The 70,381-nt window shown below is 59.4% G+C and overlaps 2 protein-coding genes across 2 annotated transcripts in view; both read right to left on the bottom strand.

Moving 5' to 3' along the window:
• Positions 1-6,854, bottom strand: part of LOC306955585 (calcium/calmodulin-dependent protein kinase type IV-like) — a gene marked incomplete at both ends in the record, with an annotated part of 7,151 nt that extends 297 nt beyond the window's left edge. Inside the window, 10 exons of the mRNA XM_079546904.1 lie at positions 68-220; positions 481-607; positions 698-773; positions 1,044-1,118; positions 1,206-1,296; positions 1,531-1,603; positions 1,714-1,796; positions 3,719-3,781; positions 4,067-4,145; positions 6,757-6,854. Coding sequence (XP_079403030.1) covers positions 68-220; positions 481-607; positions 698-773; positions 1,044-1,118; positions 1,206-1,296; positions 1,531-1,603; positions 1,714-1,796; positions 3,719-3,781; positions 4,067-4,145; positions 6,757-6,854 — 918 coding nt within the window. The remainder of the gene's footprint in view (positions 1-67; positions 221-480; positions 608-697; positions 774-1,043; positions 1,119-1,205; positions 1,297-1,530; positions 1,604-1,713; positions 1,797-3,718; positions 3,782-4,066; positions 4,146-6,756) is intronic.
• Positions 6,855-22,884: 16,030 nt separating this feature from the next.
• Positions 22,885-55,520, bottom strand: EFNA2 (ephrin A2; the record flags this gene model as incomplete). Its single annotated transcript, XM_079546905.1, has 4 exons — positions 22,885-23,006; positions 24,215-24,280; positions 25,680-25,972; positions 55,399-55,520. The coding sequence occupies 4 exons, from the start codon at positions 55,518-55,520 to the stop codon at positions 22,885-22,887; spliced, it is 603 nt and encodes a 200-aa protein (XP_079403031.1).
• Between the last annotated feature and the right edge of the window lie 14,861 nt (positions 55,521-70,381).

The following is a 70,381-nucleotide window of genomic DNA, read 5'->3' as shown; positions in this document are numbered from 1 at the left end:
CGCAGCCCATGGATGGGACAAGTTCTGTGCAAGAGGAGGAAAGTGGGAGGGATCCGTCAGGTTTTACCTTCAGTTTCCTCCTGGCGTTAAATTCCTGCAGCTTCTTTTGTGTGCTGTCCATGTGGGCAAACTTGGCTGCTTTTCCAGTCACCCAGGGATGCTCCAGAGCCTGGTAGACCGTCAGTCTCTTCTGGGGATCCAAGACGATCAGTTTTCTGACCTGTGGCCGATTTCAACGTGCAAAAAAAAAAACCCCAAAATGGTCATTTGTCGAGTGCCCCCCATGCCCAACCTCTGTGCAATGCTCTTGGTGGACTCACAGCCTCTCGTTTGCAAGGAATACAGATGCACAGGAGCAGAGAAGCACTGACCGTGACACTGCTCCATTTGGCTCTATTTGACTCTTGGCTCTGTCATTCTTACACCCGATCCACTCGCTTCACACAGCCTCAAGCTCTGCCCTGAAGCTCAGTGACTCACCAGGTCCTTGGCATTGAGGGAAACCTCGTCCCACCACGGGGACACGAACTCGTAGTCGCAGGTGAGGATGCGGCTGTACATGTATTGGTCCCCACGTGGGTCAAAGAAGGGCTCAAACCCACAGAGCCTGGAAAGAGCAGAGGATCCCCAGTGCCCCCAGGCCCCCACGCAGGGACACGGCACAGCCAAGGGCTCGCAGCCCATAAGCAATACTCACAGGATGTAGGTGATGACACCCACCGACCACATGTCCACCTCAGGGCCGTAGGGGCAGCCGTGCAGGATTTCAGGGGCTGGAAGCAGAGATGGGGGTTAAAATCCAGGAGGAAAACCCTTCGTGGGCACCTCCTGCGTGCAGAGCTCAGCACGGAGCTGATTTGTGTTGGGGACTGATGACAAACAGCATTCGTGCATCACAGACTTTTGCCACCTGTCCCCGTCTCCTTCCAGCCCCCAATTCTGGGCTCTTTGTGGGGCAGACTGAAGAGGAGTGCCAGGCAGGAGGTCCCCCTTTCCCCCCCCACCCTCCCCATGTTCCTCTGCCCCACACCCCCACTGCTCACCGCAGTACCCCGGTGTCCCACAGACGGTTTTCATGGTGTCCTGCTCATCCACGATCTTGGAGAGCCCGAAGTCACCTTGGGGACACACAGGGAGGGGTCAGACTGATGGGTGCCCACCAGGCTGGGAAGCCCCGGGGTGCAGCCCCTCTGCTCAGCACCCACCGATCTTCAGGGGAGCGTCGGGGGACAGGTCTGCATACAGCAGGTTCTCCGGCTTCAGGTCCCGGTGCACCACTCCATTCTCATGCAAATACTGCGGAGAGAGAGACGGCGGGGATGGGGGGAGGAAAGGCTTTAGCAGGGCAGCAGAGGAAGGACGTTTCCCGTTCAGAGTTTCCATTTTTAAAACCTATCTGTTGCCATGGAAACCCCATTTCCAGGTTGCGTGGCAGTGACCTTCCCCAGACAGCACGGCTCTGGGCCTGCAGCGATGCTCCCAGACCCACAGCGATGCCCCCAAACCACAATGGGGACACGGAGACGTTACCAACACAGCCTCCAGGATCTGCTTGACCACGTGGGCCGCATCCCGCTCACTGTAGAAGCCCCTCTCCACGATCCTGTGGGTGCACAGCAGTCAAGACGTGCCCTCACCCCCCATCCCCAACCCCATAGGGGTGTCCTTCAGCCCCGTTCCATCCTCACCCTCCCCTGGGGCTGCAACCCCTACCTGTCAAAGAGCTCTCCTCCCGTCACCAATTCCAGCACCAGAGCAATCTCCGAGGGTGTCTCGAAGATCTCCTTCAGTTTGATCTGAAAGGGAGGAGAATGGGTGGCAGCAGATGGGGTTGTGCCATTGGGATGGGGCTGTGCCATTGGGATTTGCCATTGGGGTCAAGGCTGTGCCATTGGAACAGGGCTATGCCATTGGGATGGGGCTGTGCCATTGGGATTTGCCATTGGGGTCAAGGCTGTGCCATTGGAACAGGGCTGTGCCATTGGGGTTGGGGCTGTGCCATTGGGATTTGCCATTGGGGTCAAGGCTGTGCCATTGGGATTGGGGTTTGCCTTGGGGTTAAGGCTGTGCCATTGGGACAGGGCTGTGCCATTGGGGTTTGCCATTGGGGTTGGGGCTGTGCCATTGGGGTTGGGGCTGTGCCATTGGGACAGTGCTGTGCCACTGGGATTTGCCATTGGGGTTAAGCCTGTGCCATTGGGATTGGGGTTTGCCATTGGGGTTAAGGCTGTGCCATTGGGATTGGGGTTTGCCATTGGGGTTGGGGCTGTGCTGGTGGAACAGGGCTGTGCCTTTGGGGTTAAGGCTCTGCCATTGGGGTTAAGACTGTGCCATTGGGATTGGGGTTTGCCACTGGGGTTAGGGCTGTGCTATTGGGGTTAAGGCTGTGCCATTGGGATTGGGGTTTGCCACTGGGACATGGCTGTGCCATTGGGACGGGGCTGTGCTGGTGCCATAGGACCCTGCTCACTCCCACCACGTAACTTCCAGGTGTGGCAGCACTGGCACAGACACCCCCCCCACATCCCCTCCTCTCCTGTTTGTCTCAACCCAGATCTGGAACTGCCTCGCTCACTTAATCATGCTTTAAGGGGGAGGCAGGGGCTGCTCCTCCTCAGGACTTCAGCCCTATCGACTCATAGAGCTGAGGACACACGTTGATTTCACAGCCCAGCTGCGATGCCACCTCCAGAGCTGTGACACCCGCGGCCCCCATGAGCAGCACCCATAGGGGAGCAGCACCAGCAGTGCTCTGCATGGAAGGAGCGTGAAACAATCTCCATTTTCCTTATCATTTTCCCTTCAGACGCCATGCGAGGTCTGCACAAACGCTTTGTGCCCGTGCGGCGAATCTGGAATTAACAGATTCTCTCTTAAAAAGAAGTCAAAAATGCAATATATATTTTTTTTAATTTTTTTTTTTTTTTTTTTTTTTTTAAGTCAGAAAACAGAGCATTTCACGCTTCTTAAGACTTTTGTGACACTGCGGATTTCATGGGGCTTTAATCATTACCTTCGCAGGCCGGGTGACGAGCCGTGATACCCCGCAGGGCCGGCGGCAGCTGACTGCATTATAATAATACACACAAGCACTATAATTTTCCTATTAACTTCAAAAGTTTACAATCCTATTATCATCCACCGTCGAGGTTGGTTTCAATGCTAGCAAACGGACCGAAGGCGCTGTTGTATAGAAGGAGATGCAGCAGCTGCCAGCTCGGGGCTCCCTATGGAAACTCTTAGCACCGAGGCACCCATGGGTGCACATGGGGAGGGTGTGGGAGAGCACAAAGCAAAGCTGGTGGCGTTTCTATTGGTGTATCAAACCTGGTCCCCTCCTCTGCTGTGTTGGGATGGAGGAGCTGCTGCCCCCAGTGCTGGGTGCAGGGAGCACGGAGCCCCTCGCCCTCTCCTCGCCTCTTATCTCCCCTCGCAGCATTCCTCGCTGATGGGCAATTGGCTTCGGTGCTCATTTCATCTCCTCGGTGGAAATTGCTCACCGAATGGAAAGCTGAGGGCGATGGGGAGCGGGGTGGGGGGTGGGGAGCAGCTATGGAGGGGCTGAGCCCCCATTGCGCCGTGATGGGAAAGGAGGGGACGGCGCTGAGCGGGGCTGCGCTGTGCCATAGGGCACCAAGGGGGCCGGGTGATGGGGTGACGGGGTGATGGCTTCACCCAGCGCCATGCTGGGATGGGGGCACTGCGGCCTCCTACTCACAATGTTGGGGTGTGAGAGGCGCAGCAGGACCCCGATCTCCGTCCTCACGATCTTTTTGTCGATCTGGAAGGCAGAACCCGCTGACATCCATCACCACCACTGCTGGTTCCACTGCACAGCCCCCCACGGCCATTCCCACTGCAGCGGCAGGATCTGCCCCAGAATTTGAGCCTGTTGTGCTCCCCCCCCCCCCCAGCCCTGCACTGCAGAGCCTGGCATCTCCATCCCCATCCCCACATCCCCACATCCCCACATCCCCACATCCCCACGTCCCCACATCCCCACGTCCCCATATCCCCATCCCAATGCCCTTCACGCTCCCAGACCCGCAGTGCCACCAACACTCACTGTCTTCTTCAGGATCTTGGCAGCATATGGGGTACGTGTGCCCTTCTCCTCACAGCTGTACACCACGGAGGTGGCTCCCCTGCAGGATGGAGGCAGGATTGGAGGCAGGATGGAGGCAGGGGGTCCCACTCCCCCTCCCCACCTCCACCAGCACCGAGCTGCTTCACCCCGCATCAGTTCCAGCTTTCCCCACTAAAGCCATTGTAATTAAAACTGAATCCTAAAGGCGGTTTAAAGCCATAAGCGGCTTTCAGGGCAGGATGCAGCCCACCCCCCCTTTGCTCCCAGCTCCAGGATGAGCTCAATGGAACCGTGGATGCCTCAGGACCCCCCCCCCCACCCCCAAATCACACAACAAAACCTGCCACAGTGCAGAACTGCTCTGCCTTACAAAGGAAGAACCGCTCCCATCAGCCTGCACCGTGCTGCTCAGCTGCCCGTCACTTTCAGATCTTGTTAATAATGTTTTCTAACCACTGGACGGTGAAATCAACCCATTTCTTCAGGCCATTATGGGGCTAGTTTGCAATTTCATCTTCGCTGCCCGGCTCCTCGGAGCAGATTAATTCTCACCCCCTGAGTAATCGACCGCACTTTATTGCTCTTTGGCTTTGACACCTTCTGGGACAAGTTCAGGTTCTGGCTCGAGGCACACGCCATCCCCCCATCCTCAGTCAGCACCAAGCCTCCGAAGGTCAAAGCCCAAAGAACCCCTTTTTTGCACCGAAATCTCCCTCAAGAACACAACGACCCATTGCTGCCCATAGCTGCCCACAGGTGACCCTGTGCTGCAGCGCTGCAGCTCCTGGGGGGCCCTCCTGAAATCCACCTCTCTGCTTTTAAAAATGGAGAGAGGATTTTGCAACTCATCTGCTGAGCTGGAGAATTGCATTCCCATGGCAACGGCAGAGCTGGGTACTGCGGGTGGATGGCACAGGGTTGGGGACAGCACAGGGTTGGGGATGGCACAGGGTTGGGGACGGCACGGGGTTGGGGACGGCACGGGGTTGGGGACATCATGGGGCTCAGCCTGCAGCACCCACAGAGCTGGGCAGCCCCACACTTTGAGCATTTCCGAAGCATTTTCTGCCTTTTGCTTTGCATTTCCCATCACATCCTGCGCTCAGGAAGAGCTGCAGACAGCTTTGCTTTGAACCCAAGGCACCCCCACTGCTGCTGTGCCCCATGGCCGCGCCGCTGGCCCCATTTCCCAGCTGCCGTGCCCCCTCTCCCTGCACCACGCTCACCCTCCCGTCACTCAACATCCCCTTTCAGCACCGCATTGTGCACAGATGATTTGCAGCCCACTCCTCGAGGGATCATTTGAAGCCCACCGGCCCCCTCAGCCCCACTCCTCCAGTGCAGCTCCATGCTCCTGTCGCTGCGTTCCCAATCACAGCAGCAGCTGGACCCTGCCGCCAGCAGCTCCACCTGGCCGCTGCTTAAGGCCTGGAGTAAATACTGCAATCAACCTTGACAGCCACGGCAGATAATTGCATTTGCTTTACAGATGAACTGGAAAATGTCCAACAATGGGATTTGCCAGGAGCCTGAGTTCGCTGTGGGTGCAGCATAGCCCAGAGTCCGGATGGGATGCGTCTGGACGGAGGGGTCGGGGGCAGGGTCTGTCCCCCCACCACGTGTCCATCTGTGCAGGCAGCACACCCATCCTCAAGCTGCTGTTTGTGGCCCCACGCGTTCCTCTGTTGATGGAAACCCTGCGGGGGCTCTCAGGTGGATGCAGGTTGCTCCACCAGCTCCCCTCTGCTGGGGGTCTCATCAGCCCTGGCTACACCTCCAGCTCAAAGCAAAGGATGGGAAGCTCTGGCTTTACTCAGTGTGCAGCAGCTCCCCGGCTCCGTGGCTGCAAGGCTGTCTGCAAGGATCCTGGCCCCATCCCAGAGCAGGCAAGCATCCTACTACAGCATGAGAGCTGCTGGGTGACAGCCCTGCATGGGGCACTGGGTGGGACGTGCCTAGAAATGCCCATGCCGTGCCCCCTCCTGCAGCCTGGCCCATGCACCACACCTGGCACCATCCTGTGCCTTGGCAAAGCCCACATCTCAGGTGGCCAAAGAGCCCAGGAACCTCCATGGGGGTTTGCTGTTTGTGCCCCCACCAGTTGCTGAGCCCCTGGTGGTGGGGAAAGCCCTGGAGCTGGCTGTGGGTGTGGGGATACAGCTGGGACTTCTGTGGGGCCTCCTACCTTAAGTGGGACAAATCCTGGGAATAAATCCCCTGCGGGGATGGGATTTATCCTCAGTCGTGCTCCTTTGCTGGGGCTCCTCATACGAGGGTCCCATTGCAGCCCCAGGTTCATCCTCCACTTGCCCACAAACCAAAAGTCAGAGACCACCAACCCAGTCTCCACCAAAGGGATGAGAAGCGTAGAGCACATGAGGAACCTGAACCACGTCCTGCAAGACTTCAGTGAGTGCTCCCAAAACCACAGCAGCAGCACCGTGATCGATTCCAAAGCCCAGCTCACACCTGAGGATGGGATCCCCCTGCCCCTCTCCATCCATCCATCCATCCATCCATCCATCCATCCATCCATCCATCCATCCATCCATCCCTTCTCCTGCACCCTTCCTGCACCCAGCCCTCTGCATGCAGCCATTGAGAATGATGCTCCCACGCAGGGAATCCTCCTGCTGCCCTCCACTCCCCCCCCCCCATGCAGGCAGTACCGTCCCAATTCAGGGCCCACGACGTAGAAATCCTCCAGGGCAGCCTCACGGTGGGATCCATCGATCCAATACTCGCCGTCCGTCTTGGAGGAAGGCATGTTGCCCGGGGGGAGGGAAGGGGGGAGGAGTCTCCCACCAGCTGCCAGGCAGAGCAGAGCCCAGCATCACCACGGCCCCCCCAGCATCACCACGGCCCCCCCATTGCGTGGCAGTGCACAGATGGCAGCAGGTTCTCCTTGGGATTACGGAGCGGGATGGATCCGCAGCCACAAATCCCCTTCCCACCAGACACGTACGCTGCCTTTTTGGAGATCATACCCCCAACCCTCCCCCCCTCGCCCACCCCCGCACCCCACTTCTCCCACCCCACCCTCAGCTTCCCGGGGCTCTTTTGGCAGCGGGTGCCCCGGCTGTGCTCTGGCTGTGCCCCACAGATGGGTGCTATGGGGTCCCGTACCCCCAATTCCCGCACTCAACCCCAAACATCGCCAGCCCCGCAGCGCATCCCCTCCCCACATATCAGCGCAGCCCCACGGCCGACACGTACCGTTAGCTGCTGCGTGGCGGCGCGGCGGAGCCGAATCCCCCCCGGCGCTCCCTCATCCCCGGCGCAGGGCGGATTCGGGCACGGTGGGCGCTGCGTGCGGGGCTGGGCGGCCCCCCTTCCCCCACGCCCGGCTGCCGCCCTCCTGGGTAGGGTAAGGATTTTCGGCCCTGGGGTGGGGATATGAAAGGATGCAGTGATGGAGGGATGCGGGAACACCGAGACGTAGGGAATAGGGATGTCCGTGCGTGGGGCTGCGGACCCGCAGAGACGCCGGTGCGGGGGTAGGGGAAGGTGGAGACGCGGGGCTGCGGCGCTCGGGGGCCCTCCCCGTCCGCACCCCCACCCGGCACCGCTCCCACCCGGCTCGGCCGTGCCACCCCCCGGCGGCCGCCGTCACTGCACCGCGCCCGTCCGCCCCGCACCCCGCGGGGACGCCCCCACCCCACGCCGCGGCCGCTCCATCACTCCTGTGCCCTCCCCCCTTCGCCACTCTTATGCCATTACCGAGGTCAGAATCCCATCCCGCTCTCGCAGCGCTCCCGGTGATGCTCCGTTGGATCAGAGTGGAGATGGGGGAAGCCGTGCCGGAGGGCGGACCCCCGGAGCGCTGCAGCGGATCTCGGTTCCCTCCCCGAAGGAGCGGCGCTGCCCGGTGCGGCCGCACGGTGCCGCCGTCCGCCACGGGATGGGAGCGGAGGGGGCGGCGGGGAGAGGAGGGCCGGGGGTGAGGGGATGGGAACGGAGAAGGGATGGGAAGGGAACGGGGGAGCGTTTGAGCGAGGTGGGGCCGGGCACGGAGCGCGCTCAGGAATGGGGATAGGAGCTGGAATTGGGTAGGAAAGGGGAAAGTGTCGGGGATGGGGCCGGGACCCCCAGGCAGGGCACCCCTAGGAAGGAGGGATTTGCGTTGCCCACCGCGGGGGGAGCCGAGCGGAGAGCTTGACGTGTGCGAACCCGGGAAGGGACCGCAGGGCTGAGCACAAGGCTGCACCAACAGCACGTGCACGGAGCAGCAGCACCGGCACCCAACGCACAGCGGGGATCCCAGCAGCTCCCCGTTGCACCTTTTCCTTGTCAGCACCGAGGCTGCCATCCCCGCAGGTGCAGGTTGTGTGTTTTACCATTGCATACAGAAACACAGAGCATCGTGGGGTTGGAGGAGTCCTGGGGATGATGCTCAGCCCTGACACGATGCAGACAGCGCTCCAGGAAAGGCCCCACCAGCATGAGAAGCTCTCCTGGTGTTGGGCTCCGCAGGCGTTTATCAGAATATTTCATCACATCTGAGGGAGGCGAACCCAGCCCTGCCTGATCCCAACTCATTGCAACTCAGGGATGTTCTTACAGGGAGAGACCTCACTCCATAAAATGACTCAGCCATTCCTCCCCATCCCGCCCATGCTGTTACGGTGCATCATTAATATTTACACCTAGAACCAACACAACCCCTCATTTACCCACCCCAGAAAGAGCAGTGGGCTGCATCTGGGGAGCGGAGGCAGCTCCTTCCCCTTATCAACTCACTGCTACGAATTGAGGGCACTGCGCTCTGCCCACCCCCTCCGCGTCCCCCCATTTGGCCCATGGATGCTGGGCCGCCCCCCAGGATGGAGCTGAGGCTGGCAGCCTCCCAGGTCCCCCCATCAGCAGCAGAGGAAAGGCCTCAGGGCCCAGCAGTGCAGAGGTGGGGCTGCAGGAGACCTTCAGCCTTTTGTCTCCAGCCAAGGAATTAATTATTTTGCTCTCTCATTACGCTGGAGTAAAACCCCATTTATAAATATAGGCATCCGAAATTGTGGTTTGTTTTCTTTTCTCCACACCTTGGGAAACGTTTCTCTCCCCTTCTCACCCTCACTTCTGTCTCGTCTCACCTCCATCCATGTTCCAGCAAACCCAAAGGAGGGGGAGCTCACCCAGAGCTGCTGGGGGTCCGTGGGGGCGAAAACAGAGCGGGACCCCCAGCTCAACCCCCCAAAACACCCCTGGATGATGGCAGCACCACGAGAGCCTCCCGGTGCCTCCTGCAGCCGTTGCTGAGCGATGCTCAATTGTTCAGAACCAAAAATGGAAATTAATACATACTGTTAATGCCCCCCCTGCCCCTCCCCCCCCCCGGCATCCCCACCTTCCCCAGCGCCGCTCGCCTTGTTAATTGAATGGCACCGAGCAAATGAGGTCAGAGCTCAGTGCAGCCAGACAAGGACGCCGAGCACACGACAGGTCTGTCTGCTGAGTGGTGTTAGCATTCCTGCCAGCAACCGCTCATTAAAAACCTAAAAGGCAGCGTAAGCATCCCGTCGGGTGTGTGCTCCAGCGGCCCTTCCCTCGTGGAAGCGTTCGAGGTTGGAGCACGGGATCTGTGGGGTCCGAGCAGATGGGACACGCTGCCCCCCTCGGGGTGGGTCGGTCTGCCTGAGCCTCCCAGCAAAACCCATCCCACAGCCCCCATCCTGCTCTGCTCTTTGGCAGTGCTTCCATTGCCCTCAGGCTGCGCCGTGCCTCAGTTTCCCCAGCAGCACAGCACAGCACAGCACAGCACAGCACAGCACAGCACAGCACAGCACAGCACAGCACAGCAGGCACCCAGTACCTCCTCTCAGGGACCACCCTTAGGGATGCTCTCAGCTCTGCTCCATCCCTCCCACCCCAGCCAAGCTCCCACAGCAGCCTCAGGCTCCCACGTTTCCCTCCTGGAACAAAGGAAGCTCTTCCTCCACCTCACCTCGCCCTCCCACTCCCCCACTTCCTCTTTCATTCCTTTTCCTCTCTTTTCTCTCCCTTCTATTTTTTTTTTTTTTAAGAAAGGAATGAGTTGTCTTCCCACAGATGTGACTAAAAGCACTCTGGAAATGTCAGCCACTGCTGGAAAGGGACCCAGATAACATTTAGCTTTAGGTAAGAGAGTAGATTTTCTCTGCACTAATTCATATTTATAAGCTCTCCTGTTCCCAGGGAGCGCGCGGCACTGATAGCACTTGCTGATTGCTAGTGAGCAGTGCAGGGAATTGTTTTCATATCTGAGATTAAAGAGTGCTTTCTGCTCCCAGTGGCACCTGTGTATTTACGCTGGTCATTCTCAATTCATTCTTATAAGATTAAGACTGGAAATGGGAAATGGTTATAGAGTGCCGAGGTGGCGGGGGGGAAAAACACCCCACCGGAGTCCTGAGGGCCCCTCTGGGGTTCCCCACGCTGACCCAGGGATGGAGAGCTGCGGACAGACGGACACCAGACAGACGCCCAGCATCAGCTTGGGCTGAAGATTGATTCCTATTACGATTGTTCAGCACATCCCTGGCTCTGCGTCGGCTGATGGAAAACAAACAAGTAAAGCCGCTTTCTCCTCCCCGAGATCCAGGATTTGGGAACTTTTGGGGCTTTGGCTCGTTTTGTTTCTGTCGGCGGCGGCGGATTTGTGTTTGCAGAGGGGCCGAGCGGCTCCAGAGCTACAAAACACAGGGAGAGGGGAAAAAACGCTGCGGTGGGACACTAAGAGTCAGGGGAGGGAGAAGGAGAGGCGGGAGGGGAGCGGGGTGGAAAGGGAAAAAGGCGAAAGGAGAAACAATGGCAGAAGGCACCCCGGGGACTTCCTGAGAGGTTTTAGAAATTCAAAATACGCCTTAGAGCCTCAAAGCTGTGTCAGTCACAGCCCCGGCGCGGGGATCACGAAGGCTGCGGCCGAACAATACCGGATTGTGTGAGGAAGGTGGGAAATAGGGGGTCTCAGCGGCTCCGCTCACACCAGCGGTTCCGCTCGTCAAGCACGCGTTCCACATGAATCAATTCTGGACAGTGCCTCGGCATAATCCCCTCCAGCCCCGCGATGACAACTTGAAGGAGAACTCTGTGCTGAGTGACAGCAGACGGAGCGCTGACATGGAGAGGCCGCAGGACTTCCCTGCCCGGCCCCTTCCCTTCCTTTCTCCCTCCCAGCAACTTTTCATCTGCTGCAGTCAGAGCAGCTCAACCCAAAACGGGCTGCATCCCTTCCCAACCCCCTCCTCACCCCATCGCTGGCAGCTCCCACCCCACAATCACTTCCCATGGCTGTGCATGGGGAAGGTCCTGCACACCCCACACAGCGCAGCCCCAGCGGGGAGAGGAGGAAGGCAGGAGCTGAGTTCAGATCAACCCCCCCCCAAAAGAAAAGCCTGATGCGAACTTTCTTGAGTGGGGAGCGAACAAAGAGCAGCACGGCCATGGGGCAGGCAGGGTTTGGGGGTCGGAGTCCAGCCAGGAGACCCCTCCCCTATTGAGGGATGGGGAAGAAGGCACATGATAGCAAAATGTTACCTGAATGCCCCACACTGAGCTCAGGACCTCCAGCAACAACTGCCACCCTGCTCAGTGCATCCACTCAGATGGACACAGCAGCTGCCAGGACCCAGAGCATTAATTACCCCTTATCAGGGGTGTGTGATGAGAGCTGTGGCTCTGTTAATTACTCCTCTGCAGATGGCACCATCCACGTGTGTTTGCAGCTTAACTGTGAGGGGCTCTGACAGCTGGCACAGCTCCGGGATGGGGATGGAGATGGGGTGAGGATGGAGATGGGGATGGAGATGGGGATGGGGATGGGATGGGGATGGAGATGGGGATGGGGATGGGGATGGGGATGGGGATGGGGATGGGGATGCATTGCCATGCCATGCCTTGCCTGGGAAACAACCCCCAAAGCAGGGCAGAGGATCCTGGCTGCAGCTGGGATCTGTTGGCCAGGAGGCAATGAGCTGCTCTGAGGTCATAGGGAAGATGTAACGATGCTCCTGTGGCCCTGGAGCTGTAAGATCCCATAATCACTTCCCCACCACTTCGTGCCCCTGCTCTCTGCGCCCGTCTGCCTCGTTAGGTAAACTGTGCGTTATTAATAATCATATCAAGAATAAAAAGAGGTTTTGTCATCTCTGGATCCTGTTCCTTTCTTGGGCTCCCTGTTCTGGTTCCACATCCCTGCTCGGGGAAGCAAAAGACATAAAGGAAACTAATTAAAAATTGCCAGTGTCTTCTGTCGGAGCATTTGGGTGCGTTCAGTGGTGAAAGACGCGCGTCTTGTTGCAAGAAAATCAATTTTACAGTTACAGGAGCAGAATAAATAGAGGTGGTGCGTTAAGGCAGGAGGGTGGGAGGGGGCCTGGAGGGTGGCAGTGTAGGGTGGGCGCTGTGCCCACGGGGTGCTGTGTGGGATGGGGTGCCCCCTCCTGCCCCACTGTGCCCATATGGCACAGCTCTGTGCTGCAGCGCTGCTCCAGGAGGGCGGCTGTCGGGCCCCAGAAGCACGGCCTGGTGCTGTGAGCTCTGCTCCCATTAGGGATTCATTACCCACCCCTTTATTTGTGTCTCCTCTCTCTCTGCAAGCGTGCTTTCAGAACCTATTGGTTTCGTGCATCATCCCGTTGTCTTTTTGGGGTCGGGGACGCGGTAAACAAAGCAATTATCCCCAATTTGGGGGGGGTTAACAGCCTGTCACCCCGTGCCTGCACCCAGAAGTGATCGGTGCCATCAATGGGGCCGGGGGGGCTGCAGCAAAATGACTTTGATGCTGAGGTGCTGTAGGGGCAGCTGTGGGGCCGTCCTCACCCCTCCCCCCCCCCCAACCCCCTTTTGGCCCTATGGGATTTTCCTTTCTTCACTCGTCACACCAGGACAGTTCCGATCCCTAATCCTCAAATTGTCCCTCGCCGGTTTTACATACAGCTCTAAGCTCCTCATAATAGATTTATTTCTTTTTTTTTTTTTAAAAAAAAAAAAAAAAGAGGGAAGGAAATCAAAAGCCCTCGGTGGGTTATTATAGGATATTTTTGTTTTAATTGAAAACTATTCTGAGCTCGGTGGAGCTTGGAGGGACGAGCCCCTTCATGGCTGATCCCAGTAGGTCCCGTTGGGTTCCTGGGTGCTGCAGGAGACAGGTGGGGATGCAGAGGTGGGTGATGCCCCCAAAAAGGGCACATGGACCCATCCGGGCCCTATGGAGTGATTGGCAGAGCCACTGCTAATTGCACTGATCACCTTTTGGCCGAGCAGCGCTGGGAGCGCGGCTGCAGGGCTGGGATTTTCTCATTGCTCTGCGTGGGATTGAAAACAGTCACAGAGGGAAATGGGAAAACAGAGATTTGGGGTGATAGAGAGAGGGATGGGGGGCAGCGGGTAACGGTGGGGAGGAGAACAAATGATCCCAACATCCCATTGCCTTGCTTTGGCTGCAGGCCCCAAGGAAAGGAGCCCAGAGCAGAGCAGGAGCGCATCGATCGGCCACGTGAAGGCAGGGAGAGTTGCCACCCAGCCTGCCTCTCCCTTCGTTAGGATCCACGCCACCCATTTCCCTAATAACCCGCCTTGAAAGCTTTCAAGCACTGAAACCGAAGGCAGCAGCCGTTTGCTGAACGTTCTGCAGCCGTTCCCCATCAGCTCCTGATTGGAGCCGGGCTCGCAGCCGCCGCCAGTGTGGGGTCAGGCCGTGGGGCTGGAGCTGCTCCTGCAGCTCTGCGCATCCGAAAGCTGCAGCACGTTGAGGTGTGGGCCGTGCCGTGTCCGTGCCCAGCAGTCCAGCTCCACGTGCACCAATGCAGCGGGTGCTGCAGTGTCTGCGCACCAGTGCAGCTGCAATGCATGCATGCACCGTTGCAGCTGCACCCAGCAGCACCCAAGTGCCACCAGGGGCCCCGGGACGCCTCTGGGTGACCCCTGGAGCACAGCTGGGTACCCGGCCCATGGCAGCAGCCGCAGCCCCAGGGGCAGAGGGGGAAGAGCTGCGTTATTACCCGAAGTTAATTAAGTTGCTGAGAAGGTTTCTTGGAGTTCGCTCACTGCTTTTTTGGTGAGAAGTTGCCTCGAAACCCTCGTTCCGGCGGTCTGGGGAGAGAGGAGGTCTCTGGGTGAATTAGCATTTATATAGCTGTGCCTTGCATTTCAAAACCCCCTTTATCTCTATTAGCACCTAATAAAGACAGAGCTTTGCTCTAATTCATAATTATAGCACAGGATGGAAATATTTGTGTTTCTATTCCCTGGGATTTCGCCTGGAAACCCCTCGGCCAATTTGAAGCGAAGCATCGCCCTGTTCCACCCCGAACCCAAAACGGTTTGCACGAGGGTTCCGTCGCTCGACGGCTGTCGTCGGTTTGCACGAGGGGTGTTTGCACGAGGGCCTCGTCGCCCTGACCCCCCTTGCAGCTCTGCAGGGCACAGTGCGCAGAGCAGGCAGCTGTGGGACGGCACCCATCCACCAGCGCTGCGCTACGGCTCTGCAAAAGAAAAAAAAAAGAAAAGAAAGAAGAAAAAAAAAAAAAGAACCTCGTTGTGAATTCACGGCACTCCCCGACACAAATGGGTTTAAACTACCTTAAGTGTTTCAGCAGGGATCTGGCGCTGGCGGTGTAACACTGTATTACCGCAGCATTAGGAGTGAAGTATTGATCCTAATCCCTTGGTTCAAAAATAGGATTATCAGAAGGGGTGGGGAGGGAGGGGGCATTCGGGTGGGAGGATGCCCCGTCCCCATCCTCACACCTGTCCACACCCCCATCCCTACCCCTATCCCCATCCTCACCCTTTTCCCTATCCCCACCCCCATCCTCTTCCCAATCCCCACACCTGTCCACACCCCCATCCCCACCTCCATCCCTACCCCCATCCCCGTCTCCATCCCCCTCCCTATTCCCAACCCCATCCCCACCCGTATCCCCATCACCATCCCCTTCCCCATCCCCATCCCACACCAGTGCAGCTCCTGCGCACTTTGAGTTCGTGCCCCCGGTGTCAGGAAGGAGCTGAGCTGATTTTGGGTGCTGTCTGGGCACGGCTGTGGGATTCCCCCCCCCCCCTTGTGTCCCCGTGGCAGTGCCGGGGCTCGGCCGTTCCGTGTGGCTGTCTCCAGACACACATTTCCATTACCCGGCCTCTGCAAAGCCATCTCCCGATCGATAGCGGCGCCTTTATCCCCGATTGATCGATCGACCGATGGAGCAGAGCTCTGCCAGACCCAGGCACTGCTGCTCCCGTCCCCTCGATGCTGAGCTGGGCCGGGGCTGCTGGTATGATGGAGCCGGCTGGGTTTGGGCTGCTCTGTGCCACTCGCAGGGGAAGGGGCTGCGTGGGCTCCTCTGCCCCCCATCCCACCGCACAGCTCGCGTCTCGCTCCTAATCTCCTATTTTCCCATTTAATCCCTCGGACTCCTCTCCCTCTCCTCCTCTTCTCCCTTCCCTCTCTCCTCCCGCCACCCCCCAACCCCCCCCTCCCCGCAAGACAAATTACCCTTAATGATATGCTGAAGGCCATGACACCCATGTTGTCTCTTTGTCATCCTTCGCGGTGCAGTGTGAAAAGATAATACAAAATGCGGCACTTATCTACAATTGAGAGCCAAGACAACTTGCTAATCCCTTAATAACGCTCCGCCGAGGGCCCCATTGGCTGCGGCTCGGGGCTCCTGTGGCTGCATGCAAAATCACTGCCAAGGTCTGGGCTGCTCCGTGCAGCGGGCGCTGCCTGCGGGGATTGCTCTGCTCCGAGCCCAGAGCGCAGGGAGCGCCGATGGGGGGGGTGGGGGGGTAGGGAGAGAGGACCCCGTGTTATCATGGTGCACCCCTGTGGGCCTCGTCCTGAATGCCGTGCATGCAAAAACTCCATCCCCGATGGGGTTGGGGGGGAGGGAGAGGGGTGGTTTTGTTCTTTCTGTGCTCAGGTTGCTCGCTCGGAGGGGGGGGGGGGGGAGGTTGCACCCCGTGCAAATCTGTCTGCAATGAGCATCGCTGCGCCTGCAGCGCTGCAACTGAACTGCTGCACCCATTGCATCCCTGCACCCATTGCATCCCTGCACCCATTGCATCCCTGCACTCCCTGCTGCTCCCATGGCCTGGCGGTGGGATGCTGGACGATGCCGTTGTCCCCCCGCCCCGCGCTGCTGTGACGGACAGAAATTGCCACTTAATTTCCGGCTTCCTTTCCCCTTCCCCACCCCCGCTGTGATTTACTTCTCCCCGGAGGAGCCCAAAAGCTGTAAACACACTTTTATTTGTCAGTTGTATCTCTGCAGCCTGCAAGGCTGTTGAAAAGGTAATATACGATTTCAGTCCTCTTTGCTTGATGATGTCGGGATTAGGAGCCCTACATATTTTATAGAAACCTCTACATGATCTTCCTTTATAAATCATTTAAATAGGAGTGTCTTTTCTTGGTGTGTGATATAAAATATTTACTGGAGTGGATGAAGGCTATTCATCCGTGTTTACCCTCCTGCCTACAGCCCGGCTCCATTTACCGACAGCCCGGCACGGCGCGGCCCTTCGTGCTGCCCAGCAGGATGTGGATGAAACAGAGCTGGGGATGTTGGAGCTGGGGATGTTGGAGCTGGGGATGTCGGAGCTGGGGATGTCGGAGCTGGGGATGTCGGAGCTGGGGATGTCGGAGCTGGGGATGTCGGAGCTGGGGATGTCGGAGCTGGGGATGTCGGAGCTGGGGATGCTGGAGCTGGGGATGTTGGAGCTGGGGATGTTGGAGCTGGGGATGTTGGAGCTGGGGATGTTGGAGCTGGGGATGTTGGAGCTGGGGATGCTGGAGCTGGGGATGCTGGAGCTGGGGCCTTCGGTGCTGGAGCTGCGCTGTGTGCTGGGGTCGGTGCATCACACAGCTCCATTTCGCCTCCAGAAGGATCGGTTTTGGTGCAGCAGCTCGGCGCACGGCATCCCATGAGCTGCGTGCCAGGCTATCCATGATGGCATCATTCTCCACAACGCTGACGGCTCCTGTCCCCGTCCCCAGCCCCTCAGCAGCTCCCTGGCCATTAGCATTCATTGCAATTCTTTCCATTTGTTACCTGGCAGGGAAATGAAAACACGTCGCTCCCCCCAGCGGGGTGTTCCCCACGGCGAGCCCCAACTTTTCAATCATTTCTTGGCACCGCCGTGGCAGAGAGCGGCCCCCCCGCCCCCCCAGGCAGGAGCAGCGCTATTAAAAGCCTCGCCCAGGGGCATGTATTTTACATAAGACGCCGTGTACATGCTGTGCAACATTCAGGAGGATCATGCTGGAGCAATTGGTCCGGATATAATGCCGGTTACCTTGCGGGAGCGCCAAGGGGAGCGATGCCGGCTCGGTGCCGGGGGGAGTGACCCCCCCTGGGCTATAGGGGCCGCAGAGGCGGAGCAGCAGCCGACAGTGGGCTGGGGCCACGGGGGGCCCCTCTGTCCCCACCGCCGCCCCCTCCTGTGAGATGCAGAGCCCCACTCCCTCCTCCTTCTCCATCGGGCAGGAGGGGGGGGGGGAACGCGCAGCAGCTCAAGCACCGAACTCAATGTCTAGTGGCCTGAAAAGTTTCATTTCCTGCTGGCGAGGGCCCTGCAGAATGGCATGTAAAGGAGCTGCGGTGCCTGTACACAATTACACACCCGGCTGCCTTATTTCATGGAAATCAATGGCCGCAGAGGGACGGCGCGTCAGGGGCTCTGCGGCAGAGCGCGATGCCGGTCCCCCCGCCGTGTGTCCTCACCCCGTGTCCCATCCAGGAGCAGCTCTGCGTCCCCATCCATCGGGAGAATGCTGCGGTGCTGCCTGCTGAGCGGTCCGGTGCCGGAGTTGTTCCTCCCCACGTGCTGCACTCAGCTCTCCTCGCTCCCCGTCTCGTGTTATTTCCATAAATCATCCCCTGAGCAGGTGTTTTCCTGGGTGCTCGGCAGCCGGCAGCTTGTTCCAGGGACGGCTGTGGCTGTATCACTTGTAGCTATCAGGAGATAAGGGACAGGAGCGGAGAGGGGGGAGCGGGGGACAAAGCGCAGATGTGACAACTGCAGAGCACGAGGAGAGCAGTGGCGTGGGGGGAGAGGGGGGCACAGAGCAGCGGCAGAGCCTGGGAGGGGGCAGGGAGCACGGGGATGGGGTCACGGGGTTGGGGTCACAGGGATGGAGTGGTGGGGATGGGGGTCACAGGGATGGGGCCATGGGGATGGGGTCACGGGGATGGGGTCACAGGGATGGGATTGCAGGGATGGGGTCACGGGGATGGGGCCACGGGGTTGGGGTCACAGGGATGGGGTAGTGGGGATGGGGGTCACAGGGATGGGGCCATGGGGATGGGGTAGTGGGGATGGGGGTCACAGGGATGGCATTACAGGGATGGGGTCACGGGGATGGGGCCACGGGGATGGGGCCACGGGGATGGGGCCATGGGGATGGGGTCACGGGGATGGGGGTCACAGGGATGGCATTGCAGGGATGGGGTCACAGGGATGGGGTAGTGGGGATGGGGGGTCACAGGGATGGGGTAGTGGGGATGGGGTAGTGGGGATGGGGGTCACAGGGATGGCATTGCAGGGATAGGGCCACGGGGATGGGGCCACGGGGATGGGGTCACAGGGATGGGGTCACAGGGATGAGATTGCAGGGATGGGGCCACGGGGATGGGGTCACAGGGATGGGGTAGTGGGGATGGGGGGTCACAGGGATGGGGTCACAGGGATGGGGTAGTGGGGATGGGGGTCACAGGGATGGGGTCACAGGGATGGGGCCACGGGGATGGGGTAGTGGGGATGGGGTCACAGGGATGGGGTCATGGGGATGTGGTCACAGGGATGGGGTCACAGGGATGGGGTAGTGGGAATGGGGGGTCACAGGGATGGGGTCACGGGGATGGGGTAGTGGGGATGGGGTCACAGGGATGGGATTGCAGGGATGGGGTCACAAGGATGAGCCCATGGTCCTGCTGCTGCCAGGTCCCTGACGCGCTCTGCGCAGTGTCGATGGCCCCATGCAAACCCTGGTGCATTACAGAACCCGAGTCCTGCAGCACCCACTGATCACATCCAGCACAAAGCACTGAGAAGGCGCAGCGCCTCGGGGGATGCAGGGAGCAGCACAGCACAGCCTCTGGGAACCAAAGCCAAAGGAGCAGGAGGGAGCAGGCCTGGGGAGCTCTGTGCTGTGCCCCTGTTGCACCTCAGCCCCGTGCTGTGATCCTGATGGATCAGTGCAGCTGCATCCCAGAGCCCATCACCACTTGTGGGGCAACACTGTGCCCATCATCCTGGGAACCCCAACCACAGAGCACAAACCTCAGGGCTGGGGGAGTTTTGCACTGCAGGAAACCCAAATCAAGCCCAGATCCACTCCCGAAGTTGCCTTTTGCACAGGGGTGGGACGGGCACACGGCTCCCAAACACCCCACCTCCGCGTGCCCCCACCTGCAGCTTCAATTACAACATGAGATTGCTGCTCCAGGTGTTCTGGGGCTGTAAAAACCCATTTCAGACACTGCTGGCCATACATGACGTGTGACCCCGCAGCGCTCCGTTGGGCACGGGGCTGTTCCCACCAAAACCACACAGCCCATTCCGGAGCTCAAAACCTGGCTGAGCCAAACCGAGCCCTTTCAGGCCTTAAAAATCTCTGACTCCATTAATTAATTACTAACGACGATCCGTCTCAGCCTTGCTCCTGCCAGCTCGCTATTTTTAACTCCGTATTTCCAACCCCATGTGTTAAAAAAATCATGAATCCGGGCTGAAAAAGCCTCACGCCGTCGCTCCTTCCCGCCCCCCCCAGGCGCTCTCCCGGCGCGCCTCGGTCCCGTTCCGTCGGTGCTGGCACGCAGATGGTCCCATTAAAAAGCAAAATGAGTTTTTCACCCTCTCGTGGCAAACTTCAGAGCCTCGGATCAGCTGTACGGGCTTGCATTAATTAACGGCGGATTGTTCCTATTCTGCTCATTATGCTGCAATGTGCGCTGAACGCTGGGAACGAACGCGGGGCCGCACGAGAAAAGTTGTGTGGGGCTGTGAGAAACACAACGCTGCTCCGATGGGTGTCTGGTGCCAGGGCTGCTGTGCCACGGGACAGCGGCTCTGAGGGGTGGGGAAGCCCTGGGGGGACACCTGGTGGCAGCAGCATCGAGGGGGGGGACCTCAGGGATGTCACCAACCCCAAAATGGCACACGGGGAAACGGAGGCAGAGCAGCGCCCGGGGAGGCGCCGTGTGCGTCCCACCCCGCAGCGCCCACCTGCCGGGCTGCAGCACCTCTGATAATTAAATACTATCAACAATTGCATATTAATTAATTTAATATCCATTATTATTCATTAAGGTGGTAATTAAATCCTTCCCGTAATTAACACGCCACCCAGCTCGGCGGTCTGGCGTCACGGCCCCTTTGTTACCAGTGGGGCCGGGGAGCAGGGAGGGAGCTGAGCGTGGCCACCCCACTGCATCCCCACTGCATCCCAGTGCATCTCACTGCACCCCACTGCATTCCAGTGCATCTCACTGCACCCCACTGTACCTCACTGCATCCCACTGCATTTGTGTACCTCACTGCACCCCACTGCATCCCAGTGTACCTCACTGCACCCCACTGCATTCGTGTACCTCACTGCACTTCACTGCATCCCAGTGCACCTCACTGCACCCCACTGCATTCCAGTGCATCTCACTGCACCCCAGTGTACCTCACTGCATCCCACTGCACCCCACTGCATTCGTGTACCTCACTGCACCCCACTGTATCCCAGTGCACCTCACTGCACCCCACTACATCCCAGTGCACTTCACTGTATCCCACTGCACCCCAGTGCACCCCATTGCATCCCAGTGTACCTCACTGCACCCCACTGCACCCCAGCACTGCTGGGTCGGAGCAGCATCCAGGCTCATCCCGCAGCACGGCGGCAGGGAAAGGCACGTCTCCAAAGCAAGAAGGAGGGAGGGGGGGAGGGGGGGGGAGGGGGCCTCACATGACATTTATTTTTATTTTATTATAAAAAAATACAGAATCCAAATGAGGTGGTGATCCGGATACCATCAGCACGACGTCGAGGACGAAAAGCGGCGTGGCGAAAGGACGAAGCTATAGGAGACCAACACACAAAAAAAACCCCCAAACCCCAGCGCCCACCATGGGCTGCTCCCAATGCAAAGACTGACCCAAGCGACCCCCCCCCCCCCCCCCCCCCCCCTTTCCCCCCCCTGGCCCCCCCCCCTCTGCTCAGAGCTCCCTGCGAGTGCTGCTGCCTCAGCGCTGCTCCCCAACTCTCTCACAGTCGCTGTACACAATATAGATATTTATATATATAATCTATATATATATAAAACACAGACCGAAGGCCAAAAAGGGGAGGGGGGGGGGGGGGGGCCGCTACAGGGGGGGCCCCCAGGGGTACCGGTGCCAGGAGAGCCATGATGCACCCATCTGCCTTCCAGAACCACGACCCGGTCAGGACACACAGGGACAGGGGGGGGCACAAGGGGGAAGGAATGCATTTGTTTTGTTTTTTTTTTTAGTGTCGTTTTGTATTATTATTATTTTTTTTTTTTAGGGTTTTTTTTTTTTTTTTTTTTTTTTTTTTTTTTTTGGGATGGTTCGAGATGAGCTTATTGCAGAGATTTCAGCAAAGTCCTAAGTCTAGAAAAATCAACAGAATCAAATCAAAATAAAATAAACCCTTCCATAAAATTCATTCTCGACAATACATAATTCCAAAAAAAAAAACAAAAAACAAAAACAACCCCAAAATACGCTCACAGTATAGTAGTGCCTGGAGGCTGTATGTACAGGGGGGGGGGGGCCCGACCCCAACAGAAGGGACGGGGGGGGGGGGGCCGAGTGGGGAACGTGTCCATGGGACGGAGCTCGGGGCCGCCGTCCCCAGCGTGAGCCCCCAGGGGGTGGGAGGCACAGTCCCGGATTTAAGGCGAGGAGGGGTCGGGCCCCTCTCTGGTTCATCTCCCGGCCCCGTGCTGAGGGGCTGACGGCAGATCGGGATTTCCGCACGGCTGCAGGAAAGGAAGAGGAGAAGAAGCCAAAGCCGTCGGGGGCACCGTGGGCACGGCTGTGCGTGGCCCCATCTGCAGCCCCCCCCGGACGCCGCCGATGGTGGAGCTGTGCTGGGAGGCAGTGAGGAGGAGAACGCAGGCGCAAAGGCTGCTCCGTCCTGGTGGGGGAGATCCAGCCCCAGCGAGGCGCAGGCAGAGCCCACTGCCCCGCTCCAGCCCCGGATCCAGCCGAGCGCCCGCAGGGGCTCCCGGTGCCGTGCAGGACCCCCAGGCACTGCTGCATCGCTGCCCCACGGGAATGGTGAGCAATGGAGACGGGGCTGCCCCGCTTTCCTCGTGTCCATCCGGGGTTCTGCCCCTTGTGTGTGAGTGGCACTGTGCTGCTGCATCCATCTGTCCATCCATCTCGCCGCGCCGGGCGAAGGCAGCGTGCCACAAAGGGACCCCGTGTGGGTCAGTCTGACACGGGGCAGCAACCCGAGCAGAACCAGCCAACGGAAATAAAGATCTTTCAAAAGGAGGAGAAAAAAAAAAAAGAAAATAGAAAAAAAAAAAACAAAAACAAAAACAAAACCAACCACCCAACAGGACTCTATTTGGTCTAGAAATGTAAAAAGCAGCCATCCTACGGGAGGCTCGCTGCCGCGGGGACGGGCGCAATCCGTGCGCACGGCGGGATCCCCGCTCCCTGCTGCAGCGCAGGGCAGGATGCGGTCGGGCAGGGTGCAGTGAGGCTCCTGGCAGTGCTGCAGCCCCACTTCTGTCCCGTGGTGGTGCTCAGGCTGTCCCGTCCCATCCGTCCGTCCGTCCGTCCGTCCCGCGGCGCTAGGAGCCCAGCAGAGTCCAGAAGACCGGCGCAGCCACCAGCACGGCACGCGGCACTGCAAGGCTGCAGCACGAGTTGTTGCTGGTGAAGATGGGCTCTGGGGACTCATAGAGGGAATCGTCTGCAAAAAGGAAAGAGAGGAGAGGTGTGAGATGGCGCAGCCTGCCCAGAACTGCGGCTACGTGGCACCAGAATGGGGTCCGGATGGCTGCTGTGTGTGGCAACCCCTCAGCCCCACAGCCAGGCACCAAACCCCTGCGTCCCCAAAAAATAATGGCATCCTTCAAACTAAAGGGCTCTGCCCGCTGATGGAGCAGCACACGGGGCTCTGCGGCTCCTAGAGAACGTCTCTGCACGGGGCTGAGCACCACAGGGACGTGCTGGGGGTCCTGTCCCCGTGTGCCAAACATGCAGGCAGTTCTGCACGAGGTGGATGGGATCCAAAATGCGAGCAGCTCGGACAGCAGCCAGGCCTGGAGCCGGCCCAGCAGCGTGGCGCCTTCGGCTCTCCGAGTCAAACGGTGACTCAAGCTCTTAACGCTCTCCCCGGGCTCTGCCTGCTCACGCTGATCACTGGATTAAGGATCTGGATGGAGCCACGGCCAGGAAAAGCAGCGCTGCCCTCAACGCCACTCTCCATCCTGCAGGGTCAATGGCAGGGATGTGCATCCCAGGGCACAGGGAGCAGCACCAAACAGACCCTGGGGAGCCCTGGGGACCCCCAAGGAGTGGGGAGAAAACTCCCTTCACGACGCTGCACGAAGGCGGCCCTACGAAATGTAATCCTGACATTATTAAAAATAGTATAGAAAAAAAGAATCAAAAATGATATCGGGAGAGATGGGCTCCCCCCACCGTGCCCCAGTCCTGAACAAAACAGAATGATTTTTTACAGATGGTTTCATTATATTGGGTTTTATTTTAAAGCCATGCAAATAGGGAAAAAAAAGAAAGACATCCTTTTAAATGGTGACATTTCGCAGGCACTCAGCCCTTCCCCAGGGAGAGCTGCTGCCATTTGCTAATTACACGTTAACAGGAGAAGAAAATTATTAATTTGTTTTTTTAAATGGCTGAGTTATTTGATTCTGAAAAGTAGCCACTGTGCAGAGATTATCATTTTTTTCCCTCTATCTGGAACCCAGCGGGCAGCGACCTCGGCCACGTGCCACCCCCCCAACCCCCAGCCCTGGGGACCGCTGTGCTGCAGGGATGGGACGTGGCACTGCGAGCAGCTCCTGCCCCACATCTTCCAACCCCCCCCCCAGCCAAATGTACGCCACGTCCCCCCGCTGTGGGTGCACGGCTGTGGCCCCACGCATCACTTACTCGTCGGCCGAACGTAAACCTTCAGCTTGAGGCAGGGTCTGTCCACCACGTTCGGGGGAGACGCAGCTGCAGAGGAGCACAAAGCAGAGAGAAGTGGCTGCGTGAGAGCAGAACAGCGGCTCGGAACCCCCCGCACTGCGCTGCCGAGGCGGGGGCTCAGAGCAGAGACCCACCGTGGCACGGCCTCGATGCTCAGCTGCAGCAGCCCCACAGGGGGCACACAGCTGGGGGGGGACGGGATGCAGAGGATGGGGCTGGGGGCTCTGTGGGGGCAGGAGGTGGCCCTGGTGGCTCCGTGCACCGTGGGGCAGAGCTCAGTGGGTCTGCATGGCAGGGGGAGGAGAAGGCAGAGCGAACCAGAGCTCACTGGGAGAGACAATGGGAGCGAGCGCAATAATTGCCGTGGTGAAAGTCCCCGCTCAATACGAGAAACTGATTTTTATATACATGTTTTTAAAGGAATTTCATTTGCTTTTCTCCTCCCTTCTCCTTTCTTATTTTGGAATTAAAGGACAGGAGGGAGCATTACTCACAATAAAGTTTAATCTGAACAGGATGGAGGGGAGAACTGGGGCCTGGCTCACACGAGAGCTGGCAGTGGAGGGGGGGGAACACCCACCTGTCCCCCCCAGCTCCGTGCCACCACCACCCCCACCTCCAGGACGCAGCCGGGGGCAGCACGCAGCACTTCTCCCCTTCCCCTCTTCTTCCCTTCCCTTGCGCTGTGATCTCAGCATTCGGGGAAGGTCACGGCTCTGTGTTGTCCCCAGGGTCCCCACGTGCCCTTGACCCAGCGCAGCAGCACGGCCGCCATCCCCGTGCCCGGGAGGTTAATGGCATTCCAATTTGTGAGCTCGAGGAGGAGGTAATTTCTTTTCTTTCATGTCTGCTAAATACGGCGCCTCAAAGAGGCGTAATTTCTAATGTTCCGCATGACATGAATCCTAACCGGTTTAGCAATGATCAGCTTCGCCATTTACTTCTGTGTAATCTCTCCCTAACGACGTTAAAAATAAAAAATAAATAAATAAAATAATAAGATATATATATTTTCATATATATATGGAATAAATCGGGGCACGGGGGGCAAAGAGGAGGGGGGAAGGGAGAGTTGCGGGCACGGCTATTTGGCGAGCGACATTTTGCAGGGGGAAGAGAGCTGGGGGGGAGGGGGGAAATGGTAATTTAATATAGATAAAAGGAACAAATTAAGTGGGCTGCAAACAGACGCTTTAGCAAAAAGGGGGAGAAATAATAAGGGAGATAAGCACGGCGAGGAGAGCGGCGGCGGCGCCTCCTGTGCCACGCTGGGCGCCGGGGTCGCGGGCGCTCGTTTATTTTCATTCTGTTCCTCTGCTCTGCTCGCTCCCCACGGTTCTCCTCCTGCTGCTCTGGATGTTAAAGCAGGGGGTGCTGGGCTGCTGGGCTGTTTTGGGGCCGCGCTACGGGCGCCATCCGCACTCACAGATGTAGTAATACTCGTGGCCGGGGCGAAACTCGAAGCCCAGCGAGAAGGGAGTGAAGAGCTGAAACTTCTCTGAGAATTTGAGGGGTCCGCTGGGCGAGTCGGGGCGGTTGCACTCCCAACGTTTGAAGCCTTTCTGCCGGTGGTCGCAGGACGCGTGACCCTCGTAGTTCACCATGTAGAGGACGTAGCGCTCCATGCGCTCGGCGGGCAGCGGCTCCTCGTAGTGCGGGCAATAAATGTCCAGGTAGTCATTGATGCTCACCTCCACCGTGTAATCCCCGCGGTGGAACCTGCAGCACAGCAGCGTCAGCAGCAGCATCCCCAACCCCGACCCCAGCTCTGAACCCCAATCCCAACCCTGACCCCAGCTCTGAACCCCAACCCCGACCCCGACCCCAACCCGGACCCTGATCCCAGCTCTGAACCCCAACCCCGACCCCAGCCCTGACCCCAACCCCAACCCTGAACCCCAACCCCGACCCCAACCCCAACCCCAGCTTTGAACCCCAACCCCAACCCTGAACCCAACCCTGAACCCCAACCCCGACCCCAACCCCAACCCCAGCTCTGAACCCCAACCCCAACCCTGACCCCAGCTCTGAACCCCAACCCCGACCCCAACCCCAACCCCGACCCCGACCCCAGCTCTGAACCCCAACCCCGACCCCAGCTCTGAACCCCAACCCCGACCCCAACCCTGAACCCCAACCCCAACCCCGACCCCAACCCCAACCCCAACCCTGCCCATAACCACATCCCCACCCCTGACCTCCACCCTGACCCCTAACCCTCCCCTAACCCTAACCCTCACCCCCCAGCTGCACCCCCCACCATTAGACCATTTCCCCCCCCCAAAACCCCCAGCGCCCCCCTCACACCAACCCCACAAGACCAAACCCGGCACCTCCTTGTTGTAAGATTAATAAGCCCGCGACGCTCACTACTAAGTAGCACAAAATCATTATTCACCACGATAGCATCGACCCTTTTGGTATTAATGCCGATGCGTGCCACAATCCTATTGTAATTTGCGTTTTTGGCACTGATTATCTGAGAGATTAAGGGATTAGCAGAGACGGGAGAAGGCTGCGCGTGGCAGCTCCCACCCTGCAGCACCTGGCCCTTGCCCCTGGCACCCCAGGGACCCCCAGCTGCAGCCCCCCAGCGCAGCTCTGTGCCCCCCAGGACACCAACACAGCAGTTCTGCTCTTTTTTTTCCCCCTCTTTGCTCATGAATTGGAAGCTCCTGCAGTGCTGCTCTTGGGCACGGCGGCGCCGTATCCCATAGACATCCCATACTGCTGATGGTTTGCACCCTGAGCACCCACCTTCCCCCCCCCCCCCCTCCCATCCAAAGCGCTGCCCTGTGCTCCTCCCTGAGCACCCAGGCTGAGGCTGGCTGCAACTCATCACACGGATGCCCCCTGTGCCCCCAATGGGGACAATGACAGCCCAGGAAGCGGTCGACCAAACTGGCACCCCAAAAAGGGATGCAGGGATGAGGTGTATATGGGGGGGGGGGGTCCAATCCTTCCGCCCTCCCACCCGTTACCCACTTCATAAGCGCTCTGATCACACAGGGAAACGCGCTAATTAAGGAGAAGGGCTTTTCTCTCTCTCCTTCCCTCTCCTTTTCCAAGTCGGCTGTGCCAACCCTGCCCCTGGCAAGGTAACATTTTAAAATGTAAAATTAATACAAAGGGCCGCGATTTACTGGGAAACAATTTCAAACACATACGAAACAATAAAAAAAAAAAAAATGAAGAAGAAAAATGTGCAAAGCTCCTCTCCCTTCCTTTTATTTAAAAAAATTATTTATTTTAATGATTGTTATTTAAGTCCGAGCGAAAAGGCGATTGTAACAGAAGGGCTCGCGCTCATCAGGGGAATAATAATAATAATTATGTTTTGGGGATAGGGAGGGGGAAGAAAAAGATCGACCGACTCCAAGGGCTTTTGCTGGACTGACAAAGTGGTGAATTAAAGCTGATTAGCTGCGATGAATGGAGCAGACGGGGCTGGGGAGCAGTGGGGAGCTCAGTCCCAGTGTGGGGCTCTCAGCTGGAGGTGGGTCCTTAACCCCCCCCCAGCCCATCCCCCCACAATGGACTTCTGGTTGGGAACACTGTGATTGGGGGGGGGGGTCAGCAGCAGTGCCCTTGTGTCCCCATCCCCACTGTGCCCCATAGACGTGACCCAACGCAAGGGTCAGAAGGCACAAAGTGTAAAGAGAAGGAGGTTTTAGGGAGCAGCGTTAGGACAGGACAGGCTGGGGGGACACGGGTCATGGTGGGACACAGAGACAGTGCTGGCACCCAGGGACAGGCAGCACAGACAGCTGGGCATCCCAGCCTTGGCAATGCCACGCTGCACCCCCATCCCTACAGCCCTGGGTGGCACACGGCGCCATGCAGCACTCCCAGATGGGGCTCATCCTCCAGGGCGTACAGGGATGGGGATGGAGGAGCAAAGCATATCCCCACCTCCATGTGCCAAAGGTCCCCATTTCCATGTGCCAAAGGTCCCCATCTCCATGTTCCAAGGGTCCCCATCTCTACGTAACAAGGGTCCCCATCTCCATGTGCCAAAGGTCCCCACCTCCATGTGCCAAAGGTCCCCATTTCCATGTGCCAAAGGTCCCCACCTCCATGTGCCAAGGGTCCCCATCTCCATGTGCCAAGGGTCCCCATCTCTACGTAACAAGGGTCCCCATCTCCATGTGCCAAAGGTCCCCACCTCCATGTGCCAAAGGTCCCCATTTCCATGTGCCAAAGGTCCCCATCTCTACGTAACAAGGGTCCCCATCTCCATGTGCCAAAGGTCCCCATTTCCATGTGCCAAGGGTCCCCATCTCTACGTAACAAAGGTTCCCACCTCCATGTGCCAAAGGTCCCCATCTCCATGTGCCAAAGGTCCCCATCTCTATGTAACAAGGGTCCCCACCTCCATGTGCCAAAGGTCTCCACCTCCATGTGCCAAATGTCCCCATTTCCATATGGCAAAGGTCCCCATCACCATGTGCCAAAGGTCTCCACCTCCATGTGCCTAATGTCCCCATTTCCATGTGCCAAAGGTCCCCATTTCCTTGTACCAAAGGTCCCCATTTCCTTGTGCCAAGGGTCCCCATCTCTGCGTAACAAGGGTTCCCACTTCCATGTGCCAAAGGTCCCCACCTCCATGTGCCAAAGGTCCCCATCTCTATGTAACAAGGGTCCCCATCTCCACGTGCCAAAGGTCCCCACCTCCATGTGCCAAATGCCCCCATTTCCACGTAACAAGGGTCCCCACTTCCACGTGCCCAAGGTCCCCGTCTCCATGTAACAAGGACACAACCCCCACCCCAGGTCCCTCATCTTCCTGTGCTTCTGTCTTGGGTCCACCCTGCCTTTTCCTTCCAGCCAATCTTTACAGACACCCCTCCCTACAAAACCATCCCCACCGCACGAGGGGACGCAGGGCTGCGGGCAGCGCACGGCGCCGTCTGCTAATTTGTTATCGTTTAAGTCGTTCAGTCCGCAAAATGTCAACAGCGTTTTAAAAACCCGCCGCCTGGAACGCCGTAGCCGCAGCAGGGCTGCCAGGCCGTGCTAATTAGAAGGAGTGGGATTGGAGCTGTCTAAATGAGGCACGGCGCTAATTCGTCTGGTTTGAAATAGAAAATAAAATAAAAACCTCCACGGCTGGGAGTGATGGCGGCGGTGGGGTGTTACCGTGTGACACAGAGTGGCAAAAAAAAAAAAAACCCAAAAAACGACAAAGCAAACGGCGTAAAATGGTGAAAAAATGGTGAAATGCAGCAGCACAAAGGGAGATGTGGCGGCTGCCTCGGCTGTGAGTGGGGCGGGAGAGTTTGCTGCCATGTGTGGGGCTGAGGACTCGGGGCCCTGTGGGGGATATGGGATCTGTGCAGCCTCTGGGGGTATGGAGCCTATGAGGTCTTGGGGTGGCTGTGGGGTCTGTGGGGGGATATGGGGCTCTGGGGCCGTGGGGTCTGTGATGGTCATGAGGTCTATGGGACCTAGGTGGCTGTGGGGTCTGTGGGGCCTGTGGGGATATAGAGGTCTATGGGGTGAAATGGGCCTGTGGAGATATAGAGGTCTATGGGGTGAAATGGGCCTGTGGGCATATAGAGGTCTATGGGGTGAAATGGGCCTGTGGGGATATAGAGGTCTATGGGGTGAAATGGGCCTGTGGGCATATAGAGGTCTATGGGGTGAAATGGGCCTGTGGGGATACAGAGGCCTATGGGGTGAAATGGGCCTGTGGGGATATAGAGGTCTATGGGGTGAAATGGGCCTGTGGGGGTATAGAGGTCTATGGGGTGAAATGGGCCTGTGGGGATATAGAGGTCTATGGGGTGAAATGGGCCTGTGGGGGTATAGAGGTCTATGGGGTGAAATGGGCCTGTGGGGCCTTGGTGTGGTTGTGGGGGCCGTGGGGCCTGTGGTGGTTATGGGGCCTATGGGAGCCACGGGGCCTGCAGGTCTTTGCGGTGGCTGTGGGGCCTGCGGGGCCTATGGGGCCACGAGGCCTGTGGGGTGACTGTGCCTGTGGAGGCCATGGGGTGACTGCGGGGCCTTTGGGCCTGTGGGGTTATGGGGCCATGGGGCCCACGGGGGCTGCGGATCTCAGCGCCCCAGGGTTAAGGCAGGAGCGCCGTTTCTCCGTGACAGAGATGAATGGAGCAGCCCTGGCGTCTCCCTCCGATGGGATGCTGCACTTGACAATTGACTACTCGCAGCTTTCAGCTCTGTCAGCTACCATTAAGGCTGGGATCCTGGCTAATTGGGTGCTTCATTAGGGGCATTCGTTACCGTTAGTGCTGCCTGACAGCCCGGCCTGCTCTGCTGGCCGAAGGATGGGGCTGCCCCAACCCCACAGCCCCCCCCGGCCTGAGGAATCCCCATGGGGTGGCCGAGGGGGATGACCTGGGCCATGGGAGTCCCGGCGCCCGCGCTGCCCCCGTGCTGCATCCCTCATCCTCATCCCTGGAAGCTGTTAATTGAGAACTCGCCTGGCATCATTGTGCTGGGTCCTTTTGCATGATAAGAGCGGAAACCCATCAGAGTGAAATTGCCTGGAATAAAATCTTTGCGCTAACGAAGCGCCTCGCTGCAGGGACAAGGGACACAGACACGGACACAGACACAGACATGGACATGGACACAGACATGGACACAGACATGGGCACAGAAATGGGCACAGACATGGACACAGACACAGACATGGACACAGATATGGACACAGACACGGACATGGACACAGATATGGACACGGACACAGACATGGACACAGATATGGACACAGACACGGACATGGACACATGGACACAGACACAGCATCACTCAGGTGCCGCCCTCCCAACATCTTCCCTTCCACAAAGGAGAGCAGCCCAAAAGCCCACCCTTGGGGCACAGCCCCACAGCAGGTGACGCCGCACGAACCTGCGCTCCACACCGGTTTTGCTTTAATGCTTTTCCTACAACCCCCAGGAAACGAACATCCCCAGAGCACTGCAGGGTGCCAGCCTTCCCCCGGCACCCCCGGTTCCTGCAGCCGCTGTCGGTGCCCACCTGCCGGCGCCGCGGCCGCGCCGCTCCTGTTTGCCGAGGCAGGACACGCGCTCTCCGACTCGAGCTCATTTTTTTCAATCTCATCTCAATTCAGATCCCGGTGACCCTCAGAGGACGCTGAACGCTCCCCTCTCGCCCCTGCCCCGCAAACCTCACAAAAGCACCCAAAGCTTTGGGGTATCAGCGCCCAGATCCCATCTTGTGCCCCCATTGCCTCGGTTTCCCCTTGCGCAGCAGCCTCCCCTCCCTGGGAGCCCCGGTGAAGCTCAGCAGCCCCACGCAGCGATGCAGGGCGTTTGTCTCACGGTTACACCCTGCACGACCAGCCCGTGTCCCAAGGGTTAAAGAATTCAGCTTTTTCTTTCCTGAACAGCTTGAAAAGAGGTATGATTGCACTCACTGAAATACAATGCGGGGGGGGGGGGGTTAGGGGGGAGATATTATGGATGGAAAAGAGCTATTTAAGCCGAAGAACGGCGTTGGCACATAAACAAATGGGTATAAACTGGCCATGAATAAATTGAGGCTGGAAATTAGGAGGTGTGTAACCATCAGAGGAGCAAAGCTCAGAACCGGGCTGCGGCTCCAGGGGTCCCCCGGCCGCGGGGACCCGGCCCCGAAAAAAATTCTCCCTTCCACCTTCACCTCCCGCAATCTCCTTCATTCAAATCGTCACAGCGTGATCACCAGTAATAAGCCTCTCGCAGCGCAAAATAAACCGGCGCGCCCCGCAGCCCCCAGCCTCGCCCCGCGCCGTCTGCTGAGCGCAACCTGATGGAAATGCAAATAGCCACGCGGATACCGGCGGCCCCGCGCTGCGCTCCCCCCGCCGCGAAAACGTGCGAGAAAACAGCAAAAGGCGATGAAACGCAGCGCCAGGCAGCGCCCATCCCGCGGGGCCGGGGGGAATTGACTCCCGCGGGAGGAGGCGCGGACGCGTGATCCTTTCCGCAGCGCTCCGGCTCTTTTCTCCATTAATCCCGGCGCTCTGCTGGTTCCTGGCATGTCCGTGGCCAGCAATGGACTTCACGCCGGGAACGTTTAAGCTAGTTTTCCCATCTGTTTCTTTTTTTTCTCCTTAGCCGGCCCCATTACTGAGCCTCGGAGCTGCGATGCTGAGCGCAGCGCTGCGGTGCGGAGATGTGTGCCGTGTGCTCGTCCCCGTGCCTGGGCTGCAGAGGGTGTCCCGCATGGAGCTCACGTGGGGAAATGGAGCAGCTCTTGGGGCTGCTTTTGGGGACTCACCAGGCGGGCAGAGCTCAGCCCTCGGCGCTCTGCATCCACCCCAGCACCACCCACACCTGCCCCGTCTCGAGGACCACGCTCAACACTTATTTACACGTGTTGCTAAGATGCTTGGCATGGGCGGAGAGCCAGTAGAGAAGGGCTGTGATTCCTTCCAGCCAGGACAGTTTCCCTCATTCCCCTCCAGCTCGCACACCCTGCTGCAACGCGGCGTTTCCGCGCATGGCCAACGCTCTGCAGCACCGGCATGGGTGCAGTATGGTGAGGGTGCAGCCATTGCAGCTGTGCCACCAGCATCACTCACACTGGAGAAACACAACGCCTGCATCACCCCAACGATCCCATCCCATCCCACCCCATCCCATCCCATCCCATCCCATCCCATCCCATCCCTCCCCATCCCATCCCACCCTATCCCATCCCATCCCATCCCATCCCACCCCATCCCACCCCATCCCACCCCCATCCCACCCCCATCCCATCCCATCCCATCCCATCCCATCCCATCCCATCCCATCCCATCCCACCCCATCCCACCCCATCCCATCCCACCCCATCCCACCCCCATCCCACCCCATCCCATCCCATCCCACCCCATCCCACCCCATCCCATCCCATCCCATCCCATCCCATCCCATCCCATCCCATCCCATCCCATCCCATCCCATCCATGCCCGGTGACAGCCCCACATGCAGCCTTAGGACAGCAGCCAGCCCCACAGCACATCTCAGTGCATGCAGATGTGCAGCACCACAGCGTGCTCCAAAATCTCAGCACGGCTCTGGCATCACAACGACTCCAGCACTGTGACCATGGCATGGCTCTGGCACCATGGCACAGCTTCGGCACAGCTCCAGCACGGCTCTGGCTGCAGCTCGTGGTGTGCCTGTAATGTGGTCTTGAGGGACCCGCCGTACACACACCACGTAAATTATTTAATTTCTCCAAACTGCTGCACCTTTATAAATCATTAAAAGCTCCTTTTGATCTGTGTTAATGAGGTTTCCTGAATGTGGTGGCTGGAATCGCACTTGAGCGCCGGAGAGCGAATCAGCTAATTAAAAAAATAAAGAAGGAGCAAGTGGGAGCACAGGGAGCAGAGGAGGGACAGGGACACGGACAGGACACCAGCACCCGCACCGTGTGAGGCCCTGCGCTCAGGAGGGCAGGAGTTGCAGCATGGGGACACCGTTACGTTTTCCCCCTTTTTCCACCCCCACTTTTTGGAGAGGCTGCAGGACGGGGCCGTGGGTGCTGCCATGGATGCCGAGATACCGGCGGAGCCAACATCAGGCGTCACTTGGGCAGCCCTGACAGCTTTAATATCAATATTTATCTTGACTCCCCAACTCTGATCCCAGTTACATATTCAGCAGCTCGATTACAGTTATCTGGGATGATGGTGACGGCTCCCACCGACGGGAGGTTACCTGGGGCTTAACGCAGCCTGACAGCCCCGTGGCTGAGCTGTGTGGCAGGGACGAGCAGGGGATGGGGGCACCCTGGTGCAGATGGCAGAGCTGCACCGCAGCGAGCTGCGCTGGGTGGGAAACCCCACTAAAGGCTGAATCCGTCGCCAGCATCCAGCACAGAGCAGGGTTTTGATTCGGCTCCTGGCTGTGGGATGCGTTGCTGTAGGGTGCAGCGCTGTGCAAAAGGCGTCTCCAAAGCGCCGTGAGAACTCTGCTACCTCCACCCACACGGCACTGGGCGCTGCCTCATAGCGCCGTGCTTTCAAGGCCAGCACACCCCAAGCATGCTGCTCACAGATGAAAGCTTGGTGCAACTTTCTGCAGGTGTTGCATGGGGCTCACCTTTATGGAAATCACGGGGCCACAGTCAGCAAGAAGCACAGCCAGGAGGGACCTGCACAGCCTGGGATGGGCAGCACAGTGTCGGTAACACGTGCACACGGGCACACGGAGCTGCTGCTCCCCACCAATGCTTATTTTCCCAGCTGAAGCAATCGCTGCCAGCTCACTGTGCTGCTCTTGTAGGGCAATCTGCACCCGAGTGCTGCGGAGGGGCTGGGGGGTGACATGGGCAGCAGGGCAGCCAGTCCCTATCCTGCAAGCTGGGGACATCCCCACAGCCCCACAGTGTCCCCACAGCCCCGCAGTGTCCCCCTGGCCCTGCAGTGCCCCACAGCCCTGCAGTGTCTCCACAGCCCTGCAGTGTCCCCACAGCCCCGCAGTGTCCCCACAGCCCTGCAGTGTCCCCACAGCCCTGCAGTGTCCCCACGGCCCCGCAGTGTCCCCATGGCCCCGCAGTGTCCCCACAGCCCTGCAGTGTCCCCACGGCCCCGCAGTGTCCCCATGGCCCCGCAGTGTCCCCACAGCCCTGCAGTGTCCCCATGGCCCCGCAGTGTCCCCATGGCCCCACAGTTTCCCCACAGCCCCGCAGTGTCCCCACAGCCCTGCAGTGTCCCCATGGCCCCACAACATCCCCATCCCCCAGGGCCCTGCATCCAGCCAGAGCCTCCCAGGCTGTCGAGCCCGCGCTCCAGAGGTTCACTCATCTTCATTCCCAGACCTCTCCCTTCCCTTTTTTCCCATACAGATGACAGGCAGAGGAGTTGCCACACGGCCATTGGCCACGGGAGAGTGGAGGTAACCTCGTCCGGGCTCCCCCACGCTCCCCCAGGAGACAACTGCTCTGTTACCTGGGGCAACAGCGGAAAAATTATGGCTGGCATCTAAATTGCCATCATTATGCTCCAGAGCCAACACTCCCCATTTACACTTTATTGTCATCTTTTGCTTTAGGGAGATGCTGAGATATTACAGGACCGGGTGACAGAGTGGGATGAGATGGGATGCATGAATAGATAGACATATAGATAAATGGGTACACCCGGAGCTATTATTTCAGCCTGTTTGCAGATCTAGAAAAAGAGCAGCAATCCTCACTCCCGCGGGCGAAGGGGAGACTTTTATAACAGAGAAGAAAACGAAATTTGTTTAAATGCCGGCGCGTTGCAAGCGCTGTGCCCACATGGCGCCGAGCTTTGCTGAAGTGCTGATGGGCAGAGAGGCTCCTCCAGCTCCCTGCCTCACGGACCTGCCTGGCAAATTTGCACCCGAGGAGCTGCTTGTCCTGCAGCCATGCCAAAGCACGCGGGCAGCAGCACAGAGGATGCAGAAATGCCCCAGGCACCCGGTGCAGCTCCAAGCAGCGCGGGCGCATCGCTCGCTCTCACCCCGCGACGCAGCACTCAGCCCTTCTCACATCTCAACCGCTCTCAAGACGACACACTTATCTTATGAGATGTGCCCTCAGCCATCCATATTAATTTGGAGGCAGAACCGCGGCGCTGGCTCGAGTGTGAGATGAGCTGCAGAGTGCCTGGGGAGAGGGAACTTCTCGGGGGCTCTTGTGCACAACCGGCTCCCAGCAGCAGCCAGCACAGGGCTGCGGTCAGGGGAACTGGGGCACCCCAAAAACCAAGCTGCTCCCCCCCACCGATGTGTTTTAGGGGAGAAGAGGAATGCTGGAGCGAGTTCGGCTCCAGTTGGGTGTGCAGAAAGCAGCGCGGCGCCTTCGTGCTCCTCCGCAATTAACATGGTAGTCTGGATGCTAATTAATTTCTCCAAGAAACCAAAGAGGGATTTGGACGGAAGGTGCTGGGAAATGAAGTAGGAGAAGAGATGGAAATGCTCAGTGTGGGACTTTGTCCCCCTGGTCACAATCCCACTGAAGTGTTCTGCTCTGGCACCACCGTGCACCTTCAGACCCACTGCCCTGTGCCAGCCCTGCCCCAAGCAGAGAGACTTTGGCAAAGTTACACCAACAAATGGAAAAGCCAGTGGGAAAAGCTGGATGTGGGCATTTTGCCCCCCGAAAGCCCTCCCCAGCACAGCACCAAACCAGCAGCCAGGGCTTTCGGTTTGGGAATGGACCCGACCTGAGCAGGTGGACCCTGATGGTGGGCACTGCCACCACGACAAAGTGCAGCAAGGAGACGGATGGATGGGGAGATGGGGAGACACACACTGATTGATTGATACAGGCACAGACAAGACAGGTTTTCCTCTGGCTCACAAGGTTACTCACTTTTCCTGGAAGAAAAAGAGCAGATGTCAATCGGAAATATGTGGGCTTGGCGGAGAAACGCTCTGTTTCCCCGTGCCAGAGACATTGCTCAGCCCCCCCCAGGTGCTCAGGGAGAATTTTGGGGTGTGCTGCATACATCCCCCCCACCCCCAGCTCCTGGACCTGTAGCAGCTGCTGCAACTCACACCGCTCACCCCGCATTAACATGGATGCTCGTTAGTCCAGCACTGAGACTAATCAATATTGCCATTAACGGACTACCCTGAATTAATGCATTTTAACCTGGCAGGCGTGAGGATATTGGTCATTGTGTCACCCAAGCTGGCAGGGAAAGCATCTCCCCTCTCCTGAGCCAGCTCACAGCTGTCACCCTGAGCACAAGGCTCAGAGCTGCGCCTGAGGTCTGGCTCCTGCAACCCCATCCCATGCAGCTCCATCCCATGCAGCTCCATCCCATGTAACCCCATCCCATGCAGCCCCATCCCATGCAGCTCCATCCCATGTAACCCCATCCCATGTAACCCCATCCCATGCAGCCCCATCCCATGCAGCCCCATCCCATGCAGCTCCATCCCATGCAGCCCCATCCCATGCAGCCCCATCCCATGCAGCTCCATCCCATGCAACCCCATCCCATGCAGCTCCATCCCATGCAGCCCCATTCCATGTAACCCCATCCCATGCAACCCCATCCCATGCAGCCCCATCCCATGCAGCCCCATCCCATGCAGCTCCATCCCATGCAGCTCCATCCCATGCAGCTCCATCCCATGCAACCCCATCCCATGCAGCTCCATCCCATGCAGCCCCATCCCATGCAACCCCATCCCATGCAGCTCCATCCCATGCAGGCCCATCCCATGTAACCCCATCCCATGCAGCTCCATCCCATGCAGCCCCATCCCATGCAACCCCATCCCATGCAGCTCCATCCCATGCAGCTCCATCCCATGCAACCCCATCCCATGCAGCTCCATCCCATGCAGCCCCATCCCATGTAACCCCATCCCATGCAGCTCCATCCCATGCAGCCCCATCCCATGCAACCCCATCCCATGCAGCTCCATCCCATGCAACCCCATCCCACGCAACCCCATCCCATGCAGCTCCATCCCATGCAACCCCATCCCACGCAACCCCATCCCATGCAGCTCCATCCTATGCAGCTCCATCCCATGCAAGCCCATCCCATGCAACCTCATCCCATGCATCCCCGCAGCCCCACCAGCTCCAACCCCTTGCCCACATCCCCGCGCCCTCACCCTGTGCCCCCATCCCCTGCCCTGACCCTGTGCCCGTTGTGCCCCGGGCAGCAGAGCAGAGCCCTGGGCAGCAGCACAGCCGCCTTCCCCCAGGCACCCCCCAGCCACCCTCTCCCGCTGCCTCGCAGTGCCTCTGGCTAAACAGAGATCAGAAATGTTAGATCTTTCTTAACATCTCCTGCCAGCACTGTCAGTGGCCCTCTCCAGAGTACCAGGGCCCTCTGTTATGTAAACACAGCACATTCTCTGTCAAAGATTAAAAAAAAAAAAGGCTCATTTGCACATAAAAGCAGCCTCTGCACTAGTTACGGGCACTGTGGCATGTAAGGAAGGCTGGAGGTTAAACTCGCTAATAAAACCGGGCGGCACCGGTCCCCCGGCACTGCCCTCGCTCCCCCACCGCCGCCCCACGGCAGGGGTTAGGGCGCAGGGAGCGGGGTCTGCTGGTGGGGAGACACCAAGGGGAGGCGCTTGGACAAATGTCACCAATGCCTCCCGGCACCCGCTGACACCCCAGGGTGCTCCTCGTTGCCCCCACATCCCCCGCTCAGCATTGCGGGCGACGTCGCACAGCAGCAGCGGTGGCACCGGGGATGGGGGCACCTCCACGCTGGGCTGGGGGCACCGGGGGTCTCCGGGCACGCCAACCCATAGCCCTGCCCGCTGCTGGAGCGCCCGCCAGGCCGGCGGCAGACAGCTGGATGTGCCGGCGGGGTCAGCACAAATGTAATCAGATCAGAAATTCATTGTCGGAGAGACGGCGGCTGGAAAGTGTAACGCTAATTGCGTTAGAGCCGTCAGTCGTGGCTCCTCGGCTCCCGCCGCCGTTCCTGGAGAGATGCGAGGGCACGGCCGGGTGGGTGCAGGGCACGGCAGGGTGCGGATGGGGCACGGCCGGCGGGTGCCGGGCACGGTGGGGTGCGCGCAGAGGAACGGGGTCTCGGTGGGAGCGGGGAAAGGGTCAGGAGAGGGTGAGCGGAGCGCCGCTGGAGCCGGCGGCCAGATGGCTCAGGACAGGGCCGGGCGCTGCAGCAGAAGGTGTTTACGGTGGCGGCTGACAGCAAAGGTGAGCGGGGCACAGGGCTGCGGCAGGAGGTGAGGAGAAGGGAAGGTGGGGAGGCTGCCGCGCTCTGCAGATCGCCGCCGTGCCCGGCCGGCACACAGCGCTCATGCACGCCTACCAACAGTACGGGCCTGTGCGCACCCACTGCAGCACGCACACGCCCGTGGATGCTCTGCACTCGTGCTGATCCACCCCAGCATGTGTGCACACAAATGCACACCCAGCTCGGCTCGCACACAGCCCTGCACAGCCACCCCAGCATGCGGGCACCCATCCCGCACAGCGCCGTGCCCCGCCTGTGTGCAAACCCTGCGTGTCTCTGCTGCAGCCATGTGCCAGCCGTGCACGAGGCCACGCGTGCTCGTACGTGTTCAGGCTGCTCACGCTGAGCGCCCTAATTAACACGGCTGGTGCTGATAAGGGCGAGGGATGGGGGAGCTGCTGGGGGTTATCTGCCATAGGCAGCTGGGAACCCCCGCCGGACAAAGGCGCCCAATTGGGGGTGGCCAAATAGGTAAAGAACCCCACACCAGGCTGACCTCATTCAGTCCTGGCGCTCGCTGGGGCTGTTCCTGGCACGCTGGGGGCAGCAGAGCAGCCAGCACCTCCTGTGGCATTTAGCACAGGAGCCATCCAACCACACTGGGGCTTCATCACCCTCTTGCTTACCCCCACCCCTGTGCACCCTGTGCCACCCCACTGTCCCTGAGGGTCACCAGCTGGGATCCAAACCCCATCAGGACAATACAGGACTTTGCTCCTCAGCATGGCGATGATGGGCTGCGGAGCTGTAATTCATCATACTGGGCTCTGGCAGCTCCCTTTCATGGGGGATGGGGGGAGCGAGCAATGCCTCTTGTCTGCCCAACAATTAATTATTATTTCCTGGCTAATGACGAACTCTGACTTGCAAAGCAGGTAGTGGCTGTGTGTGGGGATGAGAACCACGGGCTCCACCCCTCCTTTGCCCCACTGAGCTCTCCACGTTGCACTGCACTGCTGGGGGGAGGGGGAGGTCATGGGAAGGGTGGGTTGTGCACCAGACACCCATTCACCACACCCTGCCGCCCTGATTCTTAGCGTGCTCACCCAAAAGACAGCGCCTCAAGTTGGATTCCCAAATACTGCAAAGCGCACGAGTGCGTGGAGCACACCGTGTGCATGCAGCGTGCAAAGTGCATGGAGCACACCGTGTGCATGCAGCGTGCAAAGTGCATGGAGCATGCCCAGTGCCTGCAGCACACCAGGGCTGGGTGCAGCTGCATCCTTGCTGCGGCAGCAGGCGGCTGTGCCGGAGGAGAGCACGCTAAGTGCAGCCCGCTCCAACCGCAGACCCCGAGCGCTCTGCGCCGAGGAGCTGATAACGGGATGATAGGGCTGTGTTAATGGAGAAAATCCATTTAGGTTCACTCGATACTCTCCCCACAGGCTTTCATTACACCTCAGGGGTCTGCGGAGCGCCGTGCCCTGAGACGGGCAGGCTGTGCTCCCGCGGCACATCACCGCTCATCCGCCTCTGCAGAGGCTCTGGAGCGGCTGCAGCACGTTTGGGGCTGGGAGCGGCGGCCCCGTGGGGCTCTGGTGACAAATGCACGTCACACACACACACACACACACACACACACACGGGGTTGCTGCCCGACCCACAGCAGAGTGAGGAGGAAACTGCAGCGGAGCCATGGAGGAAAGCAAAATAATTACCGGGCGCTCCCAGGCCGGGCTGCCCGCCCCGCGCGCGCTGTTTAAGGCTAGTTAATAGCTAGTGTTCTCTGGTTAGGCCTGAATGACATTTCCAGAGTTATAATAACTGAGCTATTACTTGCCGTATTGATGCATTCCCCCTGCCGGCAGCCGGCTCATCCCGCGCCGCGCCGCGTGGCCGCCGAAAGCTCCTTTAGTCAATAGCACTTCTATTTTTCATTACTCCCTGGAAATGTGGCTCTTGGAAGCTCATCCGTCATTCAATTACGCCCTGGTTCAGTCCTATCATACACGTGTCATAAAGTTCCTCAGATCTGAACTGCTGTTAATTTTCTGCGCCGTCCCGAGGGGATGCCGGGACGTGCCTGGAAAGGCAGCCGCGCACCGAGGGCATGCCGGGACCGGGCGCTGCGGGGGGGGGGGGCCGTGCTGCAGCGGGGCCGGGGGTCGGCAGCCCCCTCCCCACATCCCCACATCCCCACACCCCCTTCCCACGCAGGTCCGCTCCTCCGGTGGTGTTGGTTTAACGGGGCCACCTCCCCCCCCCCTTCCTCCTCTCCTTCCCCTTTAATCCGAGCGCTATCCGCACTGGGCACGTCCGCGCCGGATAATCACCTGCCTGGCAGATTTGTCACTGCACCAGATGTAATCGGGGAACTGGTTTTTTCTTTTTTTTTTTTTTTCTTTTTTTTTTTTTTTAACCCTCCTCGTTTTCTGTTTCTTGGAAGCCGCAGCTCCGGGCGGCGCCCGCTGCTCCCCCACCCATGGGCAGCTCCTGGCTTTGTTCCCACCTGTGCTGACTTGCGGTGCGTTTCCGACCCGGCTGCTATGAACCCAACAAAAGGGACGGATGGCTTCACGTGTTGATGCAGCCGTGGGTCCGGGGCAGAGCTCCCCATGCATACAGGGAACTGCAGCAGCAGTGTGACTCTATGGAACTGCGGCAGCACCCATGAGAACAGCCGCCTGTTCTCCCTGCTGCTCCCACCCATGGGTACCTGCTGGATAACCAACGGGACTGAAAGGCTGCCAGGGTTCCTCTCTGTGCTCTCGTCTCCCCCCAGCCCACATCCCCCCCTCCACCCCCATCATCCCGGGGCTCACTGAGATCCATCTGCCATCCAGCAGAGCCCCAGGTGTGTTACAACCATCACCGACCACCGAGTGCCACAGGGCTCATGCCGGGATCCCATTACCAGTCCTTCTGTCCTAATGGGAACAGCCTCCGCCCCAGCTGCCAGATGTGGAAACTGAGGCACAGGGGGACCCATATGTACCTGAGCTACGGGGACATCCTCATGGGAATGGACCACAGCGACCACACTGCTGCCCCAACCCCACTGGGGTGACCCCTCCCTGGCACAGCTCTGCTGCTGAGGGTGGGCTTCTCCCCCTGCCCCCCCCGGCCACCCCAGCCCTCATTCCTGTCCCCCTTCTGCCTCACACCGACACTCCTGCGTGGCTCTGGGGCACGATACTGTCCACCCTCATTGATCCCTGAAAGGTGCTGCTCCTCACCCAGAGATCAATGCTGGGAGCAGCTCGAGGCTCTGCAAGAAGCCACGGCCACCGCCCGCCTGCCAGCATCCTCCTGGCCACATGGCAGCACCCATCAATCAGGGCAGCACTGATGCTGCAGTGGGGGCCATGCTGAGGGGTCCAGATCCTGGCCTGTCCCCCCCTTCCATCCCCAAGCATCCCTGGGCAGGACCCTGCACGGCACAGCACAACACGCTCATGTCACCACTGAGTGCAGCAGCACAGCTCACCCAAGGGGCTCCAATGCCCCCCCACCCCCCCCTAGGTGTGCTCACAGTGGCACACAGTGCTTGCCCCAAGCCCTGCACAGGTCCCCCAACCCACAGACACCAGGACCGACGGACAAACGAGAGGGCAGGGCTGAACGTGGGGCAGGATGTGGGGCTACGGAGAACCCCCTCTGTCTGGGCACCAGCAAGGGGTCTCCCCGGCACGAGGCCACAGGGCAGGGGGTGCGTGGCCCCTGGCAGGGTCAGGGCAGCGCCCACACTGGGGGTCCTGACAGAGGCAGCAGTGGGGTCAGGGGCCACAGCAGCGCTCTGATCTCTCTGCCCACAACCCCCCCCCCCCCCCCCAAACCTCCCCCCCCCGCCCCGTGCGCTTCTTCCCCTCGTCGCTTCCCCAGCCAAATTTGACCTAATTTGCCGTGAGCCGCCGGGGTCTGCGCAGGGCACCGCGCTCCCCCGCCCCACCCCGCTCCTTTCACTGCTTTAAGCCTTTTCGCTTTGTCCATTCACTCAGTCGCTAATCAGATTAACGCCATTCCAAAGGTGCCCCCCTCCCTCCCTCCCTCTTTCTCCCCTCCCCCCCCCCCCCCCCCAGTTTCACCGACCCCAACCAGGACCTTCCCTCCCCATCTCGCAGGGCAGCGGTGGCACTGAGAGCCGAAGGGATTGGGATGGGGGACGGGGACGGAGCTGCCCCCCCCCCAGCACAGCGATGCTCAGAGGGATGATGGCAGCGATGGCAGCCGGTCCTGCGCAGCTCCATCGGCACGTGCACCCTTTGGGGAATCCCTCTCCTTTCTCAGAGACGTCTCACATTTCGATTCATGCTAAAGGACTGCTTGGGAACAGTGGAAATGGACCAAAAAAAAAACCAACCCAGCTTTCCACCTGCCTTCCCTCCCAGGGGGGGGGAACGCAACCCCACGGAGCAGCATTGGGCGATGCCACGACCCCAAACCAACGCAGCCCAGAGGTGCCCTGGGGACAACCAGGACCCAAACGTGGCCCAGGGGACCCCCATGGAGACACCCATGGGGTCACCCTAGGGAACACCGCAGCTTTCCCAGCCCACGGGAAGGCAGAGAATCCCCCCCCCCCGGAACTTTCTGCCCTACCCCACGTGCTCCAGCCCTCCCCCCACCCCAGAACACCCAACGTCCCCACCAGACCTTAAAAATGGATTTCAGTCCCTTTTTGGGGCAGCGCTGCGCACAAATGCATTCGACACGGGCGCTCTCCCCTGGCCAGGATTGTATGCAAAGGCAGTTAGGGGTCAATGAATAATTCATACTCCGCTGTCTTCAGAATTATACTGTGGAAAAATAAATCGGGGACTATATAAAAAATAATTTCCAAAAAAAAGAAAGAAAGAAAAAAGGTGGCGGGGGGGGGGCCCCGGGACGCCCCAACTCTGCGTGGGGATGAAAGCCCCCGCGCTGCCCACCCACTGAGCGGCTCTGCATTCAGGTCTGCACGGAAACCACCTTAAATCCTTCCTGTGCTTTGTTCCAGGCGCCTTTCAGTGCGTCTTAAGGAGCTGGGGAGGGGGCCTGGAGAGAGGGAAGGAAGGGGGGGGGGTCCTTTGAAGGAGCCCACTCATCCGCGCGGCTGCTCGAGTTCAAGGGGCTGCGTGCCCAGGGGGTGACGGGGCGACGTCCCCAGTGCCCGTCCCCCAACCCTATGGCTGTGAGGGGAAGCTCCATCTCCCACGTGTCAAAACGGGGAGCTGAACCCACGGAACTGGGGTGCTGAGTGGCGGGGGGGTGGGGGGGGGAGAAAGCAAGAGGGGGCAGCCCCCAACCCAGAGAGCCCACATCCCCGTCCACAGCCCTGCAGCTCCCAGGGCCACGTGCTCACGGCACGATCCGCTCGCGGGGAGGAAAGGAAGCGAGAGTCACTTTAATTTGGCTATTTAAAAATAAAGAAGTAACGCAGGCTTTGAAAGCCTGGAGGGGTCCCAGCGGAGAGACCTCCATCCCCCCTTCAAAGGCCGCCCTCTGCTTTCTTCCACCCGTTAGCAGCATACAAAGGTGCGCGAGCACTTTCGTCTCTGCGGAAAGACCTTTTAATTGGTTCCAGGCAGAAGGTCAAAATCTCTCCCCTTCCCCGCACGCGTTTCTGAGAGGGGGAAGGAAAAAAAACTGGCAAAAAAAAAAAAAAGAAAAAAGGTGGGGAGGAGAAGAGGAAGGGAACAGGGCTTGGAAGAGGCGGAGGGGTTGGGGCGCACCTGGAGCCAACGTCGCCAGCATAGGGATTGGGGACGGGGGGACATCAGGAGGGACGCAGGAGGCGATGCTCGTGGATGGCAGCTGCAGGGCGTAGGGGTGCAGGCACCGCTGCTCCTGGGTTCCCGGGTTCTCCAGGTTCTTCCTGGCTCAGCCCACAGCTCCTCATCGCCCACGGGGCTCTCTGGGCAGCACACAGGGCCCATCCCCGAGCACCGCACCCCAAACCCTGACCTCCATCCCCTGTCCCCCCCCCTCCACCCCCGCTGGAGTCGCCGTCCTCCCACCACTTGGGTTTCCTTCCACGGAAGGGGAGCTGAGCAAACGCATCAATTATTGAGCCGGGGCGCCGCGAGCCCGACGCGTCCCCTTTGCTAATGCCGCTCAGGTAGAGCAGCGCGGAGCTGCAGTCAGACACCTCCTAACACGATTAGCTGCAGGGCTCTTCCAGCGCGCTTCAAGGTCAATTTTTCTGAGGCTGACAAAAGGCACGGGCGGGCGGAGGCTCTGCCCAGGATGGCACGGGCAGCCCAGGGCACGGGGATGGGACGGGGACGGCGGGGACGCAGCAGTCCTGCCGCAGCAACGGTGATGCCCGGAGGAGCCGTCCCGCACCGCTCGGTTTTGCATGGAGCAATTGGATCCATATGTTCCCCAGCAGCGGAAACCGCTTCCCCCTCCATCCCTCCTGGCCAGGAAACTGCTTGGCTCCTTCCACTGCGCCGAATGGGGCAGGAGATGGGACGGGGCCAGGAGCCCTTGTGTGGGATGGGGTCTGTGTGAGAACGGGGCGGCAGCGCTGTGTGCGCCATGGGGAGATGGCGACGGCACGGCCCCACCGGCAGCACCCAGCCCAATGCTTCCCAGGTACCAGCAGCACTCAGAGCATCCTCTGGGTACAACGGGGCCGTGGTGCCCATGGGGTGAGGCTGCCCACGGGATCAAGCTCCACAGGGCACAACAAACAGCACCACAAAGCCATTCCGTGCCCCTCCACCCGACAGCACCGCAATTTGTCCCCGTGCAGGGATGGCACACGGTGTTCTGCTCCCACCAACTGCAGCAAGGACTCAGAAAGGTGTCCAAGGAGGCACAGCCTGAGAGCCCCACTCACGTAACTCAAAGCCCATCTCTGCTCCCAAGCCCCGCCACGGCACGAGTGCCTCCATCACCGTCAACGCAATGCATTTCTGCTCTTTGCATTATGGAGAAAAGCTGGAAAACAAAGCCCTGGAGAGTGAGCAACCCTGGGAAGAGGAAAAATTAAAACCAAAAAAAACCCCAAAAACCCACATGTAAATCATATTATTTCAAACCTGCCCATCACCAAACCAGTCTCTCAAGTGAGGGAACTGGAGCCACCCGCACCTGGAGGAGCGCAGGGAAGGAGCGCGGACGCAGCACCGATGCCACCCCACAACCTGATGATGGTGGGATTGGGGTTAAACGGGTTTTTTTAAACACCTCTGAGCTGGTGGGATGCAGCGTGCTGCAGAAGGACGCCGTGTTATTTTTATCATTGCATTACTTCCAGCTTAATTGCTGGATGCCATCAGCGGCGCAGAGCGGGGTGCGGGCGGTGGCAGCTCACCGTGGCCCCGCACGCCGCGCTTTGTCCTCTCCAAAAGGAGCAGCAAACCCACAGAGCAGGAGCAAGGCAGCAAACCCCATGAGCACTGACCCCAATCTACACGTGGACACCGGGGAGGGGGCTGGGGACACCCCCCTCCTGTCCCCTTCCCCCCTCGTTGTGACCCCCGGTGCTGCAGCAGGAGGGATGCGGGCGAGCGGCGCGGAGGAGCGCTGCTGCTGAGAAATCATCTCGGAGGAAACAAAACTTGCCAGTCAGCGCTCTGACTAATGGCATACGGGAATTAAGACAGCAGAAATGCCCCGTGCTGCCAGCAGCTCGCAGGCAGGTGTGCCTGCTACAACTTGTTTCACGGGGAAAGCAGCTCCGTGGCTGCGCTCCGCCGCTGGGAAACACCCAAAGCTGGAGAGCAGAGATGGGGCTGAGCCAACAGCCCTGGGGGTCTCGGTGGGGAAAGTGGGGCGTGGGATGCAGTGGGATGCAGTGGGTGTGGGATGCAATGGGATGCAGTGGGTGTGGGATGCAATGGGATGCAGTGGGACGCGATGGGCCGTGCGTGGGGCAGCCTGGTGGATGCAGGCGGCACAGAGCAAGAACCCAGAGGCACGGGGTGGAGGCAGCAGCGCACATCCCAGCAGTGGGGATGCTGCATGGGGAGGGCGGGGAGCAGCACTGTTCCCCAGCGCTGGGCACGCTGCCCTCCTGCTCCCAACACAGCACCAGGCTGTTGAGCCCGGCCCCGGCTGCCTTGGCTTTGTTAAGGGGTCACACAGAACAGCAGCGGCGCACAGATAGGGAAGCGGCGTTTTACCATCAGAAAAATTAGTCGCAATATTAATTAATCCTCAAAGCACTTTACGAACATTAACTAATTAAGCCTCCCAAGCCCTCTGCGAGGTGGGAAAGGTATGGCTGCCCTCGTTTTACAGCTGTGGGAAACGCAGCACGCGGAGCTGACGTGATGCACCCAAGGTCACGGCGGGGCGGGCAGAGGTGGGGCTGAGACCCCAAACCCCCTCCAGAGATCAGAACAGGGCCTGCGACCCCAGTGAACCCCCCCCCCTATGAATTTCTATGCCCATAAAGGGGGCTCAGCCAGAGAACGGATGGCTTCTGGTGCCTGACCTCACGTCGGGGCGCTGAGCCCAACCCCACGGCGGCACGGAGCGCTGAGAACAGCCCTATAGCACCCAGAGCAGCACTGCCTTGGGCTGGCAGCCAGCACGGCCCCACGGCGCCCAGGTCCCCACGCAGAGTGGCACAGGGCACGAGATGCCCCACGGTGAGAGCCCACGGCCGCAGCGCGCAGCTCTGGAGGAGCAAAGCAGAAGAGCTGAGGGGCGTTAACGGAGAGCAAAGCGACCCGGCGCGGTGTGAAAGCGGCTGGGTTATCAACCGGCGTCTCAATCACGCGGCATCGATCCAGATAATAGCAGGCAATTGTTCAGATACAATATCATAAAGTCTCCTTAACTACAGCCATAAAGCTTCCCCCGCCTGCAGCTCTCCTGGGCGCTCCCCACGCAGCGCCTTCGCTCCTCCGGCACTGAGAACAGCACAGAGCATCGTGGCAGTGCTGGAGGAGCACCACGAGCACGTGCCGGGCTCTGCTGCATCCCTGCATCCTCGCATGCTCCGTGCATCAGCTCCTTGGCACCTCCTGCATCTAATACCACCCCTGTGCTGCAGGAGGAGGGGGCACCCCGGCCTCCTTCGGCACGCAGCAGCGCAGCGTCAGGGCGTCCCTTCGCTTCGAGCTGTAATGCAGTGGATTTGGGGCAGCTGGGAGAAAACGCACCAACCCTGAGCCCGCCACCACTGCACCCCACAGCACTGGGGCTCTGCACGGGGCAACAGCCAGCACCACGGTGGCCCCACGCCGTGGGACAGCCTCCCTCTGTCCCACTGTTCAGCCACAGTAGAGCAGCAGGGTTTGGGTCCCGGTGACCTCTGGGAGTCCCTGCCCACGCCAGGGAACGCTGCTCCTTCGTGCGCCGCTTAATGAGCACAAAATATTTCCATGTTGCAATTACTTGGTTCGTTTGTGCTGCTGAGGGCAGCGCTGGCGCTGGGAAAATCCCTCCGGAGCCGCCGCAGCCGCCTGTGGGGCTGGGGAGGGGGGGGGACTGAACCCCATAGATTGACACCAGCAGTGGGGATACACGGCTCTGGGTGTGTGAGGAGGGCTGTGGGGTGCGATTCCCACTCCTGTCCCCACGGGATGGGATTTACACCCCCACCCCCATTACAGCAGCAGTGCAGCAGGCCGGCCAGCAGCAAAGTTCAGCGCGTCGCAGCCACACCTGGGCCCATAAATCTCCCTTTACAAGGCAGCCCGGTGCAGTGATTTATAAGGTGAAACCAATATTAAAATGTTTAAGGTAAAAAAAAAAAAACCAACAACCAACAACCAAACGCGCAGAGCCCAGCTGGGCTCCATCCCAGGGGAGCAGGGACCGGACACGGCGCTTCCTGGGGACCCATCCCCTCATCTTTTCCCTTGTCTCACAGATGGAGCAGCTCCACGCAGCCCCAGCACCCCTCCTCACCTCGACACGACAAACTGAGGCTGGGGGAGAGGCGACGTCTGCGTGCAGAGCTGGGAACTGGAGCTCATCCCACCGCCACGCATTGCCTGCACCACCCAAGGGTCCCCGCGCCCGACCCCAGAGGGACGCCGAGCACAGAGAGGGGAACAGGAATTGTGGCAGTGCAACAAAAGGCCACGGGGTGTTGGGCACAGGGGGACCCCACAACCCAACACCCTTGGATGGAACAGGGCGGCCTCGGTGCCCCCCAGGACCCAGCACTGAGCTGAGTGCCGCGGTGCGCAGCGGCACAGGGATGGTGCTGTGTGGGGACGGCCGCTCTGAGGCTCTGGGTGAGCGTGACCCCACAGCTCTCATCGCAGCTGTGAGGACAGCGAAGCAGTGATACGGGCACTTTGTGCTCTAAACGGAGCAAAATGGTGGAAAAGCATTGGAAGAGGAGCGGGGATGCAGAGCGAAAGAGCGAGCGGTGAGCGGTGGGTAATGGGACCCCGCGGGTCCCCGAGCAGCCATGGGTGGGAACGGGTGTGGGAGCAGCAGAAATCCTCCCAGAGGGCCCTGAATGCAGCGCCAGGCAAAACACAGCCACCAAAAAACAGAATTTGGAGGAGAAACGAGCCAGGAAAGAGAGATGTGCTGGCAAACAGCGCGGGATGTGGGGAGGGAACCCTTTGTGCGAAGGGCAGCGCTGGTGGAGAGAGCTTCCTCTGAACCTCAGAGCAAAGCAAAAATAACTTCTTTTTCATACATATACGTATTTTTAAAGCAAGTATGAAGGCGTCACTTAAAAAAATAATTTAAAAAAAAAAAGTAATTCCAATCACTTCCATTTTTGACCCTTTGGCTGAAATAAGAGGCGCCCGCCGTGCAGGGAAAGCACAGCAGGCAGCGCCTGGGAGCTGTAGGGGACAGCGTGGGGACGTGGCACTGAGCATCCCCTGCACCCCCAGCCTTTTTCCACTCCATTTCCTCCCCCGGGCTCAGGGAGATGAATCCCAGCACCGAGGCAGGCGGCCGGAACGGCAAATCCAGCGGTGCCAAATTTAATAAGAAGCCGCGATCCAGCGAGCAGATAATAATTGGGATTATGGAGCTGATGGAGGCGGCTCCCCCTGCGTGGGGACAGGAAAGAAATCACCAAAATCTTTAAGAAAACACCAGGTGAAAAGTAACAGCGGGCGCTGGGCGCAGCCTATGGCCGGTAACAGCAGACGGGCTGCAGGAGCTGCTCCTCGCAATGGAAACGGGATCGGATAAAAGGAAGAATTGGGATTTTCTGAGCTCTCTACGGGGTCGGGCTCGGCTGGTTTCATTTCACCACGCAGATCAACGCGGCTCGCTTTAAATAAAATGTGTGTGTTGAGATGGAGGCCAAATAAAAGCCACTCGAAGGCACAGCACGAAATTCTCCCCTTGGACGGCGGGGAGGCGCGCGCCCGCTGCTGGGACAACATGGGCTGCTGCTGAGCTGATGGGGAGCTCCATCCGCGCCCAGCGCTCTGGGAAAAAGAAACCGACCCCGGGAACGTGGCCTTTTCTGCAGTGAGAAAGAAAAGAAAGAAAGGAAAACGCAAGGAAAGTTGGGCTCAGATGGAGCGGGGAGCAGCGCGGTCCGAGCGTCGCGCTGGTGAAAGGGATGCAATGAAGTCGGGCGCAGGCACGGTGCACACACAGTGCAGTCGTGGTGCATGCACAGCACAGCACAGCACACGGTGCAGGCGTGGTGTAGGATGCAGCACGGTGCATGCAATCTGTGGGCCTCTCCTGCTGCAGGTGGAGCAGCGCAGCGCCGTGCATCGGCGCCTGCTGGGCTCTGGGCTGAGGGTCTGCAATGAGAATGTCAATTTTGGGGGGGGGGGGGGGGATTTTGGGGCGGCCCAGCTTAAATCAGGGCCTGTTCTGTGTCTGAATACAAAGCAGGCAGTTGGGGTTCTGTGCTCAGCTGGTCCTGGGGATGCTGCGGTGGAAATGCCGGCGGTGATCGTTGGCTGTGTGGTGATGCCAGGAGCTCAGTGGGATGCACTGTGCAACGACCCCACAAAGGCACAGCACCAAAGCAGCGCAGCAGAAGCACCTGCAGCCGCACGGCCCGCCCTACAGTGAGCAGAAACGGGTTTGGAAACGAGGAGGGGAACATTTCAGAAGGGACGGGAAAGAATACATCGTGTACACACACACATAAAGCAGCCTCTACCTCCATCCTTCCTCACCACCATCGACACACCATGAATGGCCCAAATGCCTGTGGGGCAGAGCAGGGCTGGGGAGCAGGGCTGGGGAGCAGGGCGCGATGCGATGGCTGCGCTCCACGGCTGCCCTCTCCCCATAGCAGTGCTGGCGCATGGCAAAGCCAGGGCAAAGCTCAGCTCCCTCCCATCACCACCATCACCCTGCAGCCCCTGAGGGTCGGTCCTGGCTGGGACAGCACCAGCCAAGGACACACAACGTATGGATGCAACCCAACCACGCTTTGGAACCATCGCCCAAATGCCGGATGCGCTGCAGGATGGGGTCTGTGCACATTTTGGCACAGGATGGGGCTGAGAGCTCAGCCACGGCGCCGTGCTGACCCCACGGTGTCCCACGCAGGGCACTGAGGCCGTGGTCCCCAAGTCCACAGAGCCATCCCTGCACCTTCTCCCCGTGGGCACGGTGCCCAAAGGCAGCACCGCACACCCACCGCTCCTCATGGCTTTTGAGTAAGGAGCCTCATTAAGAGGTAATTAGCTCTCGAACAATGGGAAGCTATTTAGCAGCCCAGCCACAGCAGCATCAACAAGCAGAGGGGGAGAGGAGGGAGGAGAACTCCCACCAGCAACGACCGGACCCACCTGCAGCCCCATCCCAGCGCCTCCTGGGCTGCTCACACCAGGACAGCCCGGCCCCACCGCCGCTGTTTCACACCTCCAGAAGGCATCTGCTGATGCTTTGGGGTCCCTGTGGCACCCGTGGCCGTGGGGCTCAATCCCATGACCGTATGGGGACGGCTGGACCTGAGGGCACCCCGTGAGCAAGGGGAAAAATAAATCTTAAAACTCCTCTTTGGGGCTGAAAGCAGCGACGCTGTGACCCCCACCCGACCCAAGGGAGCAGAGCGAGGTCTGTGCCCAAGTGAGGAAAAACAAGGAGGACAGAGAGCAAATCTCTAACGCACAATTAACGCCTCAACCACGCAAACACAAAAAATAAAAACCTCGCCATTGGGAATGAGTTATTTAAGGAAAAATTGCTGCAATTTTGCAGGCAGGCCAGCGGATGAACCTCACCAAATAAAAGCACGTATCGATACGGATGGCCCCAACCCTGGCCATGCGGGGCAGCTGCGTGGACAGACAGACAGACAGACAGACACCCGGCGCTGGGCCGGCGTTTGCAGCCCTGTAACCCACCTCCATCCCACAGCCCATCACGGCAACGGCGCCGGGCGTGCAGCTGCACAGATTGGTGCCCAGGGCCCGTCTGTGCATTGGAGATACACCTCCAAAACACCTCTGTTGGCGCACGGCGGCAGCTCTGCAGCCGTACCTGGAGCCGTCCCTCCTTCACCCATCACCCTGCTGCTGTGTGGCTCCAGGAGCAGCACGGCTTTGGGTGCCGGCGAGGACGAGCAGCCGCCCCGCAGCCCCCACTGGTGTTTGGATCCCAAAAGCGAAAGCAATGGGAGAAGTGACTGCAGCTCCTGGGAAGGGACGGGGAGAGAAAAGCTCGTCGCAGGCGCCGGCCCCGCTTGGAGCTGCTCTCTATTAACCGTGCTGCTCCAGCCCTTGGCTGGTGGAGAATCGCTCACACGGCTTAGCGGGCTGGAAAAGAGGGGTGGGGAGGGCTGCAAATGATCTGAGCACAAAGGGAAAATGATCCAAATGGGAACTCCGAGGGAACCCACCGCTGGGGTTGGGGTCGGGCAGCTCCAAACCCGGCACGGGGCACCGATGGGAGAAACCCCAACAGCTGGAGGGCCTTGGGAGCCAGAACATGGGAGAAGCAGCACGGCATGGACAGCCCCAGACCCAGCCCAAATGAAAGGGACCCACGGCGCAGCCAACACGCGGCTCCCAGTGCAGATGTGCCCAATCTTCTGCTCAGCCATCCCTTCCCAGCACCCATTTCCCACGGAAAAGCAACCAGAGGGTTTCCATCCATCGCTCCCTCAAAGGAGGGCCCAAAGCCATCGCCCTCATGGCAACCTGGGCTCCGTGTGCTGGGCTGGGACACGGCTCAGCAGGGGCAGCTCTGAGCAGGACGGAGCCACGGACGAAAAGCCATGGACAAAAAGCCACGGCCGCCCTCAGAAGCAGCGATGAGGGGCCGAGAGCAGCTAAAAGCTGCAGCACCCCAACCCGCATCGCCCTGCAATGCCCGCCCCGAGCTGCTGCTGAGCTCCTCCAGCCCACGGAGAGCAGAACAGAAATCCCAGCTGTGCTCACAGCACCAACAGGAGGAAAAAAAAAAAAGAAGAAGAAGAAAAAAATAGAAGAAGAAAAGAAGCAGAAAATGAGGCTTCCAAGGCACAGAAATGACTTCACAGTTAAATATAGGCCACGGGTAAAATCGAGACCATTTACAGCATTTGTATCCGCACCGTAAATAGAGAGAGGAAAATACCCCACACTTTGCACATCTCTACAGACACAAATCCACGGCGTTGTTCTAGGATGGTGGTGCTGCCCAGGCCCTGGCTGACAGAGCAACCCAGTGCCAACGCTTTGCATCAGGGAGAGCCGAGAGCTGCCAAGAGCTGCCAGCACCGAGCCCTGAGCTCCAACGGGTCGCAGCGTCCCGGCATCCAGCCGAACCCAAAGGCTGCATCCAACCCTTCCCAATGCACAGAGAGAACCCAGTGCTTTGGGGTGCAGCTCCCCAACCTCATCCTGCCACCCCCCCCCGATGGCCAGCACACCAAATTCCTCCTTCGGCCCCATCCCCTGTTAAAGAAAGGTTTCCAGCTCGCTGCCGAATGCCCCCACGGAGCGGGCAGCTCTCGCCGTACCGTTTGTTTCTCATTTACACCCAATTAGGAAATATAGAATTATTCTAATCTGGGCAAATCGTATCGATTCTACGATTCTGTGAGTCTATGAGGGGGAGATTTATGGCGGCCCTTTATGGAATATGGATGGCGACAGAAAACAGCAGAAAAACCTTCATGCCAGCCCAGGTGTGCGGGTCGGGCGCTCGGAGGGGCGTTTTCCTCTCTTTTATTTTTGCTCCTTCTGGATCCTTTCCGATTTCCCCCCTTCTTAATGGGGAAAAATGAAGGAGGAAAAGCCGAGCCGAAGAGGCACACGAAGACTCCTCATCATCTAGAAGGATGAAATAAGCCTCGAGTAACTCCAAACAGCTGGACCCAAAGAGCAGAACAAGGAGAGAACTCAACGGCAATGCGTGGATGAGCGGCACTGACGTGTCCCCGTGAACCCCGGACCCCAAATGGGAAATGTGGGTCACAGCACAGCCCTGCAGCCATTGTCTGCTCATCCCACGCCGCTCCCCGCATCCCTTGCTCTGTTTCCACCCCCCCTTGAAGGTGTTTTCCCCGCTGATATCGGGGCCCAAAGCCTCCAATGGGCCGCGGCACGGATGCTGGATGCTGTGGGACGGCACTGGGTGACGGCAGCGAGATGGGACGCAGAGCACAGACCACAACCCCATCCCACCACCTGCAGCACAACCCCGGCCTGGAGAACAAAAGGCAAAAACCCCAAAAGTGTGGCCGAAACGGCGCGACCACCGTCACCAAAAAAATAAAAACCAAACCAAAGAACTTTGCAACGGGGAAGAGAAAAAAAAAAAAAACAACAACACAAAAACCCAACAAAAACGCACACAACCCCAAAGCCCTCCCTCCTCTTCCAACCCCCCACAAAAATGCGAGGGGGAGGATAATAAAACCCAGATGCGGGGCAGCCGAGGCCCCGGCACGAAGAGCACAAAGGAGCCGGGCGTCCCATCCAGGAGCGCGGAGTCACCGCGCGTCTCCACGGCCGGAGGGCAGCGCGCCGCCCCCAGCACAGCGCACAGCAACCGGGAGGGGGATGCGAGGATGGGGGGGGGTCCGATGGGGGTCTCTCGGAGCTGTGCGGATATGGGGAGCGGCGCGGGGATGGCAGCCGGCCCCGCATCGCCGTGATGTGCGGGGTCCGATCGGGGGCCGCACCTGGGGGGAGACGGAGCTGCGGGGTCGGCACCGTCAGCAGGGAATTAAAGGGGGGAGGAGGGGGTGAAGATGGGGGGGGGACCAGGAGCTCATCGCGGGGTGAATTCGGGCTTTACGGAATTGCGAACAAAGAAATCCGACGGGGAAAAGAAAGGAAAAAAAAATATTAAATGAACTCTACGAAATCATCGTCATAACAAGGCAAATTATACTAAAAACCCTTGCAAAAACAAATAATAATAATAATTAATAATAATGACAGCAATAATTTCTTCTCGCAAACACAGAGCGGGGAAACTACCGGAGCTGACGGAGCGGTGCTTTTTTTTTTTCTTTCTTTCTTTTTTTTTTTCCCCCTCTCGCTTCTTCCAACGTGGAAACAACGCCGAGTTTCTCCGCCGCCGCTCGCAGCGCCCGCAGCCTTTTGTCCCAAACCCGGCGTGCGGGAACTCCGCGAGGGACCGGGATGGAGCGGGGGGGGGGGGAAGGCAGGAAGGAAAGGCACGGACGGAACGGGGCGGCCCGGCGCTCACCTGGGGTTGCTGCGGTTCCAATAGACGGCGTAGCGATCCGAGATCACTTTCCCGGGGTCGTCGCTCCACACGCAGACGCCGACGATCGCCGCGAGCAGCGCGGCCGCCTCCCAACGCGGCATCGTCCCGGCGGAGCGGCTCAGCGGGCGGCGGCGGAGCGGCTCCGGGCCCGACCGGGAGCGGCGGGCGGGAGGCGGGCGGCGGCGGCGGCGGCGGCGGGGGGGCGGCCGGAGCTCACCATCGCCCGCGGCCCCGCGGCCGTCAGCGGGGAAAGTTGGGGGCGGCCGCCGAGCGCCGGAACGGCGGCGATGGCATCCCGCGAGCCGATCGGAGGGGACCGAAGCGGGCCCCGCTCCGTTCCGGCCGTCGGGCGCCGCCGCCCCGACGAAGTTCCCCGGCCGAGACCCCCGGCCGCCCCCCCCCGCCGCCCGCGCCCCGCACCTGTAGAGCTGCGCCGGGTGGGGCGCGGTGCGGAGCGGCGCGGTGCGGGGCGGAGCTGCGGTGTGGGGGGCACGGCTCGGCCCCGCGGGCTTCCTCCGCCCGCCGCCGCGCCGCCCGGGAGCACCGGAGAGACAAAGGCCGGGCCGGAGGCCGCCGCTCCCCGCGTTCAGTGCCGCCGCTCCATGCTGCGCCGCGCCCCGCCCCGCCCCGCGCCGCCCCGCCCCGCACGGCCCCGCACCGCCCCGCGCCGCCGCCGGTTCCGCCCCCGCCACATTGTTGCCACCGACGGCCGCGGCGAGCGCCCGACTGCGACCCAGGGCGGAGCCCCGACGGTGCCCCCCGGGCGGTCGCAGATCTGGGGGGGGGGCGGGGGAGAGAGAGCGGAGAGCGTGCGGGGGGCGTGCGGTGCAAAATGCGGGGCAGAGGTTGGGGTTTGCAAGGGGGGGTGCGTTGCAACATAGGGGTGCTTTGCTGAAGGGGGGTGCGTTGCAAAGGGGGGGCGGGTGTAGAGGTTGTGCGTTGCAACGGGGGTGCGTTGCAAAATGGGGTGCAGAGGTTGTGCTTTGCATAGGAGGGATGCAGAGGTTGTGCTTTCAACGGGGAGCGCGTTGCAAAATAGGGGCGCTTTGCAAACGGGGGTGCGTTGCAAAGGGGAGCGCAGAGGTTGTGCATTGCAAAGGGGGCGGTGAAGAGGTTGTGCTTTCAATGGGGGTGCATTGCAAACGGGGGTGCAGAGGTTGTGCTTTGCAAAGGGGGTGCATTGCAAGGGGGGGGCGCTTTGCTAAAGAAGGGTGCATTGCAAAGGGGGAGGTGCAGAGCTTGTGCTTTCAATGGGGGGTGCATTGCAAAGGGGGTGCTTTGCTAGAGGGAGTGCAGTGATTATGCTTTGCAAAGGGGGGGGTGCATTGCAAAGGAGGCTGTATTGCAAAGGGAGGTGCGTTGCAAATGGGGTGCAGAGGTTGTGCTTTCAAGGGGGGGTGCATTGCAAAGGAGAGTGCGTTGCAAATGGGGGAGGTAGAGAGGCTGCGCTTTGCAAAGGAGGGGTGCAATGCAACGGGGGGCGTTGGGGTTATGCATTGCAAAGGGGAGCGCTTTGCAAAAGAGAGTGCAGAGGTTGTGCTTTGCAAAGAGGGGGGGGGGGGGCTAAATTGCAAAGGAGGGGGCATTGCAAAGGGGGGATGCCGAGGTTGAGCTTTGCAAAGGGGGGGGTGGGGGGGGGGGGTGCAGATGTTGTGCGTTGCCACAGGGGAGCGCGGGGCTGCTGTGTGAGTGCAGTGGGTGGGGTTCAAACTGAGCTGCTTTCCCCAGCGGGGAATTGGCAGCAAAGTGCTGAGATGCTCAGGGAAGTGTGGGGTCACCGCAGGGGGGCTCAGGATGCAGAAGGTGGGGGGGCTCACATGGGGGGGGGGGGGGGGAGAGAGGGGGGATGGAAATGGGAACATTGCTGCAAAGCTCCAGGAGTGAGAGCACACAGCAAGGGCAAGGCCTGGGGCGGGCAGACAGACAGACAGACGGGTGGATGGATGGACAGACCGCATCCCGAGGACAGACTGGGGGAGGAGAGGAGAGCGGCTCCCGCCGTGCGCTGCATTATACATGTTTTCACCTCCGATCCGTGGATAAAATTAAACAATCATTTGCATGAACGTATCGCTTCCCTTTGTCGAGCTCTGGGAAAATGCTGATGTCAGGGACACGGCACTGCCCGCCCCGCAGCCCCGTCGGTGTCCCCATGTCCCCATATCTCCATGTCCCTCTGTCCCCGTGTCCCTGTTGTCCCTGTGTCCCCATGTCTCCACACCCCTGTGCTCCCATATCCCCCTGTCCCGATATCCCCATGTCCTTCTGTCCCCATTGTCCCCATGTCTCCATATCCCCCCATGTCCCCATATCCTCATGTCCCCCTGTTCCCCTGTTCCCATATCCCTCTATCCCCATATCCCCATGTTTCCCTGTTCCCATGTCTCCATATCCCCCATGTCCTCATATCCCCATATACCCCGTTCCCATATCTCCATGTCCCCCTATCCCTACTGTCCCCATGTCTCCATATCCCCCATGTCCCCATATCCTCATGTCCCTCTATCCCTATATCCCCATGTTTCCCTGTTCCCATGTCCCCATATCCCCCATGTCCCCTATCCCCATGTCCCCATATCCCCCATATTCCCCATGTCCCCATATCCCCCTGTCCCCATATCCCCCATGTCCCCATATCCTCCATGTCCCCATATCCCCATATCCCCATGTACCCCTATCCCCCTGTTCCCATATCCCCGTGTCCCCCTGTCCCCATATCCCCCATGTCCCCATATCCCCCATATGCCCCCTGTTCCCATATCCCCATGTCTCTCTGTCCCCCTATCCCCCTGCCCCCATATCCCCTTGTCCCCATATCCCCCCTATTCCCATATCCCCAGTCCCTCTGTCCCCCTATCCCCCTGTCCCCCTGGCCCCACACAGGGGTCACCACGCTCACACCCCACAGGCCCTCCACTGACACTGGGGCCGTTCCCAGCACTGTGGGACCAGAGCTCAATGCTGAGGTCACAGAGGTGCCCCCCACACTCCCAGAGCACTGCAGGATGCCACGTGGGGTCGTGGTGCCCATGGACACCGATGGCAGCTCACAGCCCATCCCAGCATCCTCATAAACCCAACTGCACCCGATGAGCTGAGCTCCGTTTGGGGTTTGTTGGCATTGAGGGAGTGAAGGAGATCCATTGTAAAACACCTCCGATGCTGCACGTAAATAGGTGGGACATCAATAAAATATGGACCGGAGTCATTATTTATTTAGCAAATCTGTTTGGAGAAAAAGAAGAAGAGAAAAAACCAAACCCAACAACTCAATGAACTGTGATGCTCGGCGTCCCTCCCCCCTCCAAAAAGTAAAACAAATAAAGGCAGAATTATCCGGAACGGCGCTGCCAGAGCATCCTCAGCACAGGAGCTGCTCATCCTCTGCCATCAAGGTTATCCATCGCTCCATCCGACTCCCATCGAGATATTTCTCTATCAAAGCCACCGACAACCAATCTTTCTCCCTGTCAGTGTGAAGCTATCATAAAGCTGTCCACTTGTCTATCACGTTTATTTGTTTTCATTTATCAAGCCAAGCCACTAAAAGCCTCTCCGGGATGCTGGTGGCACCGCAGCCCTCCCTGCATGGACCCCAATATGGTGGGACCCCCCGGTGCCCCCCTTCCCCCCCCCCCCCCCCAGGGATGCTCCCCCCCCAAGGGCAGAGGTGGCAGATGGAGGTGGGGCTGTTTCCTGGGTGCTGGGCATTGCAGAGCCCAGCTTTTGCGTGGAATTACTTTTCCTTCCCCAGTTGAAAGGAAAATGCTTTCTTACAGCTTTCCTTCCTTGCTTTCCAACGGCTTTCAGCTTGTTTTTCTGCCCAAACAAAAACAACTATTTGCCTTAATTACTGCAAATCCTCAGGTTTCCAGCCCCCAGCTACTGCTGGGGGGGGAGGGGGGAGGGCGAGACTGGTGGCAGGGAGGTATAATTTACACCTATCTCCTATAGCTTTAATTGCACCGAGCCAGAAATTAGAGAAAATATTTGCTATTGAAAAGCAACCAAAAAAAAAAAACAAGAAGAAGAAAAAAAGAAGAAAAAAAGAAAAACCAACCCAACAACAAGAAACTTCCAGCTTTAAAGGTAAAGAGCAAAAAAGGTTCAGGCACGGCTCAGCTCCAGCGCCGGCGCAGATGGAGAGGCCTTTCCTGCCCGTAGGGATGGCTGCAATTTGGCTGCAACAGGAAGAGGGGCCCCGGGCTGGAAATCCTGCAGCCTTGGCGCAGACGCAGCATTGAGGTCCCAGCAGCACTGAGCTCTGCTCTGGGTTTTGGGGTCCTGGATGGGATGCGTTTCCTTCCCCCCCCCCCCAGCGCCCACCCTGGCAGAGCCTCCAAAGAGGCCACGGGGGAGGGGGGGGGAACCGCTGGCAGCGGGTTTGCTGCTTAAATAAAGCCACATGTGAGAAATTAAGGGCTAATTTACAACTGGTCCCAGGCAGCCACCGAAGGGGAGGGGGAGGATGCGAAGAGGAAAAGAAACAAATCCATTAAGTGACCCAAATGTCAGAAACCCCAAAGTAATGAACAGCCACGAGTGCATTACTGCCGGCTCATTAGCGTCTGCTGTCAGCTCGGGCCTCTCTGCTCCCCTGAGCCGCGCCGGCGCTGACGGCAGTGCTGCCATGTAGGGCTGGGCTGGCACTGAGCCACTGCCCTCTGCTCCAGCACATGGCACATGGCACATTGCATACAGCACATGGCACATGGCACATGGCATACAGCACATGGCACATGGCACACGGCACATTGCATACAGCACATGGCACATGGCACAGGGCACAGGGCACAGGGCACATTGCATACAGCACATGGCACATGGCACATGGCATACAGCACATGGCACATGGCACATGGCACATTGCATACAGCACAGGGCACATGGCACACAGCACATGGCACATGGCACACAGCACACAGCACATGGCACAGGGCACATGGCACATTGCATACAGCACATGGCACATGGCACATGGCACAGGGCACACAGCACATGGCACAGGGCACAGGGCACAGGGCGCATGGCACACAGCACATGGCACACAGCACATGGCACAGGGCACAGGGCACAGGGCACATGGCACACAGCACATGGCACATGGCACACAGCACACAGCACATGGCACAGGGCACATGGCACATTGCATACAGCACATGGCACATGGCACACAGCACATGGCACATGGCACATGGCACAGGGCACACAGCACATGGCACAGGGCACAGGGCACAGGGCGCATGGCACACAGCACATGGCACAGGGCACAGGGCACAGGGCACAGGGCACAGGGCACATGGCACACAGCACATGGCACAGGGCACACAGCACATGGCACAGGGCACAGGGCACATGGCACACAGCACATGGCACAGGGCACACAGCACATGGCACAGGGCACAGGGCACATGGCACACAGCACATGGCACACAGCACATGGCACAGGGCACACAGCACATGGCACAGGGCACACAGCACATGGCACAGGGCACATGGCACAAGGCACAGGGCACATGGCACATGGCACATGGCACATGGCACATGGCACACGGCACATGGCACACAGCACATGGCACATGGCACATGGCACATGGCACACAGCACATGGCACATGGCACATGGCACAGGGCACAGGGCACATGGCACACGGCACATGGCACACAGCACATGGCACAGGGCACAGGGCACAGGGCACATAGCACAGGGCACAGGGCACAGGGCACATGGCACACAGCACATGGCACACAGCACATGGCACATGGCACAGGGCACATGGCACAAGGCACAGGGCACACTGCACCCCGCATGGCACTTCTCCTGGCCTTGAGCTGTCCCATGGCAATGCCAGGCTATGAGAGGCACCTGGTGCTTCAGTTGTGCCCGAGGGGAACCGATGGTGTGCAAAGAGCACAGCTCTGGGTGTGTGGAACTGAGGGGTCAGCAGGAATCAGATGTGGGTGCATGAAGGGTCCCTGAGCCGTCGCCTTGTGTAGGAGCCCACCTCCAAGGAGGCAGACGCAGCCGTGCGGATCACAGCCTGTGCCTCTGTGCCCTGAGCTGCAGCTCGGATCCACCTTTTGAACACTCCCTGCCCAGCAGAGAATGGGTTGGGATGCCCCAGAGCTCAGCTCAGACACAGAGCAGGGAACACCCACAGCTCTCACGCTCGTTAACACACCCAGCCCCCAAATCAGCTGCATGCAGAGCATCCCAGCTCCAAGCCAGAGCCGTGCTGGCATAATTATGCACAGCTCCTTTTGGCTCCAGTGCCAATTCGCACTCACTGTGGCACTGATGCAGCAAGTCTGAGCCTCAGCTGCTGGACACTGAGCAGCCTCACACAGCTGCTGCACCTCCCTGCAAGAGATTTGCTGACATTCATGAACCGCAGCAAAGTGGGTGCGTTGTCACCTGGCTGCTAACTCAGCTGGCACCTTTGGGGTGATGGATTTGGAGGTGTAAAGCCCTGCCCGACCCACCCTGCTGAGAGGGGAAACTGAGGCAGGTGGGGACATCTGTCCACGTGTCACAAAGGCTGGGGGCAGATGGGGGGCAGCAGAGCCAGGTGGGTGGGTGCACAGATCCGCATGGCTCAGGACAGGGCTGTGCCTACAGTGGGCAGACAGATGGATGGACAGATGGACAGAGGGAGGAAGGAGCAGTGCATGGGCCCAGAGCTGCAGGCTGTGCCCCATAGCATGCAGGAAACCTCCTGAACCAGGGGGGGAGGGAAGGCACGTGTTGGGTGTTAACAACAGCAGCTCCAATGCAGCTGCTGCATCACTGCTGCTCCCAGCCTGGCACCAGACAGAGCCACAGGTCTCACACCAACGGAGGTTTAGAGCTGCCCGAATCTCAGCCCTATTGCAATCGTTATTTCTAAGCCCTGCTTGGAGCTGGGTGCTGCAGGGAGGGGCAGAGGGAGGCACTGCATGGAACCCAGCGGGTCCCCCCCGGCTCTGCACGGGGAGGTGGGGATGCCCACGTGGGGCTGCAGCGGGGACGTATATCGGGTAAAACCCCGGACAGACGTCCCCAAACCGCCGGCTCTCGGCCCCAAAGCCGGGTCGAGGCCGGAGCCGTGCCCGGGGCGCCGTGCCCAGCAGCATTGCTTGTCCAACACCCCCCCCTAGTGCTCAGCCCTCGGCTGCGGGCGGGGGCGGCCCGGGGACCCCCGGCCCCATTCCTTTGTTTGGGGGAAGATTTACCGCGTGGGGAAGCAAAGCAAAGAACCCCCCCGGCCCGGTCCAAGGGTGGGAGTGAGGTGGTGGTGGGTCGGTGGGACACGCGGGGGGGGGGTCCAGAGCCCCAATGGGGGTGGGCAGTGCGTTGCCATCGCCGCTCCACTACAGGGGAGACACGGTGCCACAGGGACAGCATGGTGTCACAAGGACAGCATGGTGCCACAGAGCACAGCGGTGGGCACAGTGCTCACCCACTCAGCCCCACATCCCCCCCAGCACCACAACCATCTCAGATCCATCAGATCTGAGGCTGTGGGGCGTCCCTGAAGTCCTCACTGCAGCCGAAGCCATCTCCCCTCTGCATCCCCACTGCATCCCACGGCCAAGAGCACACGGCTGGGGGGGGGGGGGGGGCTGAGGAGGCTGCTCGGCCCCGTTCCCATCAGGGAGCACAGAGCAGCACCGTGGGCACCCAGCTGCGCCTCGGGAGCTCGTGAATATGGAAAGCACAGGGGAGAAGCGTTTTCTGTTTGGCCTGAACCCACCCAAGTGGAATGGGAAGGGGAGGAGGGCAGGGCAGCCCAAAGAGTTAATCCACTTTGAATTGCAGCGCGGCTGCAGCCACTGCGCAGACACATCACGGCTGACAGCTTGACAGAGACGGATTGGCAGCTCCCGAGGTGAAACATCCCGGCCCAGACACGGAGCTGTATTAAAGCCCGTCTTGGAGGGGGCAGCTTTCATTACTTCGTTGCCCACATAGGGAAAAATAAATAAAATAAATACAGAGGAGAGGGAAAGGAGAGCAGGGAGCTGGAACCGGCCTCAGGGGGGCACAGCGTGGGGGCTGCGTGCGGGTCGGTGCCACGGCTGCTCCCACAGCCCCCAGCCTGCACCCACCCCACTGCCCACAGAGCGGCCAGGCTGGGGCTGGCAGTGCCTCCAGGCCTCCAGCCCAGCACAGGAGGGGTTTCTGCTCCTCTGGGATGGGATTTTTGAGGAGCTGCTGAAATCCCCATCGATAAATCGGCGACAAGGTTGGGGTGAGCGCGAGCGGCTGCGCAGAGAGGAGCACAGCGCAGCGGTGGGCGCACGCTGCCCCACCAGGAGCCCTCTGGCAGCAATCCCATCTCTCAGGAAGGAACGAGCCGGGATTCACGGCCAGCTCTGCCCCCCCAGGGCCGCCCGCCTGTCAGCAGCCCGGAATCACTGAGCTACAACTGATGTCTCTGAGGGATGATAGGGCAGCGACCCTAATATTTTCTGCAGCAAGCGCTCCTGTAAGCTACCTTTGTGCTGGAATGATTGGAATTCATTACAGACCACCCCCCGCGGCGCTGCTTGCTCTCCCCGGGGAGGAATCTGCAAGCTCTCTCCGAGCCTAAATGGGATTAGGTTATCTGGAGGCACTGAGACCGCAGCCGCACGCGGATGTGGGAACCCCGGCGCAGGCGGCTCCGCACCGCAGCACGGAGCTGCACCGGGGCTTCCCTGCACCCACCGCAGTGCTACGGGGCCCGGGGCAGAGCAAGGAGCTGATGGGGCACAGAGGAGACGTGTGCTGGCTGTGCTGCTCCTGCACGCACCCGCATTGACCTCGTGTTTTGGGCGAGTTGCTTCCACGGCCACCAGAGGTGTGCCTGGTGCTCGCCATAGACACAGAGCACCCCGCCACGGCTCCCCATTGCACCCCACACGGCCCCCTCCCTCTGCTGGGGGCTCTGCTGGAAGCATTGCTGTTCCCAGCAGTTTTCTCCTCTCCCGGATTCCCTCTCGATCGTGTCAAACAAACCCCAAGAAAAACATGTTTGACTGCATCAAAGTCCAAACCTCCACCTGTCCGCGTCCCCGAGCAGAGGCCCTTTAATGCTGCAAAGATGTAAACTCCCCCAGGTCTTCATTATGTCTTACAGGCCCGATATTATATCAGATTATGGAATCATTAAACGCAAAATTGTACTCCTCTCTGTCCGGAGGGGCCTCTGGTTACTTCGTCTAAATAGAACAGAGTCATTTTTAACAGAGGCACAGGGACGCTCCCTGGGGTCATCATTATTTCTGTGGGTCTGTGTTGGAGCGTTGGAGCCCGTGCTGGAATGTGTCCTGTGCTGAGAGGAGCATCAGATCCGTGGGAGCCGGGCACGGTGGAAGGAAAAAAAAGGGAGAAAAAGGGAGAAAAAGGGAGAAAAAGGGAGAAAAGCAGCACAGGGGGCTGCAATCCGCCCGAGGCATGCGCCCAATTATTTTAATTGCGTGTAGGTGCTGTTTAGGGCTCACTCATGCATCGCACATCATTGTTTACTGCTCGGAGCAGAACCAATTATGTCGGAACACAGAGGGGCTGAGAGACAGCAAATCCGCACGCGGGCGGCTGAGGGCTCCGCTGTGCAGCCGTCCATCAGAGCCCAGTGAGGCATGGATGGGGTGTGAGCATCGGGCAGCAGCAGGGCTGCACGGCTGGGATGGGAGCGGGGTGGGATGGAGGGAGAGGGGAAGGAAGGAGAGGGGCGAGGGAGTGGGAAAGGATGGGAAACAAATAAAGACATACAAACGCGGTTTCTTGCGGGGTTTTGACATGAGTTGTCAGAGCTGGTGGTGCGTGTGCTCCTGTCTTTACAGTAAATAACTGTCAGCAATTAGAAAGTGGAGGTGTTGTGGAGGGAGCCGGGCGGCACGGAGCGTCAATCACGGTGCGGTGGGGAGCCGGGATGGCAGCAGAGTGGGGACACCGGGGAGCTGTGGGTGGGGGGGTTTGCACTGTGAGCAGTGCTGCCTGGGGAAGCAGCCCGGCCCTGGATGCCCATTGGGGCCGTGGCTCCATGCACGGCTCCCCTTGTCCAGCGTAGGGTAGGAAAGAGCCGCGTGTGGTGGGGGAATGAAGGGAGCTGCTGGGGGAGCCCCGGTTTGGATGGAACCCCAGACAACTCCACACAGAAGCAGACCCAGGACGCGGGCGCAGCAGAGCAGACAGGAGGGCTGGGGGGCAGCCCCAGTGAGCAGCCCCAACCCACAGGTGGGAAGACAGGGCTGCAGCAGAGCAACGTCAGCAGCAGTGCAGCAAAGCCACCCCTGAGCTCCTGATGCTGCAGGGCTCTGCGGCTGCGACCTCTCCCTCTTCCTCCTCCTCCTCCTCCTCCTCCTCCTCCCCTGCATCCGGCTCCAAGCGCAGCTCTCCCTTCCCCTCCTCCCGCTTAAGGCAAGCAGAGCTCAGCTCGGCCCCGAGTTCTCTGACACCAATAACCTCTGCTTTGTGCTCCGCGGCTCAGACAAAAACTCCTCTCCTTTCGGGCAGGAGCAGCGCGCTGCCGTCCCAGCCTTGATGCTCGGCTTCAGAGGCGGCAGCGCATCCCGGCAGCGCGGCCGCGGGGGATGGGGGCACCGGGGAGCCCCGGCTGCCGTTCCTATGGCGACCGAGGATGCCGATGTCGCAGCCCGAGGCGCTACTTTTGGTGCTCGCAGATCAAACGCGCAGGGCAAGCGGTGCCGGGGAGAAGTACACGGAGTGCAGGCGGTGGAATGACTGGAATTAACAACGCGGGACCGGCTGTCCCCTTGGTGTGGGGCGGGAGGAGACGCAAACTTTGCTTTGTTAGGTTCAAACTTGTAATCTGTCCCTTCCCCCTGCTCTTGTCCTCTCCATCGCTTTGGGAGACGTTCAGTGCAGCTCAGAGAGGCGGGACCCGCAGCGAGGCGTTCGTCTCATACGGAGGGGACGCTGCCATTGCCCTCACCCACCGCATGCACCAGCGGGTTACAGCGGGGTTGGGAGCATCAGCAGCTCTCAGCACCCAGCCCAGCACCCCGCCAGCTCCGTGGCTGCTCCTGTCTCCAGAGGCACAGGGAGCATCCGTCCCTGCAATGCATGCAGCAGCCATAGTGTGCAATGCAACACACGCACCGACCTCGGGGCAGGATGGGAGGGGTGGGAGCGCCCAGCAGACCCGGCTCCCCTGGGGGTGCAGCAGGAGCCGGGGGGGCCCTCAGCACCCAGCTGCCTTTGCAGCAGTGAGGGTTGGGAATTTGCAGCCGGAGGAAGGTAAAGGTGACTTCTCTCCGTCTCGCCTCTCCTCGCCGTCTCTCTTCCCTCTCCATCAGCTCCCTTCCCTCCCGTGCTCTTTCCGCTCTGCAGCGTTCTGTGCTTTACTGGGGCATTAAGAGGCAGCGTCTCAGACTGTTTAGTGAAGCATTAAAGGGGCATGAAAACACTCACATTGCATCTGAGCGCTGAAAGCCCTGAAGCATCCTTAGGAGGAGGGAAAAAAAAAAAGAAAGAAAAGAAAGAAGCAAGCCACCAATTGTGCCAAATAAGCCACAGCTCTGAGCGCAGCGGCAGCCGCAGCACCGACCCACGGCTCAGCACTGCGCACCGAGGGCTGCAGCAGCACCGCGGGGACGTCGGGGCCATCAGAGCGAGCAGCCGCCATCTGCCGCGTGCCCGCAGCCCCGCACCGCCCCGCATCGCCGGGCACAGCCCGAGCCGGCGCTCCCGCAGCTCACACGGACAAATCCCGTTCCTCGCTCTTCCTCCACCCGCCCCCCCCCCTCCCCGCAGCCCCAAGAAATGATGAGGACCGAAAGCCCCGCGGGCCCTGGGAGGGGAATTCCCTCTGTGCCACTCAGAGGAGGGGGCAGAGTGTCCTGGGTTGGGGCTGCGCGTGTCCCCCCCCCGGCAATACAAGCGGATATTTATCCCTCCTTCCCTCCCCAACCCCCCCCTTTACTCTTTTAAGCACTGAGAAACGTGCCCCCTCCCTCCCCCATCCTCCCCCCCCCCCCTTGGCTGCCTTCATCCCAGCAGCTCCAACACCGGCGGTGCGATGGGGACAGAGATGCTGCTGCAGAGCCCCCCCCCCCCCCAAACCCCCAACACCCCCCAACATCCCGACCCCGCTCCCCTCCCCGCATTTCATCCCTCTTTTTAGGCAGCTCCCGTTTCCAGCGCAGAAAGGGCTCTCTGTTCAGGTCTCCCCCCCTCCTCTCGCAGCGATTGTTATGTTAAAATCCCCAGGACATGTTTCTGCAAAGAATTAAAGGAGGGTGAGGAAGAGATTGTTTTCGTCGGTGTCTCACTAAGTCTCTGACCTTGAGCGTGAATGGAAAACAAGAAAAAAGGGACTTTATGCTAATATCACTCACTAAACACAAGGGGGAAAAATAATAACGGCAAATGAAGATTATGAATGCAAATCAACTTAATAAAGAGACGGGGTCTGTGCAGGAGCCTTGTTTTGCTCTTGTACAGAAGGCTCGCGTTGTCTGGTTGCGCTGCACCCCAGGTCTAATCACTACAAATTATATCAAGATAGGAAAAGAAAAGAACAGGAAAGCTTTAATTTCCCAATTACGGCATCGTTCGTTTCCTGCGCCCGCTGCTCTGCTTTCCCCCTCCTGCATCAGCCCTGTGCCAACACGCAGCCCCCAGACCCACCACCCTCTGCCTGCTGCACATTCGCTCTTTCCCCTCTTTCCCATCATTTTTTCCCCTCTTTCCCATCATTTTTTCCCCTCTTTCCCATCACGTTTCCCCCTTCTCACCCTCCTGCTTTCCAGATGACGCCTGGTGCAGCAGAGCCCTGTGGAGACACCACCCCAACACCACCATCACAGCCACAGCTGAGCCAGGACCCACGGGATGCTTCTCCCCCCCCACACACACACAGCAGGGATGGCCAGGGCTGCTCCTGGCACCTCCATCACCGTGGGCACTCAGTCCTGAATGCCTTTGGGTGGGTGAGACGTGGAGCTGTGCTCTGCTGGAAGCTCAGCCCCGTGCCAGGAGGTGGCACGAGGTCCTGTGACCGCAGAGCAGCTCGGAATTGAAGCCACGGCACCGAGGGCGCTGCCCCATGGGGAGGCAGGAACGGGTGGCTCCTCCAAAACCAGGGGCAGCTCTGTTGAAATAGAGGCGAAATCGGGTCGCAGCTCAGCGTAAGGCAGCGCTCTGCTCTGACCACGTCTCACGGTGCCTGGCACGGCGCCCCAGCGCCCACTGCTGCGCGTCCCCAGCCTCACCAACCCAGGACCGGCCCTCATGTGGGCTCCGGGCTCTGCTCTGCGTTTTGTGACCGATCCGGATGGCAGCAAAGCCTGCCCCCAAGCTGCACGTCGTTGCCAGGCCGCGCTCCTGGCGGTGCCATGGCAGCACGGAGCGCAGCCCTGTTATCTCCCTCCCACAAACAGCCCCGGCCCCCCCTCCCAAACAACATCCACCGAGAGCTGAGGCTCTGAGCGCAGCTCTTTAATCTCCAGCAAGCCTTTGACAACCTGTCTCGTCCCGGCTTTTAGCTGTGCGAGAGCTGCTCGCTAATGGAGCATTAACCTTGGAGAGCTTCTGCAATTACTCCAACACTAATTCTGACAGTTTTTGGTGTATCTGTTTGTTCTTTTGACAGGCAAAAGGAATTTCTTTTTAAAAGCTGTTTGATACATTTGAGACCTTCTGTCCACATCTCCCTTTTTTTTTTTTTTCCTGCTGGATGTGAAGGTGGGGGAGAGGAGCGGAGGTGGGAGAGACTGTTTTCCTCCTCACGCATCAGCGGAGGTGCGAGCTGAGATCTCTCCTCCCTCCCAGCTCCCCCGCCCCGCGTTAAGTCACAGAAGAGTTTGGTCTCTCCTGACCTCATTAGGGTAATTAGTAAACCTTTTGAAGCTGGGAGAATGGCTGCGAGCTGTGGGAAAGTGAGGAGAGCAAAGAGCTCTGAAAGGAGCGCGTGGGGGCAGAAAGGGGGAGAGGAGCGACTGCAGAGCACAGGGGGTGACCTGGGGGGGACCCCAAAGCTCCCTGAGCCGCCTATGGAAAGGGGGGGGGGGGGAGGGAGGAGCCCATCCCGGGGGTCTCAGCCCCACACTGCAGCACCCACTGAGCAGAGAGCAGCAGCCATAGGCCCAGAGATTGCACTTGAGATTGCACTTTGGCTGTGCTGTGACGTGGGAGGGGTGGGAGCAGACGCACAGCACGCACCTCCAGCACTGTATGGAGCCCCAGCAGCGATGGCTGTGGAAAAGGGAAAGTTGGTTTTTGGTGCCCAGCGGGTTTGTCCCAACCAGAAATGGGAGCTGTGCCACCCGTTGGCAGAGAGAAGGGCGACACGCGCTCAGATGGGGCCAAGAAGTGAACCATTAAGGGCTATCTTGAGTATGTGAGGGTTTTTTCCCTTAAGAAGAGCGAGAGTAATGAACCAGCAGAACACACGAGTGGCGTAGCAGGGATGCTCCATCAGTCAGTGCCTTGCAACGAAGGTTGGCACCGCTTCCAGCAGAGCCACCCCGGGTACGGATGGGTAACAAGAGAGCAAAGGACCCCCACAGCTGTGGGTCACAGCGAAGGGGACGTCGCCACAGGGATGCACTGCAGCCACATTCAGTGCCACCACGGTTGGTTCACAGCCACGACCCGAATCGCAAACAGGAGCCAAAGGTTTCCTGGGAATCGGGCGCTGTGCCCCAGCAATCGGCCCCGACGCGTTTCGGATGCTAATTAACACCACCGGTAATTCCTGCCAGGCAGGGGTGTCCCGGCCCTGCTGGGATCCCACAGGTCCCAACCTGCAGCTTCACACAGGTGGGCGCTGCAGCCCCATCCTCCCCCCAACCCCCCCCCCCCCCAAACCCCCCCAGCGCCCCGCTTTGATCTGATGACGCGGAGAGGAGAAGCTCAGCACACGAGCTGCCCATCTCCTGTGTGACACCGGGCGCAGCTCTGCATGGCCACACATCAGCACAAGAATGGAGCCCCTTTCATGTCCTCTCAGCCTTAGATGGCAAAAAAAAAAAAA

This window comes from Tetrao urogallus (assembly GCF_951394365.1).
Source record: "Tetrao urogallus genome assembly, chromosome: 25".
NCBI classification, from domain to species: Eukaryota; Metazoa; Chordata; class Aves; order Galliformes; family Phasianidae; genus Tetrao; species Tetrao urogallus.
Note: the sequence above shows the minus strand (reverse complement) of the source record. Positions and strands in the feature narration are given on the sequence as shown.